The sequence below is a fragment of the Sturnira hondurensis genome, unplaced genomic scaffold (genome assembly GCF_014824575.4).
Source record: "Sturnira hondurensis isolate 20B ecotype Veracruz unplaced genomic scaffold, ASM1482457v3 Scaffold0023451, whole genome shotgun sequence".
Classification (NCBI taxonomy): domain Eukaryota; kingdom Metazoa; phylum Chordata; class Mammalia; order Chiroptera; family Phyllostomidae; genus Sturnira; species Sturnira hondurensis.
The window spans coordinates 463,694-535,782 of NW_028096082.1; the positions used below are offsets into that span (position 1 = coordinate 463,694).

At 41.7% G+C, this 72,089-nt stretch overlaps 2 pseudogenes; both read right to left on the reverse strand.

Moving 5' to 3' along the window:
- Positions 1-6,998: 6,998 nt before the first annotated feature.
- LOC118981050 (glutamate dehydrogenase 1, mitochondrial-like) lies at positions 6,999-12,625 on the reverse strand (annotated as a pseudogene).
- Positions 12,626-12,927: 302 nt separating this feature from the next.
- LOC118981051 (transmembrane protein 242-like) lies at positions 12,928-44,404 on the reverse strand (annotated as a pseudogene).
- Between the last annotated feature and the right edge of the window lie 27,685 nt (positions 44,405-72,089).

The window sequence follows — 72,089 nt, forward strand, 5'->3', positions numbered from 1 at the left end:
CCTTAGGTATTTGCCAGGGCGGAGCAGTACTATGTAGTGGTAATGTATGTGGGGCTACTCCCACATCTGAGAAAGAACAATGCCTCTTGCTTAGCTCTTGGCCTGCTTTCAGTCACTTCCTCTGATACCCACAAGCAAATTGGACTCTGCTGATGCTGAGTCCTGAGTGGACAGGCTTGTTTAAGTTCATGGACCTTGTGGGTCTCTCTAACAAACTCTTTTGTGAGTCTGTGGATTTCTCCCACCACCTCAGCCCACACAGGTTTTTTCAGTAAGAGATTTTGAGGCTTTATTTCCCTGCACTTGAACCCTGGGTTGCACAGTTTGTCTTGCTCCCCAGTTGTTTCTCCTGGTTTATTTTCTTGGAAATGTGGGACCACCTACTCCACCAGGAGCCACCTGTCCTGATCCTCCAGCCACTGCCTCACCCACCCTGGTCTTTCAGCTGCTGCCTTGTCATGTGTCCTCTCTAGCCTGGCTGCCCATCTCCACCCCTCCTACTTGTCTGGATGAATGTTTCTTCTTTAACTCCTTGGTTGCTGGAGTTCCATACAATTCAATATTCTGGCAGTTCTGGTTATTTTTTGTTTTTCATCTTCTTGTTGTCCTTCTTTTGGTTGTGTGAGGAGTGAAAGTGTATCTACTGACACCTCTGTCTTGGCCAGATATACCTATTTACCACTTTTAAAAAGACTTTTTATTTGTTTTTAGGGATAGGGGAAGGAAAGGAGAAAAAGCGGGTGAGAAACATCAATGTGTGATTGCCTCTCATATGCCTCCCACTGGGGACCTGATTTACAATGCAGGCATGTGTCATGCCTGAATTGAACTGGTGACCGTTTAGTTTGCAGGCTGACACTGAGTCAACAGATCCACACCAGCCAGGGCGCCAAATGGTTTTTATAGCCAGAAGTTATGTGGCTTTATTCTCCTGGCACTGGAACTCTGGGCTGCATTGTCTGGCCTGGGGCTGGAATCACTTGCTCCCAAGGTATTCCTTGCTTGAAAGGTATCTGCCTCAGTTTTATCCATTGCATGTGAATGTGGGATGCCCTATTCCACTTGCTGCAGCAATTGCTGCCTCACTACTGATACCTCACTGCAGCCATACCACATTTTCTCTGCCCTGGCTCTTTATCTCTGCCCCTCTTACAAGTCTGGATGAATATGGCTTCTTTAAATGCTTGGTTACTGAATTCCATATGGTTTGATTTTCTGGCAGTTCTGGGTGTTTTCTTTTATTTTGTTTTTGTTTGTGTTAGTTGTGATCCTTCTTATTATTGTGCAAGGAGGTGAAGCATGTCTACCTGTGCCTCGATCTTGAGTGGAAATTCATGAGTTTGAATATTTCTTGCCAATTCCTTCTAGCCTGCAAGTTTTCTTTTTTAAAATATTAAATTCATTTATTTTTACCAGTTCTCCAATTACAATTTATTTTCTAAATTATATTCTATTGATTATATTATTACTGTTGTCCCAATTTTCCCCCCTTTTCCACCCTACACCTTGCACCCACCACTGCCTCAGACAATCCACACAACATAGTTCATGTTCATGGATCATGTGTATAACTTCTGGGGCTACTCAATTTTCTATACTGCCCCATGGCTATTCTGTGACTACCTATTTGTACTTCTTAATCCCCTCACCTCTTCACCTGCTCCATATACCCCCTGCCATTTGGCAACCATCAAAACATTCTTCATATCCATGATTCTGTCTTTGTTCTACTTGTTTGCTTAGTTTGTTTTTTAGATTCAACTGTTGATAAATATGTGTTTATTGCCATTTTATTGTTCATAGTTCTAATTTTTTTATCTTAAACAAGTTCCTTTAACATTTCATATAATAATGATTTGGTGATGATGAACTCCTTTAGATTTTTATTGTCTGGGAAGCTCTTTATCTGTTCTTCAATTCTAAATGATATCTTTGCTGGATAGAGCAATCTTGGATGTAGGTCCTTGCTTTTCATGACTTTGAATATTTCTTGCCAACCCCTCTAGCTTGCAAAGTTTCTTTTGAGAAATCTGCTGATATTCTTATGGGACTCCTTTTCCATAAGAAAAAAGCAGGTAACTCTGCTTTCTTCTTACTGCTTTTAAGATTATCTTTTTATCTTTAACCCTGGCATTTTATTTATGATATATCTTGGTGTGGTCCTCCATGGGTCCAATTTGGTTGGAACTCTGTGCTTCTCAGACTTCCATGTCTAGGTCTTTCACCAAATTACAGAATTGTTTTTCATTATTATTTCAAATTTCCAATTTCTTGCTCTTCCTCTTCTCCTTCTAGCACTCCTATAATGTGAATGTTAGACCTCTTGAACTTGTCCCAAAAGCTATTTACCCTATCCACATTTTTTTAAATTCTTTTTTCTTGTTGTCCCAAGTGGCTGTTTTTTGCTTCCTTATGTTCCAAATCATTGATTTGATTCTCAGGTACATCCAATCTACTGTTGTTTCCTTGTAAATTGTTCTTTATTTCAATTAGTGTATTCTTCATTTCTGACTGTATCATTTTCATGCTGTTTAGGTCCTCACTAAGTTCCTTGAGCACCCTTACAAGCAGTGTTTTAAATTCTGTATCTGATAGATTACTTATCTTCATCTGTTTAGTTCTTTTTTAAGAGTTTTGTTCTGTTCTTCTATTTGGGCCATGTTTTTTTATCTCTTTGTTTTGGCAGTCTTCCTGTGTTTGTTTCTAGATATTAGTTAGAGCTGCTCTGACTCCCTATCTTGGTAGCATGGCATAAATAATGTAGTGGATGTCTTGTAGCATCCAGTAGCACAATCTCCCCTCTCACCCAGGCTGGGTGCTTGAGGTGCACCCTTCATGCAGGCCGAGTATACCCTTCTCTTGTTGTTGAGCTTTGATTGATATCAGTAAATCAATGGGAGCAATTTATCCAGGCCAGTCAGCTACAAGGACTGGCAGTGGCCACTGAGCACCAACCTCCACCCTCCATGGAGGATCAGCTATACAGGGGTAGGGTGGTAGTGTTCTGATATGGTCTGTAGATGTCCACTATGTATGCTGCCTCTGGGGTTTCCTGGGTGGCTCAGGCCAGAGTCAGCCCCCATCTGTGTTTTGCTGGGGACCATGCTACCTGAGCTACAAAGCAATTTGAGATGGCTGTTACTTGTCCTGGGCTTGGAGATTCCCACATGAAGCCAAGCTGTGAATGTAGGCTGGCTGCTGCTAGTGTCACACTAGGTCCACTTAGCTGTTGCTTGTTTGATAGGATTTAGGAAGTTGTGAAGCATGAAGCAAGACCAGGCATTCATATGGAAGAGTTATAACCATAACTCTTCCTGTATTTTTTGTGGCCTGTATTTTTTGTGGAACAAAGTGTCAGGGGATTTCCAGGGTGGGGAAAATATTGTTAGCCAGACTGCTGGTTCTGTGGCTGTGTGAGGGGAGGGTTCAGAAAAGAGAAAATGGCTTCTGCCTATCTTTCTGTCTAGGTCTTGCCTTCATGCCAGACATTTCAGTTCCTCCCTGTATGCTACTGGTGCCTTTCAAACTGTTACCCTTGTGCTGGAGCTCAGAGAGAAGAGTCTGAGTATGTTTGTGTGGGAGTTCTTAAAGAGGATATGCTTGGGACTCTAGAAGTTTTTTCCACTGACTCCACTTGTTTTTGCAGCCAGAAGTTATGGGAACTAGTCTTCCTGGCACTGAAATCCTTTGGGGTGGGACTCCTTGCTTTCGAGATATCTTCCCAAATTTTTACCCACCACACATGGTTGTGGGACCAGCCCATTATATGTCTCTGCCCCTCCTTCCAGTTTGGATGGATGTGGTGTCATTAATTTCATAGCATCAGTCTTCCATTGAACTTGATTTCTGATTGTTCAGAGTTATGGCTTTTCTATAATTTAGTTGTACTTTTTATGTGGTTGGATGAGGAGGTGAGCTGTGTTTACCTATGCTACCATCTTGGTTGGAAGTACTGAATTTGGCATTCTTAATGAGTAGCAATGACATAAAGCATCTTTGCATGAAACCAATAAGACTGGTTTCAAATTGTGGTTTTAGTAACTGAGAATTTTACTGGAATGCCATGCCTGAAGGAGGCATGTCTGAGCTCTGGTTGTTACCAGAAAGCCTTGAGGAACTGAGATTGACTTTTGAGACTAATAAAAGCCCACTGTAGAAATGTTCTGGTACTTTGCATGTGGTTTATGCACTTTTTTTCAAGGAAGGAAGGAAGTTCACTTTCCTGAAAGATGGCAAGGAGGAGCCTTAAGACATGATGAGAACCTCAAAGATTCGAGAAATTCAGGTACTGCAGGCAAAGCTGGATGTCAGGTGTGTGGTGCAGCTTCTGTGCCTTGAAGGTTTAAGGGTCTATCTTAACGTTCCTAGCTGAAATTCCAGCAAAGCAGATTTAAAGAGCCAATGTTATCAATTGATATTCTTATTGTGCTCATGCGAATGAGAGGCAAAATTAAATACTGGCAGTCTCTGCCCTGGCTGATGTAGCTCAGTGGATTGAGCATGGGCCTGTGAACCACACAATTGTGGTTCAATTCCCAGTCAGGGCACATGCCTGGGTTGCAGGCCAGTTCCCAGCAGGGGACTCATGAGAGGCAACCATACATTGATGTTTCTCTCCTTCTCTCCTTCCCTTCCCTTCCCCTCCCCTCTAAAGATAAATAAATAAAATCTTTAAAAAAAAGCTGGCAGTCTCTGATGACAATGAGGGTAATCTTAGGGAGAAGAATTTGGTTTCAGGGAAAATCACAATGCTCAGCTTTGGGAATCAGACTCTACTGTAGCTAATTATCTTCAAAGTTTTATTTTCACTTGGAAGCTGAACTGGCTTACCTCAGCACCTGATGGCATAACCAAAGATGTTTAATTTACAGGCATAAAGGATTTGTGAAATTGTCACTGCTTGATATTATTCCAGCAAAGGCCTTGCAACTGGACATCTTCCCAAAAGACAGTTACGTGGACTCAAAGTTGGGTTTGTGATTTGTTGTGTGAATTAACCTGTGTGTTCTTCTTCTGTTTTCACAATGTATATGCCTATGACCTTATTTACTTGGGTGTTGGTTACACAGTATAGGCCTCTCTTGGGATGCCTTCTTCACTGCTGCCTCCTGAGAATCAATGATTTGGCTAGGCTACATGATTGAATTGGTGAAGTATGGGGTGGCCTAATGGCTTCACTTTAAACTGCTTTCCTTTTCTGTCCTAAATGTTTAGAGAGAAAGGGCCCAGAAGTGTTAAAGGGGAGAATTTCAGAATATTCTCCTCTGCATAATTTAAGTGTAGTGGGCAATAGGGCTTCAGATATGTGTGATATGCTTTGCACACCTTCCTCCAAGCAAGCCACTCTTTCTTAATTGGGGGCACTATAGAATTAACCCCTACTTTTGTCATTTAGTTGTTATGGTTCTGATTGTGCCTTCTAACCCTCTTGCCAAATCGGTCACCTCCAGAATACAAAGTTGCCAACTTGTCCAGCAATGCCATCCCATGTACATTTTGTACGCTGCTTTCCAGGGACAACAAACTGACCTGGACTATCTTTATACCTTACATAAAGTCTCTCCTCCACTCCAAAAACCCTTTTGTTATGTGTCTCTGGACCAGGGGATAGGTAGGACTACACTTTTGGCAAGCAGGAAGTAGCTACAGAAGAACAAGACCTTCGCCTATTGGTCTTTGCAAGATTACAAGTCCAGTGGTACTAAAGGGGGAATTGTAACAGGGCGGTCTGGCCAGATGACTTGTCAGAGGGAATTGGGGACCCTGGGAGCAGTGCAAGAGGTTATAGACCATGCCCCCCAGAGATGGGGGAGGGGTTGGGAAGTACTGAGAACTACGCATGAGCACTTGCCCCAGGAACCAGGCAGTGCAGTGTGACAAAGGGAGATACCCTCATATGTACTTCCATGATGCAGAGGATTTTTGGTCAGACTATGTAAAATGGGGAGCCTGGAAACACCACTGTGTTTGTTCTCTTCTCTTTCCCAACTACCAGGAGCTCAAGTTTCTGGGCCAGTAGGTCCTGGAGACCATGTGGTCTGGGAACATTCCCAGTGTCCTTTCCTGTGAGCTGCATGGGCCTGCCTAGCCAGGAGCATAACAGGCACTGGGCCAGCAAGGAAGAAGAGAAGGAAGCCTGGGAAGGAGGTCCCTGGATGCCACATAGCCAGGCTACAAGCTCCATGCTCCTCCCCAGCATAGGAAACCACTGTGGCAGTGGCAACTAAAGCCATGATGCGTGGGTCCTGCCTAGCCAGGCATACAGACACACCAGAGGGCAGTGGCCAGAGGAAGAGGACAGGGTACTATGAGTAGGATGCCTGGACACACAGACTCTGAAAGATGTCTCAAGCCAGACAGTGACTGGGGAACAGATAAGCCACCTGTGTTTCTTAAAGGAGAGTACTTTCAGGTGGGAGAAGAGGTTCTTGGTGCAGCCTTGAGCTGAGCTGGCAGAGGGTGGTAGAATAATTTTCCTTGGGTATCTTAGTGACAATGGGCTTTGAGGCAGAAACCTGCCATTATTTCATACTTCATAACCTTTGAATAAAAGATTCCTTTTCCTATCCACTGAAATCTGCCTCCAGAGTTTTTTGCCTGCTGGCAGTGAGCAGTAGGACCCCACTGGTTTTTCAGTTACAGCTCACTGGAAAGTCAGAGAATAGGGGCCTTGGAGACAGGTTCAGCAGATTAGCCCATGATAGGCAGCCACTGCCCACTGCTCCCCTGGTTTCAAGTCTCTTGGAGACCCTTAGAATTTAGGGGATGCATGCCTATGGGGGAAGATAAAGGGGAAGAGAAAGGCATGGGTATGTTCCCATGAGGGAGAGCATACCAATTTCTTTTTTCTTAAGTAGCTGATTAGATTGATTTGTTGATAATGGTGTATATTATCTAATAAGAAATGAGAGAAATATATTTATGATTATATGTAAAGTTGCGATAGGTCTACAGATGAAGAAGTGAAAAGGTTAGTGAAGAAGTTAGCTATGGTCCATCTATGTGAAGGTCACACTGGCTTCATTGTACACCTTGAAGACTTTCTCAGTGGCAATGACATAGGCAGCTGTTCTATGACTGACCCCAGGTTATACTTCCTGCTGTTTGTGTGATTTGCCTGGCTAAGTGCTTGATAATGGAAGCTAGGCCAGAGTGTATGATGTCTTTCTTGGATGCCCTGATATCTGGTCTTGGAACTGTACTGTGGGCACAACAGGAATAGTCTCACCATGTTTTCCAAATTTTCTTTCCAAATTCTCTTGAATACACATGAGAAAGATGTAGTTAGAATCCCCTTTGCACTTGAAGGTCAAAAGGCCATAGCCACATGATTTTAGGTTCTTCAGCTACTCAAATTAAGATACTGTCACTCCTCCAGCATTCGAGATCTTAAATAACCATAATGTTTCTCTCCAGGAAAATTTTATCAGCTTCTGGATTGTTGGTTCATTGGCATCTTGGCTTTGATTCTGGGTGCATTGAACTTAGCCAGCTCCTTCTTACTGGCAGCAGGGATCAAGATGTGACAGTTGGCCTCTAAGATGCTCCCTTCATAAAGCTTTGCCTTGAAGAAACTCATAATTGATCCATGTTGCCAACTGAAGTCTTCCTGTTCTTTGGGTCAATGTTATCTAGATTCCACATGCTCCCATCAGATTTACCAATATTAACACATTGAGCAACAAAATGATGCAAATGTCTCATAGAATGTAGGGTCACATTACCTGAACAACAAATGTTTTATCTTCAAGTCATGGTGTCAGCATTAAAGTGCTCATATAAGAAGCTTCATTGATGAAGTTTTAAATCCCATGGAAAAGTTCTGGAACAGTAGCAAAGATCCATCTGTAGATTCCACCCTGACTGATTGGCTTAACCAGTGACACAGGCATGGGCAGTATTATCATAATACTTTATGGTGCCAGCATAGGAGTTACCAACCCAGAATATCTCCCACTCCATTATTATGGTAAATCGCATTTATTGATTTTCAAATGCCATGCTCATGCGTTGGGCAGGCACATCAACACCAGGACCAGAAAAAAATTCTTCTTTGCCAGCTCTGTGGTGAATGTCCTCATGATCTTTTCAATTCATTACCAGTATAGTTTTGGGATTAATCATCAGCTTTGGCACCCCCAGATGTCACATCAACCACTTCACACTTATATGTCATCAGAGAAGCTTTTAATTCCTCTACACTCACAGCAGCACTGTAATGAATGCCGCCCTTGCAAGGTAGGCAGTGCTGGCTGTGCTGGACCAGGTAGTGCTCAATAACCTCCCAAAAACCTTTGTAATGCTGAATGGGGAAGGACAGGCTCAGTACATGGTTGCAGGTCTTGATGATCCACAGGATGCTGTGCACCCAGCTCTGTTTCTGTTCCTTGCTCTCCCAGGTCTTGAGATCCTTCAGCACCTTCCCTTCCATGATGCTAATACCATGAAGGAAGAAGCCCCCCACCATTTTAAAGAAGCTAGGGTCACGCTTATGGTCAGCAGTCTCCTTACTTTAGTGTCTCCAAGAAAGCAGTGAGAGTGTTGCCTGCAGCTTGGCTGAAGCAGGCTGCCCATGAGCCCAGACCAGCAGTACTGCCAACTAAGCTGTGCAGAGCCCAGCCAGAATCCTTCTGTTAATGATCTTATGACTTTAAAAACAATTACTTCAAAAAGATCTTACTGGAAGTATGATATAGGCACAGAAAAGTGCACTTCAGTGTCTAGCTTGAATTATCTTTACAAAGTGAGTACATCTGAGAATCCAGCATGCAGCTCAAAAACCAACATTACCAGAGGCTTCTCAGTATCTCTTTCATTCTGCCCAAGTAACTACTCTCTGAATTTTGTAGGCCTTTGAACTTTATATAAATGGAATCACATAAAATGCAGTTTTAGGCATTTGTAAACTTTCCCCATGCACTCAAGAACTTTTAATTTTCATCTCTGGTATTGCATTTGTGTACATAATTTCATTTATTTATCAGTTTTGCTCCTGATAAATATTTAGGTATTTTCTGGATTTGGGCTATTAAGAATAATGCTATTAGGTAAACCTCTACCTACTTTTCTCTTGGATCTATTCCTGACAGTGAAATACTAGTCATATGGTATTGGGAACCACCCTACCTGGTTTCAGAGGCTGTAACTCCCCAATGGCTAAAGCTGAGAAAGCAACCTTTGGACCATAAGCCTCTAAAGAGACAAGGCTTATCTTCCTGGAAGGTGCCCTGCTTCTTCCCCTTTTACTTCATCCATCACTGGCCCCCAAATGCTTGGTTGGTTAGTCAATGACAGGTGAGATTCCCTGAGGGGGAAATGACCTAAGACAGGCATGATCACATGGAGGTCCCAAGGAAGCACTTGGGGAGCTACAGCAAAAGGGGGCGATGGTCCCCCACCCCTTGGCTATGACATAGCCTGAGTCCTCATTCTGTCTGCAAGAAGTCTCCTAATCTCTTGGCTGTCTTACTACCACTGCCTGACTTAAGCCTGAGACAATGCCTTAAGCCTGAAACAATGCTGGTGGTGAGTACTGCCCTGTGCTGGAAAGGGGGGGGGTTCCCTAGGGCGATCAGACCTAAGAAAGAATACATAAAATCTTGTGAAACTTGTACTGTTTAGAATACTCTCAATTCAATAAGGGTCCAAGCAAGAAGTGAGTTTTTTCCTCAAAGTTTTATAGCTTTTTAGCTATCTGACCCTGATTCAAAATAGGTCCTCAGAGTTGTTTGTTATCTATTGTTTCATCCTTATTGCCTGATAATGATTAATGAGCTTTATCTGTATTCCTGTGCAAAATGAAACCAATAAAAGCCCATTGAGGAAAAGGCTCTTGGCCCTTCTCCTATGAGAGATTGGCCACCTTTCCTCACCAAGCAGATCATGTCTTGGTAGACTTATTTTTATCTATCACAGCTGAGGGAGCCCTGCAGGTGGAGCCCCCCTCAATGTGGAACACAGGATATGCATAGTTTCTGCCAGATGGGTTAAATAATAATTATTCCAATTTATGCTCTCCATCAAGAGGCCTGGCTGCTAGTCACTTCACAGGCTTGGCATTTTCCAATGTTAGGTTTTCATGTTAACATTTTCCAATGTTAACAAGGTTTTCATGTTAACCTTTCTAGAATCACTTGTTCCTTTCTTTCTTGTTTTTTTTTTAAAGATTTTATCTGTTTATTTTTAGAGCGAGGGGAATGGAGGGAGAAAGAGAGGGAGAGAAACATCAGTGTGTTAGAGAAACATGGATGGGTTGCCTCTCGCACACCCCCAACTGGGGACTTGGCCTGTAGCCCAGGCACATACCCTGACTAGGAATTGAACTGGTGACCTTTGGTTCTGTAGACTGGCACTCAATCCACTGAACCATACCAGCCAGGGTGCAAAAGTTTTTTTCCATATGGGAATCTAACTGGCCAGTACTGTTCTTTGAAAGGCATACTGCACATATTTTTCCTTTTTACAGATTTAGGCTGCTCCATTTTATTTGTTTTATGCATCATAAATGAATATTTAAATTTTGTAAAATGCTTTTTTCTGCATCTATTACTGTGGTAAATTGTATTTATTGATTTTCAAATGAAACTACTTTTGTACTGTAATAAACCCTATTTTTCTGAATACATTATCCTTTTCATATAGTACTGATTTTCCTCCCACTTTCTTTTTTTATTTTTATTTTTGAGTGCAAGTAGTTTATGTGAGAGGAAGCACAAAGGAGTCAGGAAAGTAGGATAGGGAGAGGCAAGAAACCAGTAGATAGCATTATCAAGCACGGTCCTGTTGTGGGCAGTTGGGATCATTCCTTCTGGGGAGCTCTGGGAGACAGTGTTGACAAGTGTCAGTTACCTACCTCAGGGTATAGGACTGGGTGCATTTTATCTGTATTTGTTGAGGGCTATATTTTAGTTCATTTGGGTTGCTATAAAATAAAAAATACCAAGGGATGGGAGCTTATAATTGAAAGATATTTATTTCTTACAGTCTTGGGGATGGGAAATCCAAGACCAAGTTGCTAGAATATTTGGTGTCTAGTGAAAGCCTACTTCCTGGTTCATAGATGGACACTTTTTCTGTGTGCTCACATTGTAGAAGGGGTTTTATGACTTGTTTTTGTTGTTATTTTCTTGTTTATTTATTTTATAATTTCACTAATTTATTTTAGTGAAGTCCATTTCCCCTGCAATGTGGGATCTCTGATGACATTCTTTGAGGCACATTGTGGGCATGTGCACATTTACTCTGAGATGACCATGTTTTTAGCGGGGCTTTTAAAATTTTTCTTTTGCCCCAATCTCTCTGTTAAGCTTTCTGTCTCAGTTGATATTACACCCATATGTGCAATAACAATCTGCACTAATTACTGGCTAATTATTATTTTCAACAGTGCCCTCGGTCATACATTGTTTAGCAGACTGATCCAATTAAGTTCAGTCCAGGGTAGTTTTTGAGGCCAGTTTTTGAGCAGGTGGGCTCTTGGCTGTCTCTTGTACTAATTTTATCTGGTAAACTAGTTGACCTATAGTTTAGTTTGTTGTTTTTAATTTAGAGGAGCTACTGTTTTTAAGAATGCCCTTAAACTTGAACTTCACACTCTGTTTCAAGTGAAGTCAATTCTTTTTTAAAAAATATTTTTTAATTTATTTTTAGAGAGAGGGGAAGGGAAGGAGAAAGTGGGAGAGAAACATCAATGTGTGGTTGCCTCCCAGGCATCCCCTACTGGGGACTCGGCTTGCAACCCAGTCATGTGCCCTGACTGGGAATCAAACCAGTGACCCCTTACTTCACAGGCACGTGCTCAATACACTGAGCTACACCAGCTAGGGCTCAAGTGAATCAATTCTTTTGGGAAGAGCTTCAAAACTCTTTCTTTGTATTGCCAACCTCCTGCCCTGGACAATATCTGTGACTCAATATTCAAGGAGCTGGGTCAGGGTGGTAGCTTCTGGTCTTCCCAGTTTCAGTTCCCTAGTGTGAAACCTCTGCCCTACCAGTGAACTAGGGAAAGAGTGATCAGCATCACAATAATCTTGGCCTGATTCACCTGAGATGGAGCTTTTATCCTATATGTTGAGGAAGGGAGCCTCTTGCCATACTCACCAGGAATTTAGCCTCTTCGGCTTGGAGTTGGAGATGAGAAATACTGGTGACCCACTTCTGGTGAAATAAAGTAATGTTTTTGTATAAGAAAAAAACACCTATTTGTTTCTCTTTTACTCTAACACTACTACCACACTCAAAAGATTTCTGACAATACATGTGTAGGTTTTCTACACATCAAGGAATTCTGTAACACTAGCTGGGTGTCCTAACCTTCAATTTACTTCTGACCTTGTCTACTAGCAGTTAGCTTCAGATCACACAGGCTATGGGTTTAGTTCCACAAGACTGCCCCACTTTAAATACTAAATGTAAGTGCTAGGTTGTCACCTGTACTTTTGACTCACTGGCTGTTAACGTTTGATAATTTGCAGATATGGCTCACAGAACTCAGGGAAATACTTATGTTTACATGTTTATTAAAAGGGATATGTTAGCCTAAAAATAAAACAACCCTTCAAAATGAGAGACAAACAAGCATTTCTTTGAGATAAAAAAGAATAGCTATTCAGGACTCACCTTGCATCCCTGGAACAAATCCCATTTGATAATGGTATATAATCTTCTTAATGTATTGCTAAATTTGGCTTGTTAATATTTTGTTATTATAGAATTGTACACCTGAAGCCTATATAATTTTATTAACCAATGTCACCCCAATAAATTCAATTAGAAAAAAAGAAAAGAAAAGAAAGCCCACACAAAGACTATGTGAACACAATGAATTCATCCATCTTGTGGCTTCAGACAACAATCTGCATGTTTTCCTGAGGAGAAATGAATGAGTCTCTTTGCTCTTTCTGTAACAATCATTTTGAAATTCATGCACTATGCTCGTTTGTATTTCACTGTTTCCTCTCACTCAACAGAGGATTCGTAGTTCTTGGGAATTGCTGGAAATATTGATTGCACATTACTTCAAAAGTCTTTCATACTGTGAACTCCTAAAGCTTTCCAGACTGCAGAGCTAATTACACCAACACAAAACCATGCATATAGTGAGCCCTAAGTTCAAGGAATCACAAAGTCAGGGAAGACCCATTCTCCAATAGGGCATTGCTAGACATGCTTCCTTTGTTGAACCATTCAGGGCTTCTATTTTTAGCAAATGATAATGTTGTAACAAATCCACTTAGCATTCCCACTGCAGCAAAAGTACCTAGAAAAAAGTCAACCTTTAACCAGGAAAAAAAAAAACGAGTCACTGGTGAACCCTGGAGACTGTAGCCCAGATCACCATTCCCCAGTATCAGGGCCTACAGGCTCCTTATTTAATCTGGTTTCTTAATATTTTATTCAGCATTTTAAAATTTATGTTCATTAGGGATTTTGACCTATATATATTTTTTCTTTGTAGTGTCTTTGTCTGTTTTTTGGTATCAGGGTAATGGTGACCTCATAAAATAAATTTTGGAGCCTTCTCTTTTCTTCAATTTTTTGGAATTATTTGAGAGTAGGTATTAAATCTTTTTTTTTAATGTTTGGTAAAATTCACCTGTGAAGCCATCTGGTCTAAGATTTTGTTTGTTGGGAGGTTTTTGATTTTCATTTGATTTCATTAGCAGGTAATGAAATCTAGATAGATTTCAATCTATTTAGATTTTCTGTTTCTTTCTGATTTAGTCTTGGAAAATTTATGTTTCTAGGAATTTATTTATTTATTCCAGGTTGTCCAATTTTATTGGAATATAATTATTTATAGTATTTTCTTATAATTCTTTGTATTTTTGGGGTGTCAATTGTCACTGCTCAGAGGCAGCAGCTCAAAAAGTGCCAGGGACATATGGATATATTAGGGAACAACTGAGTTGACTAGCTTCATGGCAAGGGCTGGAGGGAGAGGGGAAGAGGCAACTCTCTTCTGGAGTAAAGTGTTGGCAGGCACAACTGTTCTTTTGTTAAATTCTCTTCCTACCCAGTCATTTTAGCACAGATGGATGCAAAATTTTTGCTTTCCACTAACCTAATACTGTTCACCCTGCCTGGTGATTCCCTGAGATCTCACCTCACCCAACATGTGTGCCCAACTCAAGTATCTTTCAGTAGCTTTGTCAAACAAGTGGACTCAGCTCATGCTATGGACTTTCCTAGCACCTATCAAAGGTCCACAAACCATAAAAAGCAGCAGTAGGAATCATCATGCTCTATAGCATTTGCTAAGTGGCGCCAATCCTGGCAAGAGGGACAACCAGTCTCAATTTGCATTGTAACTCTCATCAGGTGGCTACAAAGCTAATATAAGTGGACTTGACTTGAAATATACCTTCAACTAAGTAGCCACAAGCCTGGCACAAGTGGCAGCTGGCTTCAAGACATAGTGTTCCCACCAAAGGGTTCCAGCCCAACACTAGAGGCAGCTAAACTCATATGGTATGATAGTCTCTCCCAAGCATCTACAAGCCCAGCACAAGAAGAAATCAAGCACCAATTACTTAATAGCTCCTACCAGGATGTTTTAAGCCTGATTGATACAAGTTGCAGCAAATTTTGGCCTGCACTTGTTCCCCTCCCAAGAAGATCCAAAACCAATATAACTGGTGATCACACCAGAGCACAACCCAACCACCTCCACAATAACATAACTGAAAGGCACACTCAGAGAACTACTAAAGTGACTCCCACTCCATGTGATCATCTCCTGCACAACAACTCTAATGCTATAGCCATAGCCAGACTTCAGAACCTGTCACCCTGAATGTGAATCACACTCTATGATGTGCCAACAGTAATAAAGGCTCAATTTAAAAAAGGAGAGAGCACACATAACCCACAGAAGGACAATCCATGACCACATACAACCAACACAAGGACACTTGGAGAGCATCCAATTTAGCTAAGGAGAGTGTATGACTGGACCTCACAGGGCATCTACTACATAAAAACACTCTACCAAGACAGAGAGACATAGCACATCTACATAACACATAGGAAAAAACATAGGGACTCAGTTTTAACAAGGAAACAAAGAAATATGTCCCAAATGAAAGAGGACAAAACTCCAGACAAATGATGAAATGGAGATGAGCAATCTGCCAGATATATAGTTCAAGCACTAGTTATAAAGATGCTAACTAAAATTAGAGGAATAGAAAAACTCAGTGAGAACTTCAACAAAGAGGTAGAAAACCATAAAAGACATAGAAATCATAAAAAAGAACCAGTCAGCAATGAAGAATGAATTAGAAGGTATCAGAAATAGATTAGATGAAGCAGAACATTAAATCAATGATTTGGAAGACAAAGTAGTAGAAAACACCTAATCATGAAAGCAAAAGAAATAAGAATTAAAAAAAAATGAGGATAGGTAAGGGACCTTGGAGACAACATCAAGTGTACCAACATACACATCATTGGAGTACCACAAGAAGAGAGAGTAAGAAATTGAAAACCCATTTGAAGAAATAATGACCAAAAACTCTCCTAATCAGGTGAAGAAAAGAGACATAGAAGTCCAGGAAGGACATAGAGTCCCAAACACATGAACCCAAAAAGCCCACACCAAAACACATCAAAATTAAAATGCTAAAGGTTAAAAACAAATAAAGAACCTCAAAAGTATCGGGTAAAAAATAGTTATCTATGAGGGGGCTCCCATATGGCTGTCAGCTGATTTCTCAACAGAAACATTGCAACCAGGAGGGACTGGCATGAAATATTCAAAGTGATGAAAAACAAAAACCTACACCTAAGATCACTGTACCTAGAAAGGCCATCATTTATGATCGAAGGAGAGATAAAGAGCTTACCAGATAAGAAAAAGCTAAAGTGGTTCAGTATTATAAGAAATGTTAAAAAGAAGGATCAAAAATATAAATAACAAAATACGGGAAAGAAAAAATTCTTACTGACACAGGAAAACAGTCAAAGCAGTGGATCAATCAACTATAAAGCTTGTACAAAAGTTAAAAGACAAAAACAGAAAGGTCATGTATAACAGCAACAATAAATTAAGGTGTATCTACAAATGCACAGACACACACACACACACGAAGCAAAAAACATGACCAAAACATAAATGGAATAAAAGAGAGTAAAAATTGTAGTGATTTTATGTTGTGATCTAACTTAAGCAACCATCAACTTTAAATAGACGTCTATAAACAAAGCCTGGTATATAGGAAGTACATGGCAAGTTAGAATTTTTGTAGAATTCTGGCAACCAGAATTCTACAGAAGATATACAAAAAAAGAGAAAGAGACCCAAAACAACACTATAGAAAATCATCAACATATAAGAAAATAAGAAAGAATCAGAGCCCTGGCCAGGTAGCTTAGTTGGTTCTAGAGCGTTGTCCTGATACACCAAGGTTGCAAGTTTGGTCCTGGTAAGGACACATATAAGAATCAACCAATAAATGCATTAGTAAGTGGAACAACAAATCAATGTTTCTCTCTCTCTCTCTTTCTTTAAAATCAATAAATATCCATTACTGGTGTAGCTCTGTTTCTTGGAACATCATTCTATACAGCAAAAAAGCTATGGGTTTGATTCCCAGTCAGGGCACATATCTAGATTGCTGGTTCAATTCCTGGTCAGGGTATATATGGGAAGCAACCAGGGTTTCTTACACTGATGTTTGTCTCTCCATTTCTCTCTAAAAATCAATAAGTGTATTTTAAAAAATTGAAATTAAATAAATAAATAAATAAATAAGAAAAGAGCACAGTAGAACTATGAAAACAATTAGAAACAATAAAAAGGAAATAACTACAGACCTATCAATAATCACTTTAAATGTCAGTGGACTGAATGCTTTAATCAAAAGACATAGAGCCCTGGCTGGTGTAGTTCAGTGGATTGAGTGTGGGTCTTTGAACCAGAGGATCGAGGTCCTATTCCCATTCATGGCACATGCCTGGGTTGCAGGCCAGTTCCCAGCAGAGAACGCACGAGAAGCAACCATACATTGATATTTCTCTTCCTCTCTCCTTCCCTTCTCCTCTAAAGACAAATAAATAAAATCTTAAAAAAAGACATAGAGTGTTTAGACAGACATCTGGCCAAGATGGAGGCATAGGTAGACACACCATGCCTACTTGCACAACCAAAAGAAGGACAACAACATTTAAAAAAAAAACTCAACCAAAACCAACAGAAAATAGAACTGTATGGAAGCCCAACAACAAAGGAGTTAGAGAAAAAACATTCATCCAGACCAGTAGAGGGGCAGAGACATGCAGGCGGGTGAAGAGGACTAATGGCAAGGTGGTGGCTGGCTGGCTGCAAGGCAGCAGCTAGTGGAGCCGGTGGTCCCACATTCTCATGCAGATAAACTGAAAGGAACAACTGGGGATCAAAACACACCACACAACCCAGGGCTCCAGTGTGGGGAAATAAAGCCTCAAACCACTCATTGGAAACACCTGTGGGGGGTGAGGCAGCAGTGGGAGAAACTCCCAGCCTCACAGGAGAGTTTTTTGGAGAGACCCACAGGGTCCTAGAATTTACACAAGCAAATCAGCCCCAGAAGGGCCCACTTTGCTTGTGAGTAGTGGGGGAAGTGACTAAAAACTGGCAGAGAGTGGAGCGAGCACCAATGTTTCCTCTTGAACCCCTCCCCCTTATACAGAACCACAAGGCAGTGATGTGGGTTATCCTGCCCTGCTGAATACCTAAGGATCTGACCCTTACTACTAACAGGTGTGCTGAGGAAAAAAATAGCCCAAATGAAAGAACAGATCAAAGCTCAAGAAAAAAATACAACTAAGCGATGAAAAGATAGCCAACCTATCAGAGATACACAGTTCAAAACACTGGTAATCAGGATATTCACAGAATTGGTTAAATTTGGTCTCAAATTAGATGAAAAAATGAGGGATATGCTAAGTGAAATAAAGGAAAATGTACAGTTAAAGGAAAATGAAAGGAAAATAAATGGAACCAACAGTGACAGGAAGGAAACTGGGACTCAAGTCAATGGTGTGAACCAGAAGGAAGAAAGAAACAACCAAACAGAAAAGAAGGAAGAAACAATAATTTAAAAAAATGAGGAGAGGTTTATGAACCTTCAGAACATCTTTAAACATTCCAACATCTGGATTGTAGGGGTGCCAGAAGGAGAAGAGCAAGAAATTGAAAATTTATTTGAACAAATGATGAAGAAGAACTTCCCCAATCTGGCAAAGGAAATAGACTCCTGGGAAGTACAGGAAGCTCAGAGAGTCTCAAAGAAGTTGGACCCAAGGAGGAACACATCAAGGTACATCATAAGTACATTCCTCAAAATTAAAAATAAGGAGAGAATCTTGGAAGAAGCAAGAGAAAAGGAGACAATTACCTACCAAGGAGTCCCCATCAGACTGTCAGGTGACTTCTCAAAAGAGACTTTACAGGCAAGAAGGGACTGGAAAGAAGTATTCCAAGTCATGAAAGGCAAGAAACGACATCCAAGATGACTCTACCAGCAAAGCTTTCATTTAGAATGGAAGGGCAGATTAAGTGCTTCTCAGATAATGTCAAGTTAAAGGAGTTCATCATCACCAACCTCTTATTATATAAAATGTGAAAGGGATTTATCTAAGTAAAAGAAGATAAAAATATGAAGAATAAAAAGACAGTAAACTCACAGTTATTATCAACCACACCTAAAACAAAAACAAAAGCAAACAACTAGAACAGGAACAAAACCACAGAAATGAAAATCACATGGAAGGTTATCAACAGGGAGTGGAAAGGGGAGAGAAAGGGAAAAGGTACAGAGAATAAGTAGCATAAATAGTAGGTAGAAAATAGACAGGGGGGTTAAGAATAGTGTAGGAAAATTAGAAGCCAAAGAACTTATACATATGACCCATGGATATGAACTAAAGTGAGGGGGAATGTGAGTGGGAGGGGATGTGCAGGGCAGAGGGGAATAAAGGGGAGGGGAAAATGGGACAACCATAATAGCACAATCAATAAAATATATTGAAAAAAGACATAAGGTGTCTAGATGGATAGCAATACCCATCTAGCATTGATGGATAGCATATTCATTATATGCTGCCTACAGAAGACCCACTTTAGATTGAAGGACATCCCAGACTAAAAGTAAAGGGATAGAGAAAACTAATATATTCATGCAAAGAAAAACAACAATGCTGAAATAGCAATACATATCACAAACTAGACTTGAAAAACAAACACTATGGTAAGAGAAAAGGAAAGGCATATCATAATGGCAAAAGAATCAATCTAACAAAAAGACATAACTCTCATAAAAATCTATACATGCAACATAGGGGCACCTAAATGTATAAAGCAAATGTTGATGGACATAAAGGAAGAGATTAACAGTAATACAGTAATAGGGAGGACTTTAACACCCACTGATATCAATCAATAGATCACACAGACAGAAAATCATGAACAACAAAAAACAGTGGCCTTAAATGAAAAATTAGACCAGATGGTCTTAGTTGATATTCTAGAACATTTAACCCAAAAGCAGCAGAATACACATTCGTTTCAAGTGCACATGGAACATTTCTCAGCATATACTACATTTTAGGCTACAAAACAAGTCTCAATAAATTTAAGATTGAAATCATACCAAGAATTCTCTCTGAGCACAACACTATGAAACTAGAAATTAATGGCAGGAAGAAAACTAATAAACACGCAAATACATGGAGGATAAATAACATATTACTAAGCAACAAATGAGTTAACAATGAGATCAAAGAAGAAATAAAAAGATATCTGATACAAATAAAAATGAAAATGCGATAACCCGAAATCTATGGGACACAACTGAAGCAGTTCTGAGACGGAGATTTATAGCAATATAGGTCTACCTTAAGACATAAGAAAAACTGCAAAGAAACAATCTAATTTTCTGCTAAAATAAACTAGAAAAAGAAAACAAACAAAGCCCAAAGTGAGGAGAAAAAAGGAAATAATAAAGATCAGAGCAGAAATAAAAAAAAATAAGTCTAAAAAACAATGTAAACTATCAATGAAACCAAGAGCTGGTTCTTTGGAGAGATAAACCAGATTGATAAACCTTTATCCAGACTTATCAAGAAAAAATAAACAGGACTCAAATAAATAAATCAGAAATAAAAGAGTAGCAGTGACAACCTATACCCCAGAAATTCAAAGCATTGTAAGAAAATACTACAAGCAAATATATGCCAAAGAATTGGACAACATGGAATAATGGAATAAATCCTAGAAACGTAAGTCTTCCAAGATTGAATCAGGAAGAAACAGAAAATCTGAACAAATCAATAACTGCTAATGAAATCAAATCAATAATCAAAAATCTCCCACCAATAAAAATGCTGGACCAGATGGCTTCCCTGGTAAATTTTACTAAACATTCAAAAAAGACTTAATACTTACCCTCAAACTATGCCAAAAAATTGAAGAGGATAAAAGGCTCGAAAACTCACTTTGTGGGTTAACATTATCCTGATACCAAAACCAGACAAAGACACTGTAAATATAAATTATAGAGATCATGAACATAGGTGCAAAAATACTCAACAAAATCTTTTGTCTAAAGTACTTTTTATTGATTGTGCTATTACAGTTTTCTCAATTTCTTCTCCTTTATCCTCCTTTGCCCTGCGCCCCCAACCCTCCAACACCCCACTTAGTTTATGTCCATGGGTTGAACATATAAGTTCTTTGAGTTATCTGTTTCCTATACCATCTTTTATCTCCCCCTGTATATTTTATCCCTACCAATTATGCTTCTTCTTCCCCATTCCTTTTCCCCCCTATTCCTTCCTTCCCTCTCCCCACTGAAACTCCTCCGTGTGATTTCTATTTCTCTGATTCTATTCCTGTTCTAGTCATTTGCTTAGTTTTTGTTTTAATTGCTTTTCTTTTAGGTTCATTTGTTGATAATTGTGAGTTTGTTGTCATTTTATTGTTCATATTTTTATCTCCTTTATCTTAGATAAGTCCCTTTAACATTTCATATAATAAGGGTTTGATAATGATGAAATTCTTTAACTTGACCTTATCTGGGAAGCACTTTATCTGCCCTTCCATTCTAAGTGATAGCTCTGCTGGATGTAGTAATCTTGGATGTAGTTCCTTGCCTTTTATGACTTGGAATACTTCTTTTCAGTCCCTTCTTGCCTGCAAGGTTTGTTTTGAGAAATCAGCTAAGAGTCTTATGGGAACTCCTTTGTAAGTAACTGTGTCCTTTTCTCTTGCTGCTTTTAGGATTCTCTCTTTATATTTAATCTTGGGTAACTTAATGATGATGTGTATTGGTGTGTTTCTCTTTGGGTACAACTTCTTTGGGATGTTCTGAACTTCCCAGACTTCCTGGAAGTCTATTTCCTTCACCAGACTGGGGAAATTCTTCATTATTATTTGTTTAAATAAGTTTTCAATTTTTGCTGTTGTTTTATGTCTTTTGGCACTCTTGCAATTCAGATATTGGAACATTTCAGGCTGTTCCAGAGGTTTGTAAGTCTGTCTTCACTTTTTAAAATTCTTGTTTATTTGTTCTGTTCTGGTTGGATGTTTATTTTTCACTTTTGTTCCAAATCGTTGATTTGAGTTCTGGTTTTCTTCCTGTCTCTGGCGGTTTCATAAATATTTTTCTTTATTTCATTTGGGGTATCTTTCATTTGTTCTTTCTTTTTTTTTTTTGACAAAGCTCAATCAGTTCTGTGAGCATTTTGATTACCAGGGTTTTAAATTCTCCATCAGATAGTTTGGCTATCTCCTCATCACTTAGGTTTCTTTCTGAAGTTTTGCTCTGTTCTTTCATTTGGGCCCTATTTCTTTGTCTAGGCACACCTGTCCAACTCTAAGGAAGTGGGGCCTTAGGTATTCTCCAGGGCAGAACAACTCTCTTTGCTGTGTTGCTGCGCTGCCTGTAGGGGAGGGGCCAGAGAGGGAACAATGCAGCTTGCCTTCCAGCTCTAACCTACTTTTCAATAAACTCTTGTATGAGGCTGAGTGTTTCTCCCAATGCAGTAACTGCCATAGTCCACAGCCAACTCTCAGTCTCAGTTTCACCTGCAACCAGCCCTGCCTGCTTGGTCTGCTGCCTCATCAAGGTTTTACTGAGCTGGCCCTGCCTTCACGGTCCGCAGCCATGCCTACTGGTCTGGTTGTTGTGGTTGACTTTTTCTTTAATTTCTTTGTTGTTGGAGTTCCATGCATTTTGATTTTCTGGCACTTCTGGTTGTTTATTGATTTTAGATTCATTGTTATCCTCCTTTTGTCTGTGCGAGGCAGCAAGGCTCAACAAAATCTTAAAAAACTGAACTCAGCAATACAATCAAGATCATACACTATGATCAAGTGGGATTTCTTCTTGGATGCAAGCTTGGTTCAAAATATGCAAATCAATAGTCATGATATACCACATAAATGAAATGAAGGATAAAAATCATCATCATATAAATAGATACAGAAAGAGAATTTGATAAAATTTAGCATTCACTTATGATATAAACAAACTAGCAGAGTGGAAATAGAGGAAACATATCTCAACAATATAATTGCCATATATAACAAACCCACAGATAACACTATCCTCAACAGTGTAAAGCTGAAAGCTATTTCTTTAAGATCAGAAAAAAAGGTAAGGACATACACTTTCACCGCTTTTATTCAACATAATATTAGAAGTCTTAGCCCCAGCAATCATACAAGAAGAAATAATAGATATCTAAATTGCAAAGGAAGAAATAAAACTGTCATTATTTGCAGATGACATGATATTATATAGAGAAAACCCTAAAGATTCATAAAAAACTATTAAATAAATTCAGCAAAGTATCAGAATACAAAATAATTATTTACAAATTAGTTGCAATTTTATACCTGAATGATGAACTATCAGAAAGAAAATGTTTAAAAACAGTGTAGAGCAAGGGATATAAAGGAAAGAATAAACAAATGGGACTACATTAAATTAAAAGCTTCTGTACAGTTAAAGAAAACAACAGTAAAATGAAAGGTGAAACAATTGTATGGGAAAATACATTTGCCAGTGATACCTCAGACAAGGGTTTGATCTACAAAGTATATAAAGGACTCACATGACACCACATCATGAAGACAAAAAATCCAATTAAAAAATGGGCAAAGAACCTGAAGGGACACTTTTCCAAGGAGGACATACAGAGGGCCCAGAGACATATGCAAGGATACTTAGCATCAAAGAGATGCAAATTGAAACCACGATGAGATACAACTTCACACCAGTCAGAATGGCCATCATAAACAGATCAACAAACAACAAGTGTTGGAGAGTATGTGGAGAAAAGGAAACCCTAGTGCACTGTTGGAGGAAATGGAAATTGGTACAACCACTATGGAAAATAGTATGGAATTTCTTCAAAAAACTAAAATGAAACTGCCTTTTCATCTAGTGATCCCACTGCTGGGACTATACCTTAAGAATCCTAAAACACCATTTTAAAGAAACCCATGCACCCCAATGTTCATCACAGCACAGTTTACAATAGCCAAGTGCTGGAAGCAACCTAGGTACCCATCAGTAAATGAGTGGATCAAAAAACTGTGGTATGTTTACACAGTGGAATGCTACACAGCAGAAAGAAGGTGCTTCTACATTTTGCAACAGCATGGATGGAACTGGAGAGCATTATGCTAAATGTAATAAGCCAAGCAGTGAAAGAGAAATACCATATGCTCTCATCTATTAGTGAAACCTAATCAGCAAAATAAACAAGCAAGCAAAATATTACCAGAGACAGTGAGAAAAAGAACAAACTGACAGTGACCCGAGGAGATGTAGGAGGAGGATAATGGGGGAAAGAAGGGAAAGTGTCAAGTCAAGGAACATGTATAAATGGCCAATGGACAAAGACAATGAGGGTAGATTGAATGTGGGAGGTGGCATGGGTAGGGTAGGGGAGAGTAATGAGAGAAAAATGGGGACAATTATAACAAATGATAATAAAAATAATATTTAAAAAAAGAAAAAGAAGTTGAAATTCTCCTCAGTGAATATTGGCCTAAGTTACCACCTCAGCTGAGCATTTCCATGAAACTCCAATGGCTAAAATACAGCACAGAGAATATAGTCAATAATACTCTAATGACTATTTATGGTGTCCAATGTGTACAAGACTTACTGGGGTGATCATTTTGTAAGCTATATACATGTCTAATTGTAGTGTTGTATACCTGAAACTAATATAATATTATACATCAACTATAATTAAAAAATAAAATAAGAAACCCCCCACCAACAAAAATAAATATATAAAACAGACAATCTCTTTAATAAACGGTACTGGGAAAACCGGACAGACACATGCAAAAATGAAGCTCAACTACTGTCTTACACCATATGCAAAAATAAACGCAAAATGGATTCAAGATTTAAATGTAAGAATTAAAACCTAAAACTCCTAGAAGAGAGTGGGGTGGGAGATGCAGATGTCTATCTGAGCATTGAGGTCTAGCTAGTGCTTGCAGCTAAAGAACCTGAGTCTGGGGCCTTGGGCCTGGAAAGGTGGTGACTGCTGGGCTATGAGCCAGTCTTGGCCTTTTGATTAGACTTCCCCTGGTGCTGGTGAGGACACTGTGGAGCAGAAAAAAGGCCAGGTAAGGATCATGTGCTAGTGAGTAGAAGGTCAAATGGCTCACTCTCCTGCTGGAGTGGATATGAAGGCAAAGATGGATACATTGAGGGAGGAGAGCTTGGTGCTATCTGTCTCTTCCATCTTTGATGCAGAATTTGATGTTGTGGTTGGGTGTCTATTTAATTGTTTTTAAAATTAAAACTTTTATTATCATAATATTTAAACATAAAAATTCAAAGAATAGAGAATTATCTGTATACCCACTATCCATATTTAACAGTTGTTAACATTTTGCCATATTACTCTTAACATGTAAACACACCTTATGTAACCAACTATGAATCTAGCACTTCTTCATAAAAAACATCTAATGAATCTAGCATTTCTTCATAAAAAACATCTAACATTCAGTTCCTATTTAAATGTCTCTAACATATCTTTAGGAGCCTGTTTTTCTAACCAGATCCAATTAAAATTAATTCACTGCATTTGGTCATGGTGTCTCCTTAATCATTTTTAGTTTACAACAGTCTCCCAGCTTTTCTTTTCATTGTTGACATTGACTTTTTAAAAAGGCCAAGCCAGGACTTCTGGTCAAGATGGAGGCACAGGTAGATACACTACGCCTCCTTGCACAACCAAAAGAAGGACAACAACAAACTGAAAAACAAAAAATAGAACTGCCAGAAAACTGAACTGTATGGAAGTTTGACAACTAAGGAGTTAAAGAAGAAACTTTCATCTAGACCAGTAGTAGAGGTGGAAATGGGCAGCTGGGGTGGAGAGGACTCGCAATAAGGCAGCATTTGGAGAACCAGGGCAGGCAGGGTTGCAAATGGGAGAGTAGGCAGTCCCACATTTGCAAATGGATAAATTTGGAGGAACAACTGGGGAGCGAGACAGACTGTGCAACCCATGATTCCAGTGCAGTAAAATAAAGCCTCAAAACCTCTGACTGAAAAAACCTATGGGGGTAGAGGAAGCAGGAGAAATACCTAGCCCCACAGGAGAGTTAATTGGAGAGACCCACAGGATCCTAGATTGTCCAAAAAAACCACCCATCTGGAAATCAGCACCAGAAGAGTCCAATTTGCTTGTGGGTATCAGAGGAAGTGACTGAAAGCAGGCCAAGAGCTAAGCAAGAGGCATTGTTCTTTCTCAGATGTGGGAGTACTCCCACATACATTACCACTACATAGTACTGCTCCGCCCTGGCAAATACCTAAGGCTCTGCCCCTTACTATGTAAGGGATGTGCCAAGACAAAAAATATATATGGCCCAAATGAAGGAACAGATCAAAGCTCTAGAAAAAATATAACTAAGCAATGAAGAGATAGCCAAACTATCAGATGCACAGTTCAAAACACTCATCATCAGAATGCTCACAGGAATGGTTGAGTATGGTTGCAAAGTAGAGGAAAAAGTGAGGACTATGAAAACTGAAATAAAGAAAAATGTACAGGGAACCAACAGTGAGAGGAAAGAAACTTGGACTCAAATCAGTGGTTTGAAGCAGGAGCCAGAACAGAATGAAGAAACAAGAGTTCAAAAAAAAAAATGAGGAGAGGCTTAGGAACCTATGGGACAACTTTAAATGTGCCAACATCCTAATCCTATAGGTGCTAGGAGAGGAGGAAGAGCAAGAAATTGAAAACTTACTTGGAAATATAATGTAGGAGAACTTCTCTAACCTGGCAAAGGAAATAGATATCCAGAAAGTCCAGGAAGCCCAGAGAGTCCCAAAGACATTGGACCCAAGGAAGCACACATGAAGGCACATCATAATTACATTACCCAAGAGTGAAGATAAGGAGAGAATCTTAATAGGAGAAAGAGAAAAGAAGACAGTTACCTGCAAAGGAGTTCCCATCAGACTGTCAGCTGATTTCTCAAAAGAGATCTTGCAGGCAAGAAGGGGCTGGAAAGAAGTATTACAAGTCATGAAAGGCAAGAACCTATATCCAAGATTACTCTGTCCAGCAAAGCTATCACTTAGAATGGAAGGACAGATAAAGTGCTTCCCAGATAAGGTCAAGTTAAAGAATTTCATCATTACCCAGCCTTTACTATATGAAATATTAAAGGGATATATCTTATAAAAAGAAGATGGTGAAAAATATGAACAGTAAAATAAAAACAAATTCATAACTATCAACAGAACCTTCAAAAAATAAACTAAGCAAACAACCAGAATGGGAACAGAATCACAGAAATAGAGATCACATGGAGGATTATAAGCAGGGAGAAGACATGGGGAGGGTGGGGGAAAAGGTACAGAAAACAAGAAGCATAAGTGGTAGGTACAAATTAGACAAGGGAGGTTAAGAATAGTGGGGAAATGGAGAAGCCAAAGAACTTGTATGTATGGCCCATGGACGTGAACTAAAGTGGGGGAATAATGGTGGGGGAAGGGGTGCAGGGCGGAAGAAAATGAAGAGAAGAAAAAATGGGAAAACTGTAATAGCATAATCAATAAAATATATTTAAAAATGTAAACAAATAAAAGTCAAAGTTTAAAGAAAATGCAGCTGGCATTTGGGTGGTGGAGGAAACTTCTTGTCTCTTGAGCAAGTCTGTATAAAGGGCCCACAGAGTCCTGTAATTAAGCAAACTCACCCACTCTGGGAACCACCAATGGGGCAGCAGCTAGAGGAGCACCAGTTGCACATGGTGGGTGGGGTGAAGTATCTGGAAATGGAGCCAATCCCAAGCAAGCCTCCAGCAGCCAGAGAGCAACAATGTCCCCCTCCCAATCCCTTCCTCATATACGGAGTCACAAAGTGATGAGGCAGCTTGTCCTGCCCTGGCAAATACCTAAGGCTCCACTCGACACAACTTAGCAGGTTCACTAAGACAGGGAGTCAAAACAGCTCTACCTAATATACAGAAGCAAACACAGGGAGGCTACCAAATCAAGAAGACAAAGAAATACAGTCCAAATGAAAGAACAGAACAAAACTCCAGGAAAATAACCAGGACTTCCGGCCAAGATGGAGGCATAGCTGGAAATACAGTACCTCCTTGCACAACCAAATTTAAGGACAACAAATATTTAAAAACAAAAGCACAGCCAAAACAGACAGAAAATTGAACTGTACTAAAGTCTGACAACAATGAACCATTCATCCAGACTGGTGAGAAGGGCAGAGTCGGCAGCCAGTGGAGAGGGATCACAGCAGAAAAAAGTGGCCAGACCAACCCAAGTGTGTAGGTGGTGGTTGGCAGATCCCAGGTGTGGAGTGGCAACAGGCAGACCCAGTGAGGGCGTAAGGTGGCTGGCTGACCATGGACACACATTTGCATGCAGATAAACCAGGAAAGTTTGAAAACAGTCAGTGAGACAGACTACACAACCCAGGGCCCCAGCAATGGGAAATAAAGCCTAAAAGCACTGATTGGAAAAACTTTCGGGGGGTGAGGTGCCAGGAGAGGTGCCCAGACTCACAGAAGAGTTTGTTGGAGACACCCACAGGGTCCTAGAATGTACACAAGCCCACCCACTCAGGAAACAGCACCAGAAGGGCCCAAATTGCTTGTGGGAAGCAGAAGAGGGGACCAAAATTCAAGAAAGAGTCCAACGAACACCATTGCTTCCTCTCTGACTCAACCCCTAGTCACAACCCAGTGACTAGGTAGACCCACCCTGGTGAACACCTAAGCTTCTGCCCCTCATACATAACAGGTGCGAACAGAGCAAAATATTATGGCTCACGAAGAAGAACAGCTCAAAGCCCCAGAGCCAATACTTCTAAGCAACAAAGAGATAGTCAACCTATCAGATGCACAGTTCAAAATACTGGTGATCAGGATGCTCATAGAACTGGTTGATTTTAGTTGCAAATTAGATGAAAAAATGAAGGCTACACTAAGTGAAATGAAGCAAAATGCACAGTGAATTAATAGTGATGGAAAGAAAACTAGGACTAAAGTCAAGGGAGTGAACCAGAAGGAAGAAAGAAACAACCAAACAGAAAAGAAGGAAGAAACAAGAATTCAAAAATGAGAAGAGGCTTAGGAACCTTCAGGACATTAAACATTCCAATACCCGAATTATAGGGGTACCAGAAGGGGAGGAGGAAGAGCAACAAGTGGAAAACTTCTTTGAACAAATAATAAAGGAGAACTTCCCCAATCTGCCAGAGGAAATAGACTCCCAGGAAATCCAGGAAGCTCTGAGAGTCCCACAGAAGGTGGACCCAAAGAGGAACACACCAAGGCACATCATAATTACATTAGCCAAGATTAAAATGAAGGAGAGAATCCTAGAAGCAGCAAGAGATAAGGGGACAGTAACCTACAAAGGAGTTCCCATCAGACCATCAGTTGATTTCTCAAAAGAGACCTTACAGGCAAGAAGGGGCTGGAAAGAAGTATTCCAAGTCATGAAAGGAAAGGAACTACATTCAAGATTGCTCTATCCAGCAAAGCTCTCATTTAGAATGGGAGGGCAGATAAAGCGCTTCTCAGATAACGTAGAGTTCAAGGAGTTCATCATCACCAAGCCCTTATTATACGAAATTTTAAAGGGACTTATCTAAGAAAAAGAAGATAAAAAATATGAACAGTGAAAGGACAGCAAACTCACAGTTATTAACAACCACACCTAAAACAAAATTGAACTAAGCAGACAGCTAGATCAGGACTGGATCCACAGAAATGGAGGTCACATGGAGGGTTATCAACAGGGGAGTGGGAAAAGGAGAAGAGGGAAGAAGGTACAGAGAATAAGTAGCATAGACGGTAGGTAGAAAATATACAGGGGGAGGGAATAGAGTATGGGAAATGTAGAAGCTAAAGAACTTGTAACACACAAACATGAACTAAAGGGGGGAATGTGGGGAGAGGGGGTGTGCAGGGTGAAGGGGAATGAAGGAGGAGAAATGGGACAACTGTAATGGCATAATCAATAAAATATATTTTTTAAAAAAACGGGAAAAGAACTGAGTGAAATAGGGATAGCCAACCTATCAGATGCACAGTTCAAAACTCCGGTGATCTGGTTGCTCAGAGAACTAATTGCATAAAGCAAAAGCATAAAGGGAGAAATAAAGGTTACACTAAGTGAAATAAAGAAAAATCCACAGGGAACCATCAGGAAGGGAAGGAAGCTGGGGGCTCAGATCAGAGATTTGGAACATAAAAAAGAAACAATCCACCAAATAAGAATTCAGAAAAATAAGAAGAGAATAAGCAAGCTCTGAATCATTTCCAAAAGTGCAAACTTCTAAATCATAGGATTGTCAGAAGGAGAGAAGGAAGAGCCAGAAACTGAAAACTTATTTAAAGAATAATGAGAGAAAAATTTTCTAATTTGGTAAAGGAAATAGACATACAAGTCCAGGAAACACAGAGAGCCCCAAATAAGTGGGACACACCAAGACACATCATAATTAAAATGCCGAAGGTTAGGTGGGGGGGTAAATGCAGACAACCGTACTTGAATAACAATAAAATAATTTAAAAGAAAAACAAAATGCGTTATCTGAACAACAATAAAAAATAAGTTTTTTTTTTAAAAAGCCAATGTTTAAAGATAAAGTAGAGAATCTTAACACTGCCTGGTGTGTCTCAGTGGATTGAAGACCAGTCTGTGAACCAGTGTCTCCAATTCGATTCCCATTCAGGACACATGCCTGGGTTGCAGGCCAGGTCACCAGTGGGGGGTACTCAAAAGGCAACTGCACAGTGATGTTTCTCTCCCTCCCTTTCCCTCTCTCTAAAAAATGAATAAAATCTTAAAAAAAGAGTGAGAATGTTAAAAGCAGCAAGATAAAAGAAAAGAGAGTTACCTCCAAAGGAGTTCCCATAAGACTATGGGCACGTTTCTCAAAAGAAACTTTGTAGGCAAGAAGAGACTGGCAAGTACTCAAAGTGGTGAAAAGCAAGGACCTACATTCAAGATTAATCTATCCAGCAAAGCTATCATTTAGACTGAAGGGCAGATAAAGTGCTTCCCAGCCCAGGAAAAAGTAAAGGAATTCATCATCACCAAGGCCTTATTATATGAAATGTTAAAGGGACTTATTTAAGAAGAAGAAGATCAAAATTATGAATATTAAAATGACAACAACTCGCAACTATCAACAACTGGATCTAAAAATAAAAACTAAGCAAACAACTAGAATGGGAACCAAATCCTAAATATAGAAATTATTTGGAGGCTTATCAGTGGGGAGGGGTAAAAGGGAGAATTGGAGAAAAGCTACAGGTGTTAGGAAGCACAATTGGTAGGTATAATTGTGCTTACTATCCCCTAGAGGGATAGTAGGAAAAATGTAGAAAATTGAGAAGCCAAACAACTTATATGAACAACCCATGGACATCAAATAAGGGGGTGGATTACTGGAAGGAAGGGGGTACCAGGCAGAGAGGAACAAAGAGGGGGAAATTGGGACAACTGTAATAATATAATCAATGAAATATCCTTGAAAAAAAGAAATACTCAAAGTCATGAAAAGCAGGGACCTACAACCAAGATTGCTCTATCCAGCAAAGATATTATTTAGAATTGAAAGGGCAAATAAACAGCTTCCCAGACAAGAAAAAAACTGAAGGAGTTCATCATTACCAAACCATTGGTATATGAAATGTTAAAGGGGTTTATTTAAGACAAAAGTCAAAACCATGAACAATAAAATGGCAATACATATCTGTCAAGAATTGCATCCAAACTAACTAAACAAACAAGAACAGAAACAGAATCATGGATACAGAGTTTTGGTGGTTGTCTGATTGGAGAAGGGTATGGGGTAATGAGGGAAGAGGTGAAGGATTAAGAAATACAATTAGGGCCCTGGATGGTGTTGCTCAATGGATTGAGCACCAGCCTGTGAACAAAAGGGTTGCAGGTTTGATTCCCAAGTCAGGACACATGCCTGGGTTACAAGCCAAGTGCCCGGTGGGGGGCATGTGAAAGGCAACCACACATTAATATTTTTCTCTGCCTCTTTTTACCTCCTTTCCCCTCTCTCTAAAAATAAATAAATAAATCTTTTAAAAAATACAAATAGGTAGTTACAGAATAGCCATGGGACAGTAAAGTACAGTGTAGGAAGTGGAGTAGCCAAAGAACTTATATACATGACCCATGGAGATGAACAATGGTGTAGGGATTGCCTGAGGGTGCCCAAATTTTGGCATCTGTGGGACACACTGCAAGAAGAGTTGTCTTGGGCCATGCATTAAATACATTGAGACACATACTCAAATTTTTTTTTCTGGAGAAAAATACAAGCTAAAGGAAAATCCTTGTCCTTCCAATATCCACCAAAATTGCATTTCCCTGCCTTATGCTTGCCATTGTTTTCTTTCCAACTTAATGTGAAATTTTAACTCTCAGAAAACTTCAGTTTTCCTTCAGAAAAAATACAAACACAAAGTTTCAGACAAAGATGGATGAGGGGGCCAGAACTTGCCTTAGAATCTTGTCGCACACAAATGAGACCCACAGACACCTCACTTAGGTCCAAATGCCTCAAAGCCCCAACGAAGAGGCATTCTCTCACCACCACCACCCCTGAGTGTGCCAACTAGTCTAATGTCTCTCATAGTGAGAGACATGATCTCTCACTCCAGGTGGTATGCCCACCTGCATCAAATGGCCTTTCCTAGGTCCCAGTGGCCTGAATCCCCTATGGTAGAGACGTTCTCTCACCTACCAATATGCCAACTGGTCTCACAGCAGAGACATGAGGATTCTCTGGGGAAACAAAACAGTGAAGTACATCTTAGGTCCCACAAGTTCAGAAAGCAAGCATAAAACCAAGACTTGAGGTTTCTTTCCTTTCATGTTAAAACCCTCACAACTTTCTATACTCATCCATATTAGCCATAATTCACAAAGTTTAACAGGTCCAAGCAAAGAATAACTTTTAATCCTTGTTCTTTTCAACATCAGGAAGAACCTTAGTCTAATTTAGTATCAAGCAGCTAAGAGTCCCTAGATTTGCCCTGGCTGGTGTAGCTAAGTGGATTGAGCACCAGCCTGGAAACTGAAAGATAATAGGTTTGATTCCCAGTCAGGACACATGCCTGTGTTGTGTGGGTCAGATGCCAAGTTGGGGGCATGCAAGAGGCAACTGATCAATGTTTCTCTCCCTCTTTTTCTTCCTCCCTTCCCATCTCTCTAAAAGTAAATAAATAAAATCTTTCATTTTTAAAAAAGTCCCTAGATTTGCCAACAAATAAAGTAAAAGTAACATTGTCCCTTTGCATTGGGGCCCACTGTCTTCTAGTGAAAAAGAAATTTCAAATCTCCTTCTAGAGTGCAGGTACAGCATTCCCTTTCAGCATCAGTGATAGCAGCAATGTTCAAGTACTCCTCAAGAAATGACTGTTTTATCTTTGTTTAGATTTAAGGCTTGAGTCCCGTGAGCTTCAGGGAAGAGTGTGTTGTCAGTAGGACATCATAGGGACCAGTGTATTGCTCAGCTAACTGCTGTTTGGAGCCTTGAGTTTTCCAGGTTTTTAGTAAGATTCGTCTCCCAGCTGGAATGGGTGTAAAGGCTCATCACATGAGTTGGTGGACCTGCAATGAGAAAACTTGAGCAGAATGGTTAGTGTTTGCCCTACATGTCACAAAAATTGCTTAATTTTTGACTCATGATCCAAATCTAAAGGGGCATTCCCAGAATCAAGATTTAGAAAGGTCTCCCATAAACTATTTCCAAAGGGCTTAATTTTCCCTGGCTTGTGTTGCTCAGTGGATTGAGCATTGGCCTGCAACTAAAAGGTCGTTCATTCAATTTCCAGTCAGAGCACATGCCCGGGTTGCCAGCCAAGTCCCCATTTAGGGGTCTGAGTGAGACAACCAATCAATGTTTTTCCCACACATCCATGTTTCTCTCCCTTTCTTTCTCTCTCCCTTCCCTTCTCTCTAGAAATGAATAAATAAAATCTTTTGAAAAAATAATGCTTTAAAAGAAAAAGGACTTAACTTAGCCTCACTTTTGGGTGCCACAACAGGGAGTGCCTTGTCCCATTCCAAATGCATTTCTTGGCATATTTTTCAGGGTCTTTTTCATTGTGTGATTCATTTTCTCAGTCTTGTAGTGCCTGTCCAGCCTTCTGAGATCTCTGACGAAAACAATGATCTATTGCCTCTATGAATGCTGAGGAAGTCTATACCTAGGAATGCTGTGAGGTAGTAAAAGTTTTGCTACCTCGGTCACCTCAGTTCTAGTGGGGTATGCCTCCACCTATCCAGAAAAGTGTCCAGAAAAACTAATAAAAATGTGAAATTCCCTCTGACTTTAGGTATTTGTGTAAAGTCTACTTGCTAGTCCTCAAATGGGCAAAACCCTTTATATTGTAGTCCCTTTTCCGGTGGGGCGCATTTTATCCTAGGATTGTTTTTGGGACATATCTGGTGGGCTTCAGTGGTCCACTGAATGATCCTTTGCAAATGAGGGCCCTTCAAATGTGGCCTAAGTATGTCCCTCAAGGTATCCCTTCTGTAGTGGGTCCCTTCATGTAGGTGTTTGAAGATGGGATACACCTAGAGTGTGGGGAAGTAAAACCACACCATGGGTGTTGATCTCCCATATGTACTTGGGATCAGTGTTACTGAATCCTCATTCATGGGAACATTCTTCATCTTGATCTGTATACTGGGGTTTAAATTCTGACAAGTCCAAGCAGGGACTCAAGTAGCAGCCCTCCAGTTTCTTGTCTTGCTGCTTTACGAGCAGTTTGATTTCAATGAGTAATTTATGAACCATCCCTTTTGTGTCCTGGGCATTGTATTATGGCAATATGATCCAGTAGATTAACTACCTCTAGCAATTTGTAAAAATCTCTTCTGCACATATGTCATCTTTTTTCCCCAAGGTTAAGAGCCCTCTCTCCTTCTATATTGCTCCATAAGCATGGACTACCATGAAGGTATATTTGGAGTCTGTGTAGATGTTAACCTTCTTTCCCTGGAACAGTATTAAGACTTTTGTGAGGACAATCAACTCAGCCTTTTTGTGCTGAGGTTCTCAGTGCAAGGGCTTAAGCTTCTATTACCTTGTCTATGGTGATTACCATATACCCAGCTTGTTGTTGGTTGTTATCCATGAAGCGGCTCTCATCTGTATATAGCTCCCAAAGTTGCCTTTTGTTTTCTGAAATTTTAATTGTAGGGTTGGCTCACTTTCTATTTTCCATCAAGCACCTAGTACTCTGTTTCAGTTGAAATCCCAGGTAGGCCACCTCCTTTATGCAAATCTGGCCTTGTGAAGCAATGTCTTTTATCTCCCTTTAGCCAAATGATTTAGAACTGTGATGGTGTTAAGCAAACAGTCCCCATAGTTATTGCTAGCTATCAATATGTCATCTATGTATTGCAGAAGAATTCCTGATTTCAATAGAATATCCCTTAAGTTCTTTGCTAATACTTCCCCGAATATAGTAGTCACAGAGTCCTTGTGGCAGCACAATTCCACAGTATTGGAGCATGACTTCAGTTTCTAGGCCCAACCATTGAAAGGTGAAAAGTAGTGGAGCCTGTCCACCTTTTGGAATGCAGAGAAGGTATCCTTCAATCTAGAACTGAAAACCATTTGCTATTTCCAGGTGCCATGGTCAACAGAGTACAGTGGTTGGGCACTGTAGGATGAACATCCTGAACAATGTAATTTATGGCCATAAGATCCTGTACAAATCGATATTCATCAGAGTGACGCTTTTTGACTAGCAAAATGGGAGGGTTATAGGGAGACTGTCATTACCGAAATAGTCCCTATATTAAGAATTTTTGTAATATTGGTTGAATTGCTTCTAAAGCCTCCTTTTTAAGGGGGTACTATTTCTATTAGGGAGTATGCAACCTTTCTTTTAAATTAGTTTTTTTAAGATTTTATTTATTTATCTTTAGAAGGGAAGGGAAGGAGAGAAACATCAATGTATGGTTGCTTTTCATGTGTCCCCTGCTGGGAACTGGCCTGCAACCCAAGCATGTGCCCTGACTGGGAATCAAACCGCGATCGTGTGGTTCACAGGCCCATGCTCAATCCACTGAGCTACACCAGCTAGGTCTTTTAAGTTAGTTTTTATGGGCTATATATTAACCATATTAACTGGGGCTCCATCAACCCAAACAGTTTAATCAACTTGTTCATAGACCTCAGGTGGGAAGAGTTCACCTGCAGAAACTTCTGGGCAAGTTAGGAGTTCCTGGAGCTGGAAAGTATGTTTCAGTGGTACCTCCACACATAAATAACTATTGCTTTTCAGGAGAAAAAGACTTGTGCATGCAATTTGCTAAGTAAATCTCAGCCTAGCAATGAAATATGTAGTCTGGCATGTAGAGAAAACTATACATAAACTTTTGATCACCAAACTGGCAATCTAGAGGTTGGAGAAATGCCTGTTTTCTAATTGTCCAGTCACTTCACTAACCATTACTACATCTAAACTTTTCCGGTTAACTTTGTTTTCAGCACTGAATATGTAGCTCCTGTATCTACAAAGAAATCAATGAACTTGTTCCCCAGAATTAACTGTGACCAGCACTCCCATGGGAAAATAATAATAGGTCAGGAGATGTCCAAAGGAGTTTCTGGGCCTCCTCATTTATCATCAGACTCCCTTCTCGTTTTAAACATTTGTTGGTGAGTGTTTTCATGTTTCATCTCTATTTTCCCTTTTGGGTTCCAGGCACTTCTTTCTCCAATGGCCCTCATCCTTGCAATATGCACATTGATTGATGTCCAGCTTTCCCTAGAGTCCTGCCTCTTCTTCTGGTCTCACCACCCCATTGCTATAAACACCGTGGCCTGTTTTATCTTCCTTACTTTCTGGATGTTATAAACTTTAAGTGCTATGTCCACCAATTGGAAAGGATTTATTTCCAATGCCCCAGTCTGAATGCTGAAGTTTCTTTCTAATATCTGGACATTTTGCCCAATAAAAGTCATGTTCACCTCTTTGTTAGCCTTATTTATAACCAGCTGTCCCCCATCTTCCTTTAACAGGATGTTAAGGAGAGCTTGTACATCTTCCCAGTTTGGATTATGAGTGGCAAAAATGGGAATGATAAGACCCACCATTTTCTGAGGATTCTGCCTATAGGAGATGTTGAAATTCTTCCAATTCAGTAAGTCTGAAGTGGAAAACAGAGTATAGGCCCAATAGTAGCCAGCAGGCTGAACTTTCTGGTTTAATCCATCTACAGGATATTGTCTCCAAGGGTACTGTCTTGCTCCAGATTGAGAGGCTTCCTGGCCAAATTTGGTGCCTTGATGGGTCTTCAAGGGGAGAGCCACCCTTCATCATCCAGGGGTGGAACCTTTGGCTTCCTGAGCCCTATTTCAGGGATAACTGGCAGTGGGGTGGTGATGAAAGAAGTCCTCCTGCTACTAACTCTGTGTCCCCTGGGTTCAGGGCATTAATGAGGCTTATTTCCTTATTCTTGTTTTCTTCCTGTGTCTTACTTTCAGGAAGAGGTTTTGAGGCCCTCTCCCTTCTCTGCACCAGAAAGCAGACCTCTGTCTCTGGTGAAAATCTATTATGCAATGATACAAATGCCTTTACATAACAGACTTCATCCCATTTGTATACCTGTTGGAAATATTGTTCCAATTGCATAATGGTACAGTAACCTAGGGAACCATACACAGGTCACATTTTCCTGTAATCTAAAACATATGTAGGCCACACAGAGTTATAATAATAAGCCAATACCTCCTTAGACTTTGGATAATAGTTGTACACACTCCAGCCTGCTAAAATTCTACCCAGTGGGCTCCCTCCAGGAACCAACACAAAACAGCCCCTGTCGGCCCAATTGTACAGCAGGCCCAACTCTATGACCAGAAGAATCCAGGCAACCTGGAAACACATAAACAAAACCGGAATTCATGATTTCATTATTCCAACAAATGCTCACAAGCAAGTTTTCTGTCAACCAGTCTCACAAACAGTGGCCCCCAGGCAATGGCCTACCCAAAACTTGGTCAGTCCTCCTCAGGCCCAAGTGGCCAGGAAAGAGGGGAGGACAAAGAGAGCAGAATTTCCATACACTCCATTTTATATAGTCTGGCCCAAAATTCTCCATGTGGCAGAAGAACCTGGGAGGTATTTTCTTCTATCATGCTGTGCTGCCCGTTTGCAGGGGTATCTATTCATGTGCAGTCCTCAGCTCTTCCCAACCCCTCCCCCATCTCTGGGAGGGGGTGTCCATACTCTCATGCTTCTTCTGGGGACCCTACTCCCCTTTACCTGATGATACAGTCAGACCACCCCCCATTACAAGCTGACAGAAACCCTACATTGGCTCTTCTTTCACTGTGACTATTTTTCAGTGAGCTAAGGCAGCCCAACATAGACTCTTCTATTGCTTCTTCTGTCCTAAGTCCTTCCTTGTTTAATTGTCCCCAGCTTTAATAAATATACTCTTAAAACAAAAATAAAAATAAAACAAAAATGAAGGTTAGGTAATTATGTGCAAAGCTGAAAGTAGATGCCAGAGAGTCATTTGGGTATTTTGCCTTTAAAAATTTTCTCTCTCTGGCTGCACTTTCTTCCTTTACAGCTGCTTCTCCATGGTCACAGATGCACATGGGAAAATACTTGTAGTCAAAGAGCAGTCAGTTTTATGTTGCTTCAGCTCTGGACAAGTCTAAGATGTGCAGTAACTTTGACACATTTAAGAAGCAGGTGAGTGGCATTTTAAGAAGGTAACATGGTCCTCAAATGAGTTATTGGTATTTTATATCACCAAAGAGCTCAACTCTCTAGATTGCAAACAAAAATAAAAACTGTTTCTCTTCATGCATTTTATTAATTTAGAATAGAATAAGTATATGCCACTATTAAATACATAGATTAAATACTAAAATTGCTTTCACCACTTAACAAATGGAGAAGGAATGAAGAAGAAGAGGAAGAGGAAGAGGAAGAAGAAGAAGAAGAAGAAGGGAAGAGGAAGAGGAAGGAGGAGGGGGAGAGGGAGAGGGAGAGAGAGAAGAATTATTTTTAGTCTAGTTTTTTTCAAAATGGATAGCTTTTCAGTCTTTACAGATTTCTATAATAATGAAGATACCATGGCCTAGGTGGCTTATGAACAACAGGAATTTATTTCTCACAGTTCTGTTGGCTGGGAAGTCCAAGATCAAGGTACTGGCAGATATGGTGTCTGGTGAGGGACCACTTTCTGATTCATAGACTGTTATATTCTTACTGTATCCTCCTTACACAGAAGAATAGGCAAGTGAGCCTTCTGTGTCTCTTGTACAAGGGCACAATCCCAAACATGAGAGTTCTACTCTTATGACTTAATGACCTCCCAAAGACCTACCTCCCAGTGCCACATTGGCTATCACGTTGGGAATTAGGAGGACATAAACATCTGTCTACAGATACTAACCCCTGGGTGTCAAATAATAATTATAATCCTAACTCAGACCCATTTTGCAGATGAGCACACCAAGGCTTGTTATCACTTCCCCCATGCTGAGACTTAGTCATAGTGGCCACCAGGTCCTGCCAGAAGATGACTGCTCAAAGTGGTCAAAAACAGCAGTGTCTGGTGAAAGTTCACTTCCTGCATGGAAAAGGTCCTCGGGAAGAGTATTGACAAAGCACACATATTAATGATATAAAACATGTAGTATAAAAAAATAAAACATTTTAAATAAAGCACAGACATGCCAGGTATGCAAGAAATATATTACACATCTAACTTCCTCCACATATAAATGTAGATTGGCTTAATAAAAATTATGTATAAATGCATAGAATGGTTAGACAAATATAGTGGTTACATAGATATAGAAATAATGAAAAGTGTTGCATAGTACACAAATTAATTCTAAGGGGAGAAGTATAGAAATATTCATATATACATACATACTTATTTCTGTAGATTGATAAAGGTATGAATTTGTGAGTATATAGTGATTAGATAAATATAACGTTTAAGTGGACACTATATGTAGAACTTATTTTTCACACTTCTTGATAAGTAATATATACACAGTGATTTAATAAATACATGCTTAGATATTTAATAGTTAATTAAGTACAGTTGTTAAGGTGCCTGGACATTATGAAAAGTTTTTTCCCACCAAAAGCTCATCAGGTTAAGCTGAGAGTGGTCTTGTCCAGTGCTTTTACCTAGGGTACCAATGGAAATACACACGTAGGAGAGCAGCACAAGTCAGTGGTGAGAATGCATGAGAAATATGAGAAAGTGATGGTAGTGGTATTGAATCAGCATTGAGCACTCAGTATGTAACAGGTGAACTCTGCATTGCAAATTACCTCTAAAGGAAAATTATGCTATTAATCCTAAATTAGGGCAGAGGAATGTGCCAAAAGGAACATTTGGCACACTAGTAACTCTAAACCTTTTCAATGTTGTGAGAATATTGGGCTTGTCCTGATTTTTTAAAAAAATTTCAAGTGTGAACAAATTTGCTGACATTCAATGTACTCCCCACCACACACATACACATACACACACACACACACACACACACACACACACACCTGAGAGGAAGTGTATACAAGGTGAAAGCTACAGGAAAGGCAGGAATAATGCTGAAACATTCTTTGACTGCCACCTTCTGTCTCCTGGGGGTGGGCTCAGCTCTATTTTTCACAAAATAAAACTGCCTTAGAATCCTGTGCCCCTACCTGCCTGAGTCAGAGATCAGGCTCCTGGAGGGGCCCAGGGCAGGTAAAATGATAGGTTTGGTGAGACTGTGGCCTAATGGAGAAGTTGCTATACCTGGCCTGGAGGGGAACACAAAGAAGACATCTGGAGCCACAGAAATTTCAGAGACAGAAGCAAACACAGGGAGACATTGAGGGACACATAGATATGGCAAGATACAGAAATAGAAATGGGAAGGACTTAGAGAACCAAAAGGAAGACACAGAGAGAGACCCAGAAAAAGACATCAAGGGATTCAGAAACACTGAGACACACAGGGCCAATGACCTGTGGAAGGATTCTTTGACAGGAAAAGCCCTGACCCCTGCTGTGTCATGGACTCCAGGCAATCCTCTAGTCCCATCTGAACACCCGCTTCAGAAGGTCCTGGAGACTCAAATTTCTAGTCCTTTCTGGGACTTACTGGCACAAATAAGTTTACAACAGGACTTTCCCAAGGCCAGACAAGGTGCTATGTCTGATATAGGAGGTCCAGCTCTACAGCTTCCCACTTCCTTTACCCCTTCTCTTTCTCTCAGTGAGGATGTTTGCATGTTTTCCTTTATATAAAGAAAAATGTATTTATCACTCATCTGACAGAAAACAAAAATTACTGTGGGTTTCCTTTCATCTGGCTCTCTCCCATAGAGGCTGATAGTTGGAGGGCCTAGAAATCTTTCCTGAGATCCACAGAATAACCAGCCTGGCTGAAGGACAGAACCTATTCTAACCTAGTGTGGATAGCCTGTGGCCACATCCACCCAGGGTAGTCAGCTCAGCTTACCTCTTATCAGAAGAACTGTTATGGGAGAAACCCCAATAAATATGGTTCTTCTCACCAACGCAGTAAAGAATTATAGATCAGCCTTAGTTGGTGTAGCCCAGTGGATTGAGCATAGGCCTGCAAACCAAAGAGTCACTGATTCGATTCCCAGTCAAGGCATATGCCTGGGTTGCAGACCAGGTCCCCAGTAGGGGGCATTTGAGAGGCAACCACGTATTGATATTTCTTTCCCTTTCTTTCTCCCTCCCTTCCCCTCTGTCTATAAAAATAAACAAAATCTTTTAAAAAAAGAATTACAGATTAGTGAGTCTATTATCATGCAAGCAGGGTTAATTGATGGTATGTTCTCATGGAAGAGAATGTGCCTTGCCAAGCTGGGAAAGAAAGGCAAGGGTGGTGAGAGCAGGGGTGTCAAAAGCAAGATTGAGACCCTTTGTTCTGAGGACTTATATAACTGGCAGGATGGAGGAGGGTGAAGTTACATATTGATTGACAGGTATGAATGGTGCTAGCTTTCTAGGACTGGGACATGAATACCCAAATGTGTTAATGGGCTTCTTCCTTTAGAAAGGACACTATGAACCCTTCCTTTCTGACATGTGAGGCCTTGGATGAAAGCACAGTGTCAATGGCTTTCTTTCCCAGATAATGGAAAAAATACATAGATTAAAGGGCTGCTGAATCAGTGGTTGAGACACGTATTCCTCCTCCCTACCTTAGTTTGCTATCTATCCTAACAGAGCCATGACCACCTCTTTGCTGACACTTAGTAGGTTCCTGGAGTATGCAGGTGAGTTAATAGTGAAGGGAATAATGAAGGTAGAAAATATCAACCTCCCATGCTTAAGCCATCATTCTCCTACAGTCTCCTCTTACCCTCCCCACACCATCTCACCACCAGGCACATTCAGATTCCTTCTATAAACATGGGCATTGTCTATAATCCATAAAACTATGGATTATGACCACCTGGATTATAATTCTGGTCCAAATGTCTTTGGACTGGACAGGCGAGTCTGCCTCAGGCCAGCTGGTGCTGTGTGAGTTCTTGACTTTGTACAAAAAATATTTCACAAAACAAGTCCACGTGATTTCAAGAGTGTATTTATTAAATCTGGGGAAGTGAGAGGTTAGGAGAAAGAAAATTGAAAGCTCATGCCTGAAATAAGGCATGGGTATGATTCTGAGATAGCCTTTCCGATATCCTTTGTTTTGAGGGATTTTATCTCTTTTGCAGGTGGGAACCCCAGGGGAGGTTTCCAAGGATGGTTTCAGCAAAATGTTCTTCTGCTTTCTGTTAGGGTGGGCGGGGAAAGGAGGAAGCCCTGGCTGGACTACAGTCAAGATGGCCCCCAGCTGCACTACAAGTCAAGATGGCCGACAATCAAAATGGCTTCTGGAACAGCAGGCTAACATCCAATCAGAGAGCTGGAAGGGCAGACTTTGCCAAGACGGACATCCTCGAGTCTAAGGAAGAGGCCACCAATGCTGTATTGCTGCTTTGTTCAGAGAGCACCAATCCCCACCTCCCACGGGGAGCCAATGAAAATAAAACCCCACATTCCCTGCTTGGATGCGACTTCCCTGGCCTCACTCTGCAGACCAGGGAACCTCTCCTGGGTGCACAAGTCCCAATAAAGCTCTTTATTGCCTGACTTTGTGGCTGATTGGCATTTCTTTCTCAGCGGAGCCTAAGAAAACCTTTCATTTGGTGCCGAAACCCGGGAGGAATTGTTGTCTGCTGAAGACCACTCCTCTCCCTACTCCCCGAGAAAGCCTCATTGCCACCCCACCAGTCTGGACTAAGAACCAGGGTAAGTGCTGTTGCCCTTAAGTTTCTGATACCCAAACACTGATGATGGGCCCCCATCTGCTGGAGAGACTTCTCTCCACCAAATTGCAGCGCTGTGTTGGGGTGACCCTTCCGGGAGAGTCTGCTCTCCCTCTACTGAAAGGCTTTAGGCCCCAGAGAGACGCCCCTGGGCCTAAATCCTCATTTTTACCAGACTGGATCAGCAGATTGGGTTGAAGGATGCCGATTCCCATCTGCTGCTCCTTGTGGGACCAGGAATGGGGGGGCAGGAGTCCAAGCCAGATCCTAAATCACCTCTAGGGTGCCTTCTGAAAAATTTGAAAGTAATTGATCTTGGCCTCAAGCGAAAGTGGCTGATTTTTCTATCCACTACGGCCTGGCCATTATATCAGCTCAATAATTGTGAAACCTGGCCTCCTGAAAGCACTTTCAATTTTGTTACCCTTACTGACCTAAATAATTTTTGCAGATGGACTGGCAAATGGTCTGAGGTCCCCAATATTCAGAGCTTTTGGGCCTTGTGCTCCCGCCCGGCTCCCTCGCAAGTTCACCTCGCCCAAGGGAACCCTAAATCTGTCTGGTCTCCTAAGCCTACTGCCCCAGAACCTCCCTCCTCCTTTTCTGACTCCCCTGAACACCTTGCTACCCCTCCTCCTCCTCCTTATCAACTCCTGCCAACGGCTACTCCAGTCCGAGCCCTCCCCTGTCAACCAGATTCTGCCCTTCCCTCTGAAGACCTTTCTTCCCCGGTCAGCTCACATACTCACTCCCGCCTGAATCTAGAGCCCCTAGACTCCTGCATTTGCCCCCTCCGGGAAGTGGCAGGAGCAGAAGGTGTAGTTTGGGTCCAAGTTCCTTTTTCACTAGCTGACCTCTCTTAAATTGAAAAATGCCTAGGCTCATTCTCCACTAACCCTACCAATTTTATCAAGGAATTCCAGTACCTAGCCCAGGCTTATGACCTCACATGGCATGACCTGCACATCATTTTAACTTCCACCATGATCCCGGATGAACATGACCATGTCTGGACTGCAGCTAGGGCTCATGCAGACCAAACCCACACCACCAATCCTCTAATGCCAATAGGGGCTAAGGCTACCAGTTAGGGCAGGTGGGTCGGAGACACCGTGGCCAAATGGTCGTGTGCCTGATAGCAGGTATGCACCAATCTGCCCAGAAAGCAGTCAATTACAATAAGCTCAGAGAAGTCACCCAAGGCCCCGGAGAAAATCCAGCGCTGTTTCTCAACAGACTAAACGAGGCAATGGTGCTCCATACCCGCCCCAACCCAGCTTCTAATGCTGGGGCTGCTGTCCTAGCTACTCACTTTTATCTCCCAGTCGGCCCCAGACATTACAAGAAAACTAAAGAAGGCCGAGGATGGCCCCCAAACCCCCATCCAAGATCTGGTAAATAAGGCATTTAAGGTTTTCAATAACGGGGAAGCAGAAGCTGAGGCTGCCCACCAGGTTCACCTACAGCAAAAAGAAGGCTTCCCCTGCAAATCCAAGACATGATAGCGGCCTGGTGGTTGGCGGCAAACACCGGCATGGGGGCTAAGCTTAAGTCTGGGCCAAAGAACACCCCACCGGGGGCCTGTTTCAAGTGTGGCAAAGAAGGGCACTGGGCCCGCCAGTGTCCTCAACCTCGGCCACCAACGAAGCCTTACCCTGATTGCCAACAGCTTGGCCACTAGAGGGATGCCTGTCCCCTTAGGGACTCATCCCCGTTGCCTCCATGCTGGGGACCAGCTGATCAAAGTGCGGACGCTTCCCTGGTCGCTGGAGAACTTCTCAGAGTCCTAGGCGATTGAAGCGTCGAAGACCCCTATCACCCTCGCCGAGCCCAAGGTAATGCTTCAGGTAGCGGGTAAGTCCATCTCTTTCCTAGCGGACATGGGAGCTACCTACTCTGTTTAATCATCTTTTTCAGGACCTCTTACTCCTTCCCAGATCTTGGTCATGGGGGTTGACGGGACCCCGTCTTGCCCGTGGTGAACCCCCTGGCTTAGCTGCAGTCTGGATGACTCCCTTTTCCCATTCATTCCTTGTCATACCCTCCTGCCCTATTCCGCTCCTAAGACAGGATGTTCTCCAATTACTAGGCGCCACTCAGCAGATTGTGCAAAACCCAACCCCTTCCCCCTCCTTTATCCTCCCTCTATTGAAAAACCCAACTCCTCCTCCAGCTCCGCCCATTTCCCCCTCTCTGGGTCTTCCCAATCCCTCCATCCTTTTCACCTGTTTACAGACGAGAGACAGAGAATTGCGGTTAGAGTCTTAGCTCAACCGGTAGACATACCGGTTGCCTACTTATACCGCCCAGTTGCCTACTTATCAAAACAGCTTGACCCTACCCTACATGCCATCCTACATGGATGGCAGTCCTGCCTCTGGGCATTAGGGAACGCATCTGAACTCGGGAAAGAAGCCCTCAAACTCACTCTATGCCAACCTGTTACCGTATTTTTCTCTCATCACCTTATGGACCAGCTATCCCACCAAGCTCTCTCTCTCTCTTTTGAGCCCTTCCCATCTACAGGAATTCCACCTCCTGTTCATCGAGGGGATGGTCCTGTCTCTCCAGTTCTCACCACTCCTCAACCCAGCTACCCTCCTTCCAACCCCCACTACGGACATAGAGCCTGCCATCTCTTGCCCAGAAGTACTAGACTTCCTGGGTCAGCCTCTAGACCGTATATCTGACAAGCCTCTCCCCAAGGAAGATCTCACTCTGTAGATGGAAGTCCAGTGCTCCGAGCTGGTGGTGGAAGACGAGCGGCCTATGCAGTAGTAACTTTGACTAAAACCCTTGAAGCCAATAAGCTTCCTGAAGGTACCACCTCTCAGAAAGCTGAACTCATAGCTCTCACCTGGGCACTTACCCTAGCCCAGGGTAAGAAGGTTACTATCTACACAGACTCCAAATATGCTTTCTTGATTGTTCATAGCCACTCGGCTTTGTGGAAGAAAAGGGGCTTCCTCACTACTAAAGGTTCACCTGTTAATGCCTCCCTCATTGCCAAACTCCTCTAGGCCACAGACCTACCCACTGCCATAGCAGTGGTCCACTGTAAGGGTAGCCAGGCCTCACAGGACACTGTTTCCTATGGCAATGTCCGGGCGGATGCTGCAGCTTGAGAATTCACCGCACAAGCCCCGCCACATCCCACCCTCTTTCTGACCACTGATATTAACCCCGCCTATACCCCCCCGAGAGTACTCCACTCTCCTCCAGCAGAGGGGGCACCCAGGAAATGAGGGATGGGTCTTTCTCAATGGAAAAATAGCCCTACCCCCAAAACAGGCCACTTCACTTCTCTCTGAAATTCACCAATCTTTACACATTGGTCCAAAAGCTCTGATGAGGTTTCTAGACCCCTTGTTTATTCATCCCACTCTCTTCCAAGCCATCAAGGAAGTCCACTCTAAATGTGCCATCTGCTCCAAGAAATCCACCCAGGGAGGAATGAAGCCTCAGGGTCATCAATTGCGTGGACACCTCCCAGGACAGGATTGGCAGGTCGACTTTACGCACATGCCTCCCAACAAGAAATTCCGCTACCTTTTAACCTTTGTTGACACGTTTTCAGGTTGGATTGAGGCCTATTCCATGATACAAGAAACAGCAGCTACGGTAGCCGACTCCCTCCTCAACCACATCATCCCACAATTTGGGCTGCCCTCCTCTATCCAGTCTGATAACGGCCCAGGCTTCATCTCCCAAATCGTCCAGCAGGTCTCCTCATCCCTTGGCATCACCTGGAAGCTGCACATCCCTATCATCCCCAGTCTTCTGGTAAAATAGAACGGGCTATCGGTATCCTGAAAACCCTAACCAAACTTACCAACAGGACTTAGCCCTTTCGAACTACTGTACGGCTGCCCTTTCCTTATTAACCATAATCTGCCAGTATATACTCCTCCTCTGGCCTTCTATCTGTCCTATCTCTCTCTCCTCCAGCATCTTCTCCATGCACATGCAGACAGAGTTCTTCCTCCTGTGGTGGGGGGGTGTCCGGAGACAGGCCCAGTCACTCCTACAGCCTGAAGACCAGGTATTACTCAAAGAGCTCCGACCTGGACTGCTCCAGCCCAAGTGGACGGGGCCTCATACTGTTATTCTAACCACCCCCACAGCAGCGAAACTGGTAGGTCAGCCAGTATGGGTCCACATCTCCCACCTTAAGCCAGCCCCTGCCTCAGGAAAGTGGTTAGTGCAGCCCATAGGAGATACCCGAGTCCGCTTTACTAAAACACCAGGTTCTCCCAGTGAAGTCTCTACAAATCCTCCTTCTCCTCCTTCTTGCTTACCCATCCCTGCCAAAAACCCCTCCTAACCTACAAACCAAATACTGCAGGTGCTTCCTCATGCAACCAGACTGTACAGATATCAGGAACCACTACTGGCCCCCCTGGTATGTTTTTCTGGTGCAATGGAACACTGCTGCGGACCATTAACTCCTCCTCAGCCTTCCCCTGCTTCCCAACTGTGCTGACCCCACAGCTTATGCCAAGACCCCACCACTCTTGAAATAACCCTGTGGTGGCCTTCCCTATTTTTTACCACTCTGGTCCCAGTCCTAGGGCCAGTCACAATAATCTGCATACTATTAATGCTTGGCCCCTGTTTCCTGAGATTCCTCCAGGAAAAAATTCATGAAGCTTCCAGGGTTACTTTTCACCAGATGTTGCTTCAGACACAAACCTCCTCACCCCTCCCTGGTGAACTAGAAACAGCTGACCTCTAGGCCCTCCCCTCCATGCCCCTCTGACAGCAGGAAGCAGCCAGGTCCAAACACGATGCCCCTTATCCTATCAAAGAGGTCGGAATGTTAGGATGGGCGGGGATAGGAGGAAGCTCCACCTGAACTTTGACAAGATGGACATGCTCACAGTAACCTGAGTCCAAGGAAGAGACCACCAATGCTGTATTGCTGCTTTGTTCAGAGGGCACCAATCCCCACCTCCCACGGGGATCCGATGAAAATAAAACCCCATGACATTCCCTGCTTGGGTGCAACTTCTCCGGCCTCACTTTGCAGACCAGGGAACCTCTCCTGGGTGCACAAACCCCAATAAAGCTCTTTATTGCCTGACTTTGTGGCTGATTGGCATTTCTTTCTCAGCGGAGCCTAAGAAAACCTTTCAGGAACATTGAGAACCCAGGGTCACTCCTTTGATTTTGCATCTAGTGCCACAAATAAATCATATCACCAGACCTCATCGTCCCCAGTGGGTACCAAAAAATGCTTTTCTTGTGATACCACAAGGATCCCACTTCAGACAGCAACAGCCCTACCTCTTCCTCTTTATCTCCAGAAAGACCAGTCTACCCAGCCAATGGCTTCTGATTCTGAGAACAAACCCTGTACCACTCCTATAAAACATCCTGCAGTCATTTCTCAAATTAGCAGTCCATTTGCTCTTTCAAAGCCTCCTCCTTCCTGTCATTCAAGAAGAATCCTTAATTATGCTAATGGTGCTTGGTTGATTTTCTTGCACAATAAAGTGAGTAGGCAGGGCCCAGTCCAGTTTAACAGCACCATATTTACTGGGACAGGTGAAGCCTCCCGTATACACTCTGCCTTGCTCTTTTTCCTGCCTTTCTGAGGTAGCCCCAGTCTATGCACTTTTTACATTGTTATCTTCCTGTACTTTCTTTTGTGGATGAAAAATATGATGCCATAATAGATTATAAATTCCTAACTAAGTAGATTATGATGGGTAGTCAGGTACCAGGCCTATAATTTCTTTAGAGAAAGTTTTTAAGTGACCCCTATCCATTGCTCCTATGCATCTAGGTTAAAACACCTTTGAAATACAAAACTAATACCCCTTGAAGGAGGCATGTAATCTTATTAACTAGCCTGTAATCCAATTACCACCCTGATTTCTTCTTAATTTCAAATGCTATTTTAAAAGCTTCAAACCCATTGTTCTTGGGAGCACTTGAAATCTTACTCCCCTGCATAGGTCATCAGTTTGGCTCAAATAAACTCATAAAATTCTGTACATGTTTGGATGTTCTTACATGGACATATTCATAGCTTTATTCTGTATATATATGAACTACATATAAACAATATTATTCTGTAATGTTGATTCATTAGATATGCTGATATGTACCCTAATCCATTTATGTATACATGATAGTTTACTAGCTATTTTGAAAAATAAAGTTCTTACCCATAAAAATGCCATAATTATCTTTCTCTGTCAGTTGAAGGTGAGCAGAGTTGGCTACCCCAAATTATGACTCTTTGGGAATACTGATTATTTTAGGCTGGTTAATTTTAAGAAATAGCAGATTGGGAGAAGATATTAAAACCAAGTAGAAGTTACTTTTTGTATGGGAATGTTTACATTTGTAAGGGAATGTTTACATTTGCAAATGTATGAGTCTTCCCCCTGCAGTCACAGGTGGGTGCCATATCTGAGTATTCACCAACCTGGCTTTTACTGTTTGCCCGGTTAGGTGATTCCCTGAGACCCCACTCCATTCAACTTACTGGCCCAACCAAGCTGCTTCTAGTGGTGTTTCCATACAAACAGCCTGTCTTGGCAAATGATGCAGACTTTTAAAAAATCTCTCAAAGGCCCACAAACCCCAAAACAAGTAGCATATGGCCTCAAAATGTTTCATAACTGTTGGTAAGCTGCCCCAAGCCCAGCACTTACCAACAACTAGTCTTAGTTCACAGCCTGGCCTCTCCTGGGCATCTCCAAGTACAGCACAAGTGGCAACCACCCTCAGATTGCTTAGTAGCTCATGCCAGGTGGCTCTGGAAAGGGAATAAGCAGCAGCTGCCCTTGCAGTATACCTCCAAGGAGGCTACAGTGTCATGACAACTTCAGATCATACTGGTGCACCACACAACCGCTTCCATGCATGACACATTCAAGGGATGAACTCAAGAGGGCACCAGAGCCCTGCTGAAACAAGTTCTACTCTGTAGTGTGGGCCCCTGCACAGAGGCAGTCAAAGTGGGTCCTCTCAGCCAAATTGGCCTGGGGGACAAATCTCTCTTATTGATGTGCCAACAGCAATCAAGACTTAACTAGTGTAGGAAGGTGCACAGAACCCATAAGGGAAGTGCAATTGGAAAAACCCACTCAGGCAACAAGGATGCAATACCACTGGGCTCCATATTATACCTACTACACAAGGCCACTCTAAGAAGACCAGAAGTCGTAGCAGTTCTACCTAATACATAGAAACAAACACGGGGAAGCAGCCAAAATGGCTGCTTGTTCCAAATGAAACAACAGAACAAAACTCCAGAAAAAAAAAACCTAAGTAAAATGGAAACAAAAAAATTTACAGGATGCATAGTTCAAAACACTATTTTTAAGAAGAGTTCAGATTCAGGGGAAGATGGCAGCAAGGTAGGTGGGAGCACTTGCTCCTGCACCCAGTTGGAAGACCTAGTTGATCTTCTGAGGAACAGAGTGAACAGCCAACAGAATCCCAGTTTATATGAAGCTTGGAGATCAAAATTGCAGAGGACATTGAAAAACAAATGGTAAGGAGATTGCATTGGGATGGTAAGGTACCTGGATCTGAGCCAAGGCTGGGACCAGCCTGGCACCTGGCACTGGGGGCAGCAGCTGCTGGAGGAGCTTTGGAGGAGATTCAGATCAGCTATTGTAATCCCTCAGCTCCCTCTACTACAAGAGCAGGGAAGACAGCCCCATCCATGAGAGACCTGGATGCTTGAGGTTGCTGGGTGTAATAAAGATGAAGTGGGAGACGCACAGAGTCTGTGTTCACCTGCTGGGACTATGTTCACTGGCTAGGCCATTACCAGAGAAATTTGGGAGCTTGGTGACACCTGGAGAAGAAAGAGTTGGGCCAAGTCAGACCCTGAGCCAGATAGTCTCCGGACTGGTCAGAGAGTAGGACTGTATGAAAAGCCTGGTGCTTGTTAAGAATGGCCGGCTTAAACAAGAGGAGTTTACTCAAAAAAAGGCTCTCAGCTGCTGTTTAATGTGCTAACTTGTTCAGGGACTGGGCTAGCAAAAAGGGAGGAGTAGGCATACCACAGTTTACTCCCCAGAGAGTCTTAATTTAGTGGAGGAGCTGAACTGCCCTGAAGGGACTTAGAGAGTATGCAGCACCCAGGCAGCAAAGAAGGAGGAGCTGGGGTGTGAGTTGCTCCTAATCAGTGCACCTCATGGGTCACAACTGGTGGATTAAAGGTCCTGGACTGGCACAGGTGGACAGTGGGGGCCCAGCAGTACATGGAGGACCTGGGCTGGAGACTGGGCAACTATGAATGTTGCAGCCCAGACCTGGCCCCATCCTCATAAAATGATAGGAAGGGAGAAGAGTAAAGTCCAGCTCCCCTCTACCTGCAGCATCCAGGAAGACCAACAGGAGGCATTTTTTTCCCCCAACTGTGAGACAGTAAGATCCTGGAGCTCTGAAAGGACCAGAGACAGATCCAGAGATGGAGCACAAGGCTAACACCAACAACTGAGAAAACGAGACAAATTTTGCTTTTCTATCAAATATAATTTTTATTTTATTGTTTATTTTTATATTTTGTTATAATTTTTTACTTTTCTTTTATTAGCATTTTTTATTTCTCTTTTTTCTGTTTTTTTTCATTTTGTTTGCTTGTTTAATTGCATTAGTTGACTGGTTATCCTTGTTCTCTGCTTCATATTGCATTTAATTTTCCTTCTTTCACTTCACTCATGTTCCAATAACACACCACTCTTGATCTTTTACTTTCTAACTTCCTATTTTTTTTACTCAGATCATATATTTCTTGTCATAATGTTGCTCCATAATATTGTAAACACTACATAGCAACCCTCCCTGGTCTTAGGCCATTTCACTATCTTCCTGAGTTTTATTATTGTTGTGGTTAACCCTATTCACTTGCACACTACGCCTACTTTCTATCCTTTACTCTCACTATATCTCACCATCTAACCTCACACAAGCGCTCTGTTTTCTGGGTTGAGCTCACAATCCTCCTCCCTTCTAACAAGAGCCTTATTTCTCACCTTTTATAAAGAGTGGCTAGTTGGGTGAAATATCACAGTCAATGCTACACTTATTCAAAGAATCTCCTATCTCTTCTCTACTTGTTGGTACTTTAAATCCTGTAGAATACTCTCCCACTGTCTTGATCCACTTTGCCTACTCCCAAGCCACTGATCACATCCAAGAATAGGTGGGAGTTTCAAACATCAATATACCTGCTGGAGGATAGAAACCACCAACAAAGGAATCACCAAAAGGTAAAAACCCAAGTACAACAAGAGAACCCACACAAACAGAAGAAAGGGCAAACCTAGAGCATTCAGACAAGGAGATCAAAAAAAAAAAAAAACACACCACTGAATCTCATAGAATTCTTACCACAGCAGTTAACCCTACAAAGACGGCTAGCAAAGAGAAACATCAGGAAGCACAGAAACAAATAAAAACTGTCACCTAAAATGGGGAGACAGAAAATAACCTTCAATCAAAAGGAATGGATGACTCTCCACTAAAAGAGCTAAATGAAATGAAGGTACGCAGACTATCAGCTATAGAAGTTAAGAGAATTGTTATGAAAATGCTCAAGGAACTCACAGACAACTACAAGGAACTGAGTGAAAATTACAACAGTATAAAAAAAGAAATAGAAACTATAAACAATAACCAGGAAGAAATGAACAATAAAATATTGGAAATAAAAAACACACTAGAAGGAATTACAATCAGGCTGGATGAAACAGAGGAGTGAATTGGTGAGCTGGAAGACAAAGTAGAAAGAAACACCCAGATAGAGCAGCTGCGTGAAAAAAGACTCAAGAAATATGAAGATACTTAAGAGAACTCCAAGATAGCATGAAACACAACAACATTCAAATCATTGCAATACCAGAAGGAAAAAGAAAAAGGAACAAGGAATATAAACCCTGTTTGAAAAAATAATGTCACAAAACTTCTGAACCTGCAGAGAAAGAAAAAAAAACACAAGTTTTGGAAACACAGAGAGTCCCAAACAAGATGAACCCAAAGAGACCAACTCCAAGACATATCGTAATTAAAATGCTAAGTATTAAAGAGAGGACTTCCGCCAAGATGGAGGCATAGGTGGAAACATGTGCCTTCTCCCACAACCAAGTTTGAATACAACAAAGGTTTGGAGAAACAAAGACACAACCAAAGGACAGAAAATTGAATTACACGGAAGTCCAACTACATCTAACCATTCAACGGGACAGTAAGAGAGGCGTAGCCGGCAGCGAGCAGGGTTGGTCAGGACAGGTCCCCTGACCCAGGCGCGCAGGCAGCCCGGAACCAGTTGGGATGTGGGGCACACTGACCGCGGGCGCACATTCGCGCACAGTGAGACAGACCACACAGGCCCCAGGGCGCGAGGGCTGAGGGCGGTGCACACTCGCGTGCAGTGGGACGAAACGCGTGGGCCCGGTGACAGCAGCAACTGCGGCACCGGTGAGGGCCGGGGCAGCAGGCAGCCGACGGGACGCCATAGTCCCTCTTTGACCCTGCCCCCACATACAGCGTCACAACCCAGCGACTTAGTTGCCCTGCAATACTGATGAGAGCCATTGTCCCTCTTTGACCCCACCCCCAGCGACACCCAGCGACTTAGTTGCCTTGTTCTAGTGAACACATTAGGGCTCTGATCCTGCTACAGAACAGGCACGAACAGCCCAAAAGATGGTGCAAGAAGATCTCAAAGTCCCAGAGCCAATAACTCTAAGCAACCGAGAAATTGCCAGCCTCTCAGAAGCATAATTCAAGACACTATTTATCAGGATGCTCACAGAACTGGTAGATTATAGTCACAAACTAGAGGAACATAGTCACAAATTAGAGGAACATATGAAGGCTAAACTAATTGAAATGAAGGGAGATGTCCAGGAAACCAATAGCGATGGAAAGGAAACTGGGACTCAAATCAATGGAATGGACCAGAAGGAAGAACAAAACATCCCACCAGAAAGGAATGAAGAAATGAGAATTCAAAAAAATGAGGAGAGGCTTAGGAACCTCCAGGACATCTTTAAACGTTCCAACATCCGGATTATAGGGGTACCAGAAGGGGGAAAGAAACAGCCACGAGTGGAAAACTTATTTGAACAAATAATAAAGGAGAACTTCCCCAGTCTGGCAAAGGAAATAGACTTCCAGGAAATCCAGGAAGCTCAGAGAGTGCCAAAGAAGTTGGACCCAAGAAGGAACACACCAAGGCACATCATAATTACATTAGCCAAGACTAAAATGAAGGAGAGAATCCTAGAAGCAGCAAGGGATAAGGGGACAGTCACCTACAAAGGAGTACCCATCAGACTGTCAGCGGATTTCTCAAAAGAGACCTTACAGGCAAGAAGGGGCTGGAAAGAAGTATTCCAAGTCATGAAATCCAAAGACCTACAGCCAAGATTGCTTTATCCAGCAAAACTTTCATTTAGAATGGAAGGACAGATAAAGTGCTTCTCAGACAAGGTCAAGTTCAAGGAGTTCATCATCACCAAGCCCTTATTATATGAAATGCTAAAGGGACTTATATAAGAAAAAGAAGATGAAAAATATCAACAGTGAAAGGACAGCAAACACACAGTTATTAACAACCACACCTAAAACAAAAGCAAACCAAGAGGACAGCTAGATCAGGAGTGGAACCATAGAAATGAAGAACACATGGAGGGTTAGCAACAGGGGGGTGGGAGGGGGAGAAGTGGGGAGAAGGCACAGAAAATAGCATAGAGGGTAGGTAGAAAATAGATAGGGGGAGGGCGAGAATAGTGGGGGAAATATAGATTCTAAAGAACTTGAGACACGTGGTTATAAACTAAGGTGGGGAGAATGGTGGGGAAGGGAGTGTGCGGGTGGAGGGGAATGAAGGGGGCAATAGAACAACTGTAATGGTATAATCAATAAAATATATTTTAAAAAATAAGTATTAAGGAGAAAAAGACGATCTTAACAGCACCATGGGAGGAACAAGAAGTAACATGCAGAGGAACTCTGATTAGACTACCAGCTGATTTCTAAACAGAAACACTCCAATCCAGGAGAGAATGGCAAAAGATACTAAGTAATAGAAAACAAAGGCCTACAACCAAGTTATTCTACCCAGCGAACCTCTCAACTAAAATGCAAGGCAAAATATGGACTTTCCCAGACAAAAGAAGGCTGAAAGAATACACCTCTACCAAACCAGCTCAATAAAATATGCTAAAGGGACTAATATAAAAATAGAAAGGCAAAGATTTAGAGAGAGAGTAACACAGGTACAAAGGGGGGAAATGGGTAAATACCTATCTATAATAACCTTAAATATTAATGGGTTAAATGTTCCAATCAAAACACATAATGTAGCTGAATGGATGAAAAAGCATGACCTGTATATATGCAGCCTACAAGAGAACAAAATCAGAAAAAAAATATTTAAAAAAAGACCTGCCAGTACTGGAAGTGAAGGGTTGGAAAAAATGTTCTAAGCAGATGAACAGGAAAAAAAAGCTGGGGTAGCTATACTTATATCAGACAAAACAGACTTCCAAACAAAAGCCATAAAAAGAGACACTGAAGGACACTTCATAATATTCAAGGGAAGAATCCATCAAGAGATATAAATATTATAAATATAAATGCATCCAACATAGGGACACCCAAATATATAAGGAAAATCTTGGAGGACTTCAGAGAGATATAACAGCAGCACTCTTACATTTGGGTATTTTAACACCCCACTGTCAAAAATGGATAGCTCTTCCAAACAAAATACCAACAAGGATATTACAGTATTGAACAATGCCCTGGATCAAATGGACTTAACTGATATGTACAGAAACCTTCATCCCAAAGAAGCAAAACATACATTCTTTGCAAATGAGCACAGAACATTTTCAAAGATAGACCACATGATAGGACACAAAACCAGACTCAGCAAGTTCAAGAAAATGGAAATCATATTCAGAATTTTCTCAGACCATTGGGCCTGAAACTAGAAACCAACCTCAAACAGAAAACTCAAAAACACTCACATCCATGGAGATTGAATAGCATGCTATTAAACAATGAATGGATCAATAAAGGGATCAAGGAAGAAATCAAAAAGTTTCTGTAAATAGCCTGGCTGGTGTGGCTCAATGTATCGAGCACCAGGCTACAAACCAAAAAGCTTCTGGAAACAAATGAAAATGAACACACAACAGCCCAAAACTTATGGAACACAGCAAAGGCAGTCCTGAGGGGGAAGTTTGTAGCGATACAGGGCTACCTAAAAAGGATAAAAACATTTTAAATAAACACCTAACTGTACAACTACAAGAACTGGAGGAACAACAACAAACAAAGCCCAGAGAGAGTAGCAGGAAAGAAATAACCAAGATCAGAGCAGAATTAAATGGCATAGAGACTAAAACAACAATCCAAAGGATCAATAAATCCAAGAGCTGGTTCTTTGAAAAAATAAACAAAATGACAAGCCTTTCAGCAGACTCATAGAGAGAGAGGACCCAAATAAACAAAACCAGAAATTGAAGAGGAGAGATTACAACTGATACCACAGATATACAAATGATTGTAAGACATTACTACAAACAAATATATGCCAACAAATTTTAAAAACTAGGTGAAATAGACAAATTTCTAGAAAAATATAATCTCCCAAAACTGAATAAACGAGAAGCAGAAATCCTGAACAGTCCAATAGGAGCTGATAAAATCAAAGCAATAGTAAAAAACTCCCAGCACACAAAAGCCCTGGACCAGATGATTTCACAGGAGAATTTCACAAAATATTTAAGGAAGGGCTAACTCCTATCCTTCTGAGGCAGTTTTAAAAACTCCAAGAGGGAAGCCTCCCAAACTTTTTTTATGAAGCCAGCACCATCCTAATTGCAAAAGCAGAAAAATACAACAAAGAAAGAAAGCTACAGTCCAATTTTGCTAATGAACATAGATGCTAAAATGTTCAACAAAATATTGGCTAAACGCATCCAACAGTACATTAAAAAGATCCTATACCATAATCAAGTAGGATTCATCCCAGGAATGCAAGGATGGTACAATATTCACAAATCAATAAACTTAATACATCACATAAACAAAAGCAAATACAAAAATCACATGATGCATAAATGGCATTTGATAAGGTAAAGCACCATTTATGGTAAAAATACTCAGGAAAGTGGGATAGAGGGAGCATATCTCAACATAATAAAGGTCATATACAATAAACCTATAGCCAACATCATACTCAGGAAAAAAACTAAAGTCTTTCCCACTAAGATCAGGAACAAGACAAGGTTGTCCACTTTCACCACTTCTATTCAACATATTATTGGAAGTCCTAGCCACAATGATCAGAGAAGAAAGAGAAATAAAAGACATCAAAACTGGAAAGGAGGAAGTAAAATTGTCACTGTTTGGAGATAATATCATACTGTACATAGAAAACCCTATAGACTCCACCCAAAAACTACTTGACCTAATAAGTGAATTTGGCAAAGCAGCAGGGTTCAAAGTCAATATTCAGAAATCAAAGGCATTTTTGTATACCAACAATGAGAGATCAGAATCAGAAATCAAGAAAAATATTCCATTCTCTATAGTAACAGGAAAAATTAAGTGCCTAGAAATAAACCTAACCAAGGAGGTGAAAGAGAAAACTACACAACACTGAAGAAAGAAATTAAGGAAGACACAAATAAATAAATGGAAGCATATGCTGTGTTCATAGATTGGAAGAATCAACATCATGAAAATGTCTGTATTTCCCAAAGCCACCTGTAGATTCAATGCAATCCCTATTAAAATACCAATCACATATTTCATAGATATAAAACAAACATTTCAAAATTTATATGGAACTGTAAATGACCCTGAATAGCTGCAGCAATTCTGAGAAAGAACAAAGTAGGAGGGATCACAATACCTGATATCAAGCTATATTAGAAGGCCACTGTAATCAAAACAGTATAATACTGGCACAGGAATAGACACACAGACCAATCTAACAGAATAGAGAGCCCAGAAATAAACCCAAGTCTCTATGGTCAACTAGTATTTCACAAGGGGGGCAAAAGCATAAAGTAGAGTAAAAATAGCCTCTTCAACAAATGGCGTTGGAGGATCTAGACAGCTATATGCAAAAAAATGAAACTCAACCACCAACTTTCACTATACACAGAAATAAATTCAAAGTAGATAAAAGACTTAAATATAAGTCATAACACAATAAAAGTCCTAGAAAAGAAAACAGACAGGAAAATCTCAGATGTTCCACACAGTAATATTTTCACCAATATGACCCCTAGAGCAAGAGACATAAAGGAAAGACTAAAGAAACGGGACTACATCAAATTAAAAGGCTTCTGCATGCCTATAGAAAATAGCATTAAAATAAAAAAAAGAACCAACCATATAGGAAAACATATTTGTAAATGATACCTCAGACAGGCCTTTCATCTCCAAAATACGTAAAGAACTCACATAACTGCACCCCAGGAAGACAAACAACCCAATTAAAAATGGGCAAAGAACTTGAACAGACACCTCTCCAAGGAGGACATACAGAGGGCCCAGAGACCTATGAAAAGATCCTCAGCATCATTAGCCATCAGAGAGATTCACATTAAAACCACAATGAGATATCACATCACACTAGTGACGATGGCCATCATAAACAAAGCAATAAACAACAAGTGTTTGAGAGGTTGTGGAGAAAAAGGAACCCTACTGCACTATTGGTGGAATGCAAACCAGTGAAGCCACTGTGGAAAACAGTATGGAATTTCCTCAGAAAACTAGAAATGGAACTGCCTTTTGACTCAGCAATACCACTGTTGGAATTATACTCTAAGGATCCTGAAACACCAACCCCAAAGAACCTATGCACCCCAATGTTCATAACAGCACAATTCGCAATAGCCAAGTGCTGGAAGCAACCTCAGTGCCTGTCAGTAAATGAGCGGATAAAAAAACTGGTAAATTTACGCAATGGAATGCTATGCAGCAGAAAGAAAGAGGGAGCTCCTACCCTTTGTGACAGAATGGATGGAAGTGAAAAGCATTATGCTAAGTGAAACAAGCCAGGTGGTGAAAGAGAAATACTATATGATCTCACCTATAAATGGAACCTAATCAACAAAACAAAGAAGCAAGCAAAATACAACCAGACACACTGACATAAAGAACAATCTGATAGTAACCAGAGAGGAGGGGGGAGAGGGATCATATGGGATAATGGGGGGTGCATCAAGGAACATGTATGAAGGATACATGGACAAAACCAAAGGGAGTAAGTTCAAGGGTGGGAGGTAGGGATGGGTGGGGTAGGGAGGCGGCATCGGATAAAAATGAAGAAATTTTAACTTAAACAATACAAAATAATAATAATATATCCGTCCTGGCTAGTGTGGTTCTGTGGATTGGATGCCAGCCTGCAAACCAAGGGATTGCTAGTTCAGTTTCTGGTCGGGACACGTGCCTGGGTTGCCATCCAGGTTGCTGGCTGGGTTGCCAACCAAGTTCCCTAGGAGAGTGTGGAGAAGGGTGGGCACGTGGGAGTCAACAGCATTGAGGTTTCTCTCCCTCTCTTGTTCCCTCCTTTCCCCTTTCTCTAAAAATAAAATTAAAAATAAAATTAAAATTAAAAAAATAAAGGAATAGATCAACTCAGTGAGAACTTTAATACAGAGGTAGGAAACATAATAACAAAGATAAAAAACATTTTTTTAAAAATCCCAGACTTCTAACCCAGTGTGGCTCAGCTTGTTGGGTGTTGTTTCACAAAGCAAAAGTTCACCAGTTGGATTCCTAATCAGGGCACACGTTTGGTCCCTTGTTGGGGTATGTACAAGAGGCAACCAATTGATATTTCTCTCTCACATCAATGTTTCTCACACTGTTTTTCTCCCTCACTTCATCTCTCTCTTAAAAGAAATAAAATCTTTTTAAAAAAGAACCAGAAATGAAGAATTCAATAACTTAAATGAAATACATTAGGGGGAATAAACAGTAGATTAGATGAAGCAGAAGAATGAGTCACCAATTTGGAAGATAAGATAGTGGAAAATACCCAATCAGAATAGCAAAAAATATTTTTTTTAATATTTAAGTATATTTTATTGATTATGCTGTTACACTTGTCCCAATTTTTTTCCCTTTGCCCCCTCCACCTGGTACCACTCTCTCCTCCAGCAATCTCCTCACACCTTAGTTTTGTCCACAGATCATGCATGAAAGTTCTTTCCTTCTCCCTTTACTATACTATTCTTAACATCCTCCTGTTTATTTTGTTTTTACCAACTGCACTTCTTGATCTCTGCACCATTTCCCTTTTTCTCCCCCTCACCATCTGAGCTGATAACCCTCCAAATGATCCCTATACCTATGATTCTGTTCCTGCTCTAGTTGTTTACTAAATTTGTGTTTCTGTGTTTTTTTTTATTTTTTAGATTCAATTGTTGATAGTTGTGAGTTTATTGTCACTTTAACATTCATAGTTTTGATATTCTTCTTTTTCTTAAATAAGTCCCTGTAACATTTTATGTAATAATGGCTTGGTGATGAATTCCTTTAGCTTTACCTTATCTGGGAAGCACTTTACCTGCCACTCCATTATAAATGATAGCTTTGCTGAATAGAGTAATCTTGGTTGTAGGTCCTTGCTTTTCATCACTTTGAATACCTCTTGCCATCCCCTTCTTCCTGTGAAGTTTCTTTTGAGAAATCCGCTGATACTCTTATGAGAACTCCTTTGGAAGTAACACTCTGCTTTTTTCTTGATGCCTGTAAGATTGTCTCTTTATCTTTCATCCTTGGCACTTTAATTATGATGTGTCTTAATGTGGTCCTCTGTTGGGAACCACTCTGCCTGATTTCAGGAGTTGTAACTGCCCCCCATTTCAGGTCAATCAATGAGTGATCGACCTCTGAAATGTGAGCCACAAGGAGACAAAGCTTGTCTCTGATTCATCCCCCTGCCCCCAAAGTTTGGTCGGTTAGTCAATGATGGGTATGACTCCTCAGAGGAGGGGCAACCTAAGCCAGACAAGATCACTTAGGAGGCCATCATGGAAGGACTCAGGAGGCTGTGACAATGAGGGAGCAATGGACCTTTGCCCCCCAGCTACTCTGACATAGCCCGAGTCCCCATGTCCTCTGGGAGAAGTGCTTCTTGGCTCTAATCCACTAAAGCCTGAAAACCTGATGGGGAGGGGGTGTAGCTCCTTGCCTTGCTAGAGCAATATCTGGGGAGAAATCTGGCATAAGAAAGAATTCCTAAAAATCCTGTGAAACCTGCTTTGATAAGAGTGTTTTCATTCATATGTTAGGGGTCGGAGCAGGAAATGAGTATATCTCTCAAAGTTTCTGAAAACCCCCTTTCCTGACAGACACTGACTAAGTCCTCAGATTTCTTTGAAATGTTATCTACTGTTTGGTCTTTTCCACCCTGTATTCCTGTGTATTACAACCCAATAAAAGCTGTTGAGGAAAAGGCTCTTGACCTTTCTCCTCTGATAGACTGGCCACCTCTCCTCCCCAGGCAGATCATGTCTTGGCAGTGTTACTTTCATCTGTGGTGGATGAGGGGACTTGCAGGCAAAGTCACCCCCACAGTCCTCTTTGAGTCCAACTTGATAGGACTCTGTGCTTCCTGGACTTGCATGTCTATTTCCTTTGCCAGACCAGGGAAGTTTTCTTTCATTATTCTTTCAAATAGATTTCCAATTTCTTGCTCTTTCTCCACCTTCTGGCATTCCCAGGATACAAATGTTGGACTTCTTGAAATTGTCCCAGAGGCTTATACTACCCTTATTTTCTTGGATTATTTTCTTTTTTTATTGTTGTCCTGGCTAGGTTTTTTTCCTTCCTTCCTTTTTTCTTTTCTTTTCCTTTCTTTGCTTTCTTTTTTGCTTCCTTATTTTTCAGATCATTGATCTGATTCTTAGCTTCATCCACTCTACTGTTGCTTCACTATAAATTGTTCTTTATTTCGATTAGTGAGTCCTTCATTTCTTACTGGATCTGTTTTATGCTGTTGAGGTCCTCACTGATTCCCTGAGCATCCTTATTACCAGTGTTTTGAACTCTACCTCTGATAGATTGCTTATCTCCATTTCATTCAGCTCTTTTTCTGGAGTTTTGAACTGTTCTTTCATTTGGGCCATGTTTCTTTGTCTCTTGGTTTTGGCAGCCTCCCTATGTTTTTTACTATGTATTAGGTAGAGTTGCTTTGACTCCATGTCTTACTAGTGTGCCCTAATGTAATAGGTGTCCTGCAGGATCCAGTGGCACAGCCTTCCCTATCACCCAATCTGGGTATTTGAGGTATGCCTTTTCTGTGAGCTGAGTACACCCTCCTCTTGTAGTTGAGCCTTGGTTGCTACTGGAAGATCAATGGGAGGGATTTACCCAAGCCAGTCAGCTGAAAGGATTGGCTGTGATCACTTACCACCAACCACTGCCCTCTATGGAGGATCAGCTGTGTAGGGGCAGGGGACAGTGCTCTGAAGTGGTCTGTAGTTGTCCATTGACTGTTCTAAGCCTGGGGTTTCCCAAGTGGTGCAGGCCAAGGTCAGCCTCCACCTGTGTTTTGCCAAGGGCCACCCTTCCTGAGCTCTAAAGCAATCTGACAGTGCTGCTACTTGTGCTGGGCTTGGAGATTCCCTGGTAAAGCCAAGCTGTGAAACTAATCTGGTAGTGCCCAGCCTGGAGCTCATTAAGGCCAGCTGTTGCTCATTTGATAGGATTTAGGTCAAGTTGAGAAGCTCGAACAAAGACCAGCTATTCATATGGGAAAGCAGCTTGGGAGGGCTAGTAAGTTGGGTGGGGCAACATCTCTGGGGATCTCCAAGATGAGTCACTGTTACCCAGTTTGTTGGAGTATCTAATAGTGCACCAGACTGCCAATTCCATGGCTCTATGGAGTGTGGGGGGTGAGTAGGGGCAAAGCACTCAGAAAAGAGACAATGGCCTATGCTCATTTTGTTGCCAGACACTTCAGTTTCTCCCAGTATGCCAGTGGTGCCCTTCAAGCTGCCACCCCAGTGCTGGAGCTCAGACGGAATGAGTCTTGACCAGGTAAGTCCATGTCTGGGTTCTTTAAGAGGAACTGCTTGGGACTCCAGAAGTTTTTTCCACCACATCAATCCCCCAAAACTGGTATTGCAGCCAGAAGTTTAGGGGGATTATCTTCCTGGCACTGGAAACCTGGGCTGGGGGGCCTGGTGTGGGGCTGGGACTCCTTGCTCCCAAGATATCCATCCTGAATTTTTACCTACTACACATGAGTGAGAGAACAGCCCATTCCATGTCTGTGCTCCTACTACCAGGCTAGATAGATGTGGTTTCTTTAATTCTTTTAATTCTTTTAAGTTGTCAGACTTCCATTCAACTCAGTTTCTGACAGTTCTGAGTGATGGTTGTTCTATATTTTAGTTATGATTTTGATGTAGTTGTGTGAAGAGGAAGCCATATCTGCCTATGCTGCCATCTTGAGAAAAAAAATTAAATGAGGATTTAAAGGCCTCTGGCACAATATCAAGCATGCCAACATTTGTTGGTGATTGTTGGAAGAAGAATCGAGACAGCAAGAAATTGAAAACCTATTTGAAAAAATTATGTCAGATAAATTCCCTAACTTGGCAAAGGAAACACACACACAAGCCTAGAAATTGCAGAGCATACAAAACAAGATAAACCCAAAGAGGTCCACACCGATACATCATAATTAAAATGGCAAAAGTTAAAGACAAATAGAGAATCTTAAAAGCAGCAAAAGAAAAGCAGGTGTCACTGTTTCAAAGGAGGAGTCTGAAAAGAGGCATTTTAAAGGTGTGTTAACCTAAATACACAAGAACAATGGACAGAGCTTGCTGTAAAAATCTTTCAGTAAATGTAATGGGGTAGGTTGGACCAGAGGCCCCTGGAAATCAAGGGAGACCCTAGGTCCAGGGGAACCCCCCAATCATGCAAAGAGGAAGAGGGGCATGAAGGGTGCTGAGGCAGCAGATTAAAAATACCACACATTCTTTAAGTCAGAGAGGGTGCCATGGGAACAGAAGGCACAGTGCTTAAGGCACATTGCATAATAAAGGCAGCTACAACAAGCAGCCATTGCCTTTCCAAGGGGAGGGGTTGTGGTGGAGGCTGCTGTCAGGGACAACTGTAAAAAAAGACAATGTGACTATGGGAAGGTACACTGACAGTCAAACTACTCTTGAAGTAGCTGGTGGAGGTTAGGGGAAGCTCATACAGTGCCTGAGAGTTACAGGGGCTGGACACCCTGTCCAGGGTGACTAGAGACTTCTGCCTGTGTCCAGAAAAAGGGGCAAAGACAAATGTGGCCTTTGGTCAAAAAGCAGGACACTCCCACTGGCTTCCTGCACATGTGGTATTTTGAGAGGACTCTTCTTAAAGCAAAGCACAGAAAGGCTCAGGTTCTCACTCTTTCTTGGTGTGGGTCCCTCACTAGTGCTCATAGTACAAGGGCTCTTGGTATGGGGCTTTGGAGCTTGGTGCAAGCTCTTTCTCTGGGCTTTTGGCATTTGGACATTCTAGTTCTCTGGCCTTGCTACCTGCATGAACAGGAGTGCTCATGGGACAAGGCAGATGCCAGGCCCACCAGGGGCTTAGACCCTGTATGGATGGAAGCCCACTTCTGGAGGCAGGGTCCCATGTTTGAACATGTGTCTCCTTGGACTCTAGCCTCAGTGACACTATGATCCAGTGTAGCATGGCACACAGGTCCCTGACTGCTACATAGAGACTGAGAGCAGTGCATCCTAGATCCTGAAAAAGACAGCTGCTGTGAGAGGGTGGCAACTGTAAAACCCACAAGTACACATTCCAGAGAGAATGGAGATCTATTTGCATGACCAGCTTAAGGGAAGATAAGGAAATGGGGACCTCTGGCCATGGTTTTGTCTTATAGTCTTTTAGGGAGCAAGAGAAGTTCTGGGTCTCATGGGAAAGAAGGGCTAAGAGTAGGAATGCTCTTGGCACCCCCCAAATTTGAACCCTGTTAATAAAAACCTGTTTTCTTCAACACAAATCATTGGGTCATATATGAGTAATGAGTGGCCAAATCTCAGTCTGCATGGTTACATAAAGAAGTTATATTCCAGCCCTGGCTGGCGTAGCTCAGTGGATTGAGCGCGGGCCTGCGAACCAGATGATCGCGGTTTGATTCCCAGTCAGGGCACATGCCTGGGTTGCAAACCGGTTCCTTGCAGGCTAACTACCAGCAGGGGATGCACAAAAAGGCAACCATACATTGATGTTTCTCTCCCTCTCTCCTTCCCCTCTAAAAATAAATAAATAAATAAAATCTTTAATAAAAAAAAAAAGAAGTTATATTCAAGCCCTGGTTTCGCTCAGTGGATTGAGCGCGAGCCTGTGAACCAGACAATTGCGGTTCGATTCCCAGTCAGAGCACATTCCTGGGTTGCAGGCCAGTTCCTAGCAGGGGACACATGAGAAGCAATCATACATTGATGTCTCTCTCCCTCTCTCCTTCCCTTCCCCTCTAAAGATAAATAAATAAAATTTAAAAAAAAGAAGAAGTTATATTCCTGGGTGACTGCCCACCACAACTTGCCTAGTTTTATGACTTATTGCAGCACCCCCTTTTTGTACACACCAGTAAAATTAATATATTTTGACAGAAAATTAATTGTAAAGGTTTTTAAATTGTATGCTCGCAGCCCTGGCTGGTGTAGCTCAGTGGATTGAGCATGGGCCTGTGAACCAGAGTATCGCTGTTCGATTCCCAGTCAGGGCATATGCCTGGGTTGCAGGCCAGTTCTCAGCAGGGGACACAAGAGAAGCAACCATACATTGATATTTCTCCCCTGCTCTCCTTCCTTTCCTCTCTAAAGATAGAGTGAGCTTGTCACCCACAAAGTTTCAGTAGCCACAGCCTGATAGAGTCCATGGGAAGAATCCATGTCTGTGCTCAGTCCTCCACCTGTGCTTTGTCCTCCACCTGTGCTTGGACCTCCGCCAGCCTGGAACTATGCTGGCCATTTTTTTCCTCCATGCCCTATGTGCCCTCCCACCACAGGACCATATGGCCATGCTTGGCTGATGTCCAGGGATCCTAACCACTGCTGCCAGAGCTGCTGGTGACAACAGGGCCCAGCAGAGTGCGGATCAAGGAGATGGTGTTAGGTGAGGTAAAGGTGGTGCTGTTCTGTTTTAGCTGACTCCCATCAGCAACTACAGTAGCTATACCACTGGCATACATGGCCACTTCTCACTGGCCATGGCCATCCTCAGCACAAGGGCAAGATTGTGCAGGTTGAATAACAGACCTATCGGCCAGAGTCTTGTGCCATTGAATGGTTAAATAAATCTTCCACTCACATTGGTTCCTTGAAGAAACTTTTGTTTTCATTAATTAAATAAATTGAACCTGCATAACTGGAGCAGATCCAATTGTTCTATGTAACCTTCCTCTCTTTCCCATAAAAAAAGCTAGAATTGGACTTCTGGCCAAGATGGGGGCATAGGTAGACACACTGTGCCTCCTTGCACAACCAAAGTAAGAGCAACAAAAATCTAGAAACAAAAACCAACCAGTACTGACAGAAAATTGAACTGTATGGAAGTCCGAAAACCAAGGAGTTAAAATAGACACATTTATCCAGACCGGTAGGAGGGACGAAGTCAGCGGCCAGGCAGAGAGGAGTGGAGGCAAAAAAAAGCAGTGACTGGCAGACCCCAGGTGCAGAGTGGCAGTGGGTGAACCCAGCGAGGAGGCAGATTGTGGAGGGGTGTGGCACCTGGCAGCTGGCAGACTGGGTGGTCCCAAATTCATGTGTAGTTAAACCAGGTGAAACTGAGGAATGAGACAGACCACACAACCCAGGGCTCCAGCACAGGGAGATAGGACCTCAAACCACTGATTGAAAACACCTCTGGGGGTTGAGATGCTGTGAGAGATTCCTGGCCTCACAGAAGAGTTCCTTAAAGAGACCCACAGGGTCCTAGAATGTACACAAGCCCACCCACATGGAAATCAGCACTAGAAGGGCCCAGTTTGCTTGGAGGAAGTGGCAGAAGGAACTAAAAATCTAGCAGAGAGAAGAGCAAGCACCATTGTTCCCTCTCAGACCCCTCCCCTACAAACAGCATCACAACTCAGCTACACGGGTCGCCCCACCCTTGTGAATACTTAAGGCTCCACCCTTCACTAAGTAACAGGTGCATCAAGACAAAAAAAAATGGCCCAAATGAAAGAATCAATTAAAACTCCAGAAATAATACAACTAAGTAACAAAGAGATAGCCACCCTATCAGATGCACAGTTCAAACCACTGGTGATGAGGATGCTCACAGAAGTGGTTGAATTTGGTCGCAAATTAGATGAAAAAATGAAGGCTACGCTAAGTAAAATAAAGGAAAATGCACAGGGAACCAATAGTGATGGAAAGAAAACTGGAACTCAAATCAATGGAGTAGATGAGAAGGAAAAAAGAATCAACCAAACAGAAAAGAATGAAGAAATAAGAATGCAAAAAAAGTGAAGAAGGGCTTAGGAACCTCCAGGACAACTTTGAACATTTCAACATCCAGATTATAGGGGTACCAGAAGGAGAAGAGAAAGAGCAAGAAATTGAAAACTTATTTGAGCAAATAATGAAGGAGAACTTCCTGAACCTGGCAAAGAAAATAGATTTCCAGGAAGTCCAGGAAGCCCAGAGAGTTCAAAAAAAAGTTGGACCCAAGGAGGAACACACCAAGGCACATCATAATTACATTAGCCAAGATTAAAATGAAGGACAAAATCCTAGAAGCAGCAAGAGATAAAAAGACAGTTACCTACAAAGGAGTTCCCATAGACTGTCAGCTGATTTCTCAAAAGAGACCTCGCAGGCAAGAAGGGGCTGGAAAGAAGTATTCCAAGTCATAAAAGGCAAGGACCTACATCCAAGATTACTCTATCTAGCAAAGCTTTCATTTAGAATGGGGTGGTAGATAAAGTGCTTCTCAGATAAGGTCAAGTTAAAGGAGTTTATCATCACCAAGCCCTTATTCTATGAAATGTTAAAGGGATTTATCTAGGAAAAAGAAGATAAAAAATGTGTATAGTAAAAAGACAGCAAACGCACAATTATTAACAACCACACCTAAAACAAAAGCAAACTAAGCAAACAACTAGAACAGGAACAGAACCACAGAAATAGAGATCACATGGAGGGTTAGCAACAGGGAATTGGGAGGAGGAGAGAAAGGGAAAAGGTACAGAGAATAAGTAGCATAGATGGTAGGTATAAAATAGACAGGGGGAAGACAAGAATAGTATGGGAAATGTAGAAGCCAAAGAACTTATAAGTATTGACCCATGGACATGAACTAAAGGGGTGAATGTGGGTGGGAGAGGGTATGCAGGGTGGAGGGGAGTGAAGGGGGAAAATGGGACAACTGTAATAGCATAATCAATAAAATATATTTTAAAAAATAAAGCTAGAATTAACCTAGTATGTGAAGATATTATTTTAGCTTAACCAGCAGACAAAAGCAGCCCCTTGAGTACCTCTAGGAAAGGAGCTGAAATACAAACTTCCCCAATCTTCTATTCTTCTGGACCTTGGAATAGTGTCACCAGAAAGGAAACTGGCCTAGAGTGAGTCTGCCTCTGGCCTATCTCTTGAGTTCATGCTGGAAAGATTTCACAAAATGAGTTCAGGTGATTTTGAGAGCATGTTTATTAAAGCTGGGGACAGTGAAACGAGGAAGAAGGTAGGGTAGAAGAAGCAACAGGATAAAGCCTAGGTAGGGCTGCTTTGGCTCTCCAGAAAAAGAAGTGAGCCAGGGAGGGGCTGCCATCTGCTCACTGCAATGAGAAAAGGAGGGCTTGGCCTTGGGGACAGATTCAGGGCTTAGCCCAGCTGAGCTGCCACTGCCCATTGCTCCTCTGGTTGCAAGTCTCATGGAGTCCCTTAGAGTTCAGGAAATGCATGACTGTGGGGGGAAAAAGGGAGAAGGGAAAGATGCAGGCATGCTCCTTAAAGGAAGAGCTTATACATATGCTGGGACTTTTATTTTGAGGATTTTTAAAAGGCTGAAAGTTTATAGAAGGTCTCAGGGAAGGATCTCAAGAGAACATGTATCAACTTTTCCAGGTGTGTCCTTTTCAAGGTCATGGTTTCTACTGATTGGTCAGTACCAAGGCATGGGAGTTATTAGAGTCATTGTAGCAGGTTTTGGCATCACTGGTCTAGCTTTGTTGTTTTTCTGGGCCTGGAGCTGAAATATAACTGAGGTCTAGATGTTATCCCTAGGGATGAAGGGTCAGGGGTGGTCTAAACCTCATGGCCAGCAATATGAAAGCTCTTGGTTGCGGGGGGGGGGTGGGGATGTCTAAAAAGCACAGCAGTGATATACCAGGGGAGAGAAGATTATCCTGAGGGTGAGTTCTGGTGCCACTTTTGCCCGTTGCTAGGTACTGGGGCTTTCCACCCTGATGACTTTCTGTATCTGGCCTTAAATTGGTCAGCCAGTTTGTTCATCTACTGAATATTCTACTCAGTGTCCTCATTCCATTTGCCAAGGAATTTTTACAGCTTCTTACTATCCTACCTCAATACTATCAAAGAAGGACTTGAAGAGCCCTCCCAAAGCCAGGATTTATAATCTAGCATGGCACCTTGTTCATCTGTGCTGCTACTAAATACAGACTTAGGAAGATGAGAGTCTCTACCTGTTAAACTGTTAGTTGTCATACTCTGGCTAGTGCTGTTAATACATAACCATAACTGGAAGCCATAAAATTGAAGATGAAAATGATAAGCTGTTGCCAACAAACTTTTCTTTTGCAATAAATGTTTTTAAAAAGAAAATAAACTTTGACAGAAAATTTTTTCATTTTAACATTATTTTAGTCAAGTAATGTAGCTGTTTGAAACAGGAAATTTTAAAACAGTTCAATTACTGTCTTAAAGTTCCGGATTACTCTCTCAAAATGAAAGATTACTCTATCAGGATAGCCTCTGTGAATAAAACTCTTACATAGATTTGAATCTGTGGTAGGCAGTAGGGCAGTCATGAGCACAACAAGGACAATGGACCAGGAAAGATATCATCAGTGCAGAGAGTCCTGGATGCATAGACATGTGAAAAACTGAAAAAATAAGAATGTAATCCCAGGGGTGACCTTTTCTTCCCTAGCATATCACTGATCATTCAGTTTAGGACCCCCTCACCTTCCATATCACTGCTCATGTGGTTTGGACCCTCTCCTAACCTTTCCGCCACTGGCATGTCACTAGTTATGCAATAGAACCCCATCAAATAGGAACAAGTGGCCAAAGATTGGCCCTATGCAGGCCCTTGTACAACACTCCTTTAAGCATTAACCCCTACAGATAACATCTAAGACTCAGTTGTGTTTTAGCTCCAGGAAAAGCAGCCCAGAAAAGCATCAAAACCAGACAAGCAATGCCAAGGCTGACATCAGGACCAGCTGCATTAACTCATGACTTCCTTCTCTGGCACCAACCAATTAATAGAGACCATAACCCTGAAAGGACACATTTGAAAAGCTGTTAAATATTCTATTGAGATCCTCCCCTGGGACCTCCCCTATAATACTCACTTTTAGAAGGTCTTAGGGTAGAAGACCCAGTGTGCTCTTCCTCCCCAGAACATGCCCATGCCTTTCTATCCCTTCCACATCTCTCCAGGTGGGTTACCTTTACCCTTCTCCCTGTGACTTGTTTCCTGAGCCCATTTCTTCTACCACTCACTTCTATTTTTGTAATTTTCTAAATAAACTTTCTCTTACAGTTTGTGTTTTGGGTATGAATTTTTTCTTAGCCAGAACTCAAGTATTGAGGTTGCTAAACCAAGGTCCAGTTTGACTCCACTGATCTAAATCTTGGTGCTGTTTCACCACCAACAAATCGATTAGAAGTTTGGCACCAGACTGTGAATATCAGTCTAAGCCAAAATGTTCTCTTTAGTGTTTAGAAGCCCTGAACATGTTTTCCTTCAGATTAAAAGTGTAGAAAAACAACCCTTTTCACAAAGATGGTGCCCTAAGCAAAGAAGGAAGTCCCTGCCCCTTCTAAAGACAAATCCAAGGCAAAGGATTTGAAGGCAAAGAAAGCAGTGTTAAAAGGTGTCTACAGCCACAAAAATAGATCTGCACGTCACCCACCACCTACTGGAGGCCTAAGGCATGGTGGCTCCATAGGCAGCCTAAATATCTTCAGAAGAACAGCCTCAGGAGAAACAAGCTCAACCACTATGCAATCATCAAGCTCCCCTGACTACCAAGAATACAACAATACACTTGTGTTCATTGTGGATGTCAAGGCCAACAAGTACCAGACCAAACAGGCTGTGAAGAAGCTCTATGACTTTGACATGGCAATGTTAACACTCTGATCAGACTTGATGGAGAGAGGTAGGCATATGTTTGACTGGCTCCAGACTACGATGCTTTGGATGTTGCCAACAAAATTGGGATCGCCTAAACTGATCACCTAAACAGCTGGCTAATTCTAAATATAAAGATTTTATACTAAAAAAAGTTGTGGAAGAAAAGAAGCCACATGCTAAACCTGACAATCTAAGGAGAGGCCTACATGGCAGCCTTACAAACTCAGAGACCTAAATTAACCACAAAGGAAGGTCTGAAATGAAAACTTATTAACTAGCCCTGACTGGTGTGTGTCAGTGGGTTGTGCATTGTCCCACAGACCAAAAGGTCACCATTTCAGTTCCTGGTCAGGAAACATGCCTGGGCTGTGGGCCAGGTCCCAGGTTGGGGTATGGGGCAACCTGTCAGTGTTTATTTTACACATTGATGTTTCTCTCCCTCTCTTTCTCAGCCCCTTCCCCTCTCTCTAAAAATAAATAAATACATACATACATACATATATAATTTTTTTAAAAAAATAAATCAAAGTGCTAAACAGTCATTCTCTGGAACATTTTTCTCAATTTGTTGAGATTTTGCTTACCAGCAGTTGTCAGTTTGGCTCAAATAAACTCATAAAAATTCTTACAGGTTTGGATGTGTATTACATTGATAAGAGAAAGTCACAGACATATCATGTTCATAATTTTGTGTTCTTTTCATAGAGAGAATTTCCTGCATTAAAGCAGCTTAAGCTCCCACTTCTAAGATGAGCCCTTCCTCTGTGGCAGGTTCTAAGAAGGTCTCACCTAGGATACTGCTTCTGGGCACCATGTCTGCACATCTTTAGTTTTCTGAAGCCATGCCAATTGTTTTCCA